The sequence below is a fragment of the Coturnix japonica genome, chromosome 15 (genome assembly GCF_001577835.2).
Source record: "Coturnix japonica isolate 7356 chromosome 15, Coturnix japonica 2.1, whole genome shotgun sequence".
NCBI lineage: Eukaryota > Metazoa > Chordata > Aves > Galliformes > Phasianidae > Coturnix > Coturnix japonica.
The window spans coordinates 244,417-315,336 of record NC_029530.1 but is presented as its reverse complement, the minus strand read 5'-3'; the positions used below and the strand labels follow the sequence as shown (position 1 = coordinate 315,336).

At 45.9% G+C, this 70,920-nt stretch overlaps 3 protein-coding genes across 9 annotated transcripts; 1 reads left to right on the top strand and 2 right to left on the bottom strand.

The window, feature by feature from the left end:
• Positions 1-22,911: 22,911 nt before the first annotated feature.
• Positions 22,912-27,674, bottom strand: SDF2L1 (stromal cell derived factor 2 like 1). Its single transcript, XM_015877552.2, has 3 exons — positions 27,461-27,674; positions 26,758-26,954; positions 22,912-25,745 (listed from the first exon to the last, which is right to left on the bottom strand). The coding sequence occupies exons 1-3, from the start codon at positions 27,621-27,623 to the stop codon at positions 25,467-25,469; spliced, it is 639 nt and encodes a 212-aa protein (XP_015733038.1). The 5' UTR covers positions 27,624-27,674; the 3' UTR covers positions 22,912-25,466.
• A 173-nt stretch (positions 27,675-27,847) lies between these two features.
• Positions 27,848-48,611, top strand: YDJC (YdjC chitooligosaccharide deacetylase homolog). 7 transcript variants are annotated; one of them, XM_015877551.2, is made up of 6 exons: positions 27,848-28,046; positions 29,970-30,142; positions 34,014-34,173; positions 34,593-34,692; positions 35,330-35,507; positions 35,626-35,961. In XM_015877551.2, the coding sequence occupies exons 2-6, from the start codon at positions 29,985-29,987 to the stop codon at positions 35,768-35,770; spliced, it is 741 nt and encodes a 246-aa protein (XP_015733037.1). In that variant the 5' UTR covers positions 27,848-28,046; positions 29,970-29,984; the 3' UTR covers positions 35,771-35,961. The 7 variants fall into 7 exon arrangements, with proteins under 7 accessions (XP_015733037.1, XP_032303861.1, XP_032303862.1 ...); XM_032447970.1 differs by having other exon boundaries at positions 27,849-28,046; positions 35,582-35,961; XM_032447971.1 differs by lacking the exon at positions 35,626-35,961 and adding an exon at positions 44,795-48,611 and having other exon boundaries at positions 27,851-28,046.
• Positions 38,027-50,258, bottom strand: UBE2L3 (ubiquitin conjugating enzyme E2 L3). The gene is made up of 4 exons (XM_015877554.1): positions 50,133-50,258; positions 43,370-43,465; positions 42,244-42,430; positions 38,027-40,790 (listed from the first exon to the last, which is right to left on the bottom strand). Exons 1-4 carry the CDS (start codon positions 50,157-50,159, stop codon positions 40,636-40,638), a joined length of 465 nt encoding a protein of 154 aa, XP_015733040.1. The 5' UTR covers positions 50,160-50,258; the 3' UTR covers positions 38,027-40,635.
• Positions 50,259-70,920: the final 20,662 nt, after the last annotated feature.

The following is a 70,920-nucleotide window of genomic DNA, read 5'->3' as shown; positions in this document are numbered from 1 at the left end:
CCTCATTCATAACTCGCATTTACCGACCAGTTTTCTCATTCATGTTCCCCTCCGCCCCGCAATGTCAGCAAGCACAGAGCGCGCTTTGTGGGCTCTGACCGGCGGGGACGGGCGATCTCTGGGCTGCGTGTTGGTTACGTTCAGCCACTTTTGAAGCAATCGATGGGACATGTTTATGGAAACACAGAAGGTGTTTCTGGCCATCTGCTAGGAACCATGCGGATCGTTCCTTTCTGTCGAAAGGAATGTGGGGATTCTCTGGCTTTCTTATTTAAAATCCTGCAGATAGGAAAATGCTGTTAAGAAAATACGGAGTTTTTATCTCACTAGAACGATTGCTCAGCCTAAATAAAGGCGCTCTGGGGGAGGGGGAGTGTGGGTGGATTTGAAACTTCTAAAAATCGTTTGTGATAACTTCGATATCCCCACGTGTCCGAGGTCGGCTTTGGTCCTGAATCGCTTTTTTGTTTATATTGTTCATTTAAAAATCCTTTTAGCGACCACATTCATTGAGAGAGAATGGGGGGAAAAAAAAGAAAAAGAAAAAAAAAAAGGCTTTGAATTGCAGTGATCCACAGATCCATGTGTGGACAGGGGTGCACATACAGACTAATTTTAAACAGTCCGATTCTCCTGTAGTGGAACCAAAACCCATTCAAACAAAACTCTGCTGTAAACTACGTGGGCCAAAGTGGGAATGGTGAACTGTCACCCGTTCAGTGGCAGCCTGTAGGAGCAGTCAGGGCTGTGTTTGAAGGAATGGTGCGTTTCGTATTCCACGTCTGTGTGTTTCAAAGGAAGAAAAGGTGGCGGTCATGCAACGATGGGAGAAAGCTGGGATCTTAGAGAACCCAGCACACGTTGGGGGGTGCAGGGATTTTTTTTTGACGCTGAGGCAAACCAAAAGCCCAACTGTTCAGGTTAAACATTACCAGGCAGCGCTGCCCTGAGAGTGTTTTGTGAATCCATTTCTTCCTGTCTCCCATAGAGTTTTCCCAATTCATTTTAAATTCAGCTGTACAGTTTTGTCCACAGGAGCACATGTTTGCAGCCTGGGCACTGGAAATTAAAACGAGAACACAAAAATCAAATGCATTCATCCTAAATGTAGCAGCCTTCCCCAAGGATGGATTTTAAAGTTAATTTATAACAGCCTCTGTAAATATCTTTGGAAACTTATGTGAAATTTCCCCTGCCCCACTCTTTCCTCTTTGTTTCTGCCTGTCACCCACATTCACAAAGCATATGTATGTTGGAGCCCTAATTAGGAAGGTTTTATATGAGTTTATACGTGTGTTTTCACACAGATGGTACCGGCAGAGCACGTTACTGCGGTGCTCATGTGAGACTGCGCTAACCTTGCAGATGGGAAGGACGTTATTAAAGAAATCGTAATTAATAGCATTAAGAAGCTGATTAAAATAAAAAACGCATTATTGCAGCAGGGGTCTCATTAAGAAATAGTCATGCCTGTCTGCCACAGATTTAAGAACTTTCAGCCACGAGGCCTTGAACTGAAGCAACTCCGCTTTGAGCAAACGCAGAGCAGACTCCACCCCCAGTGACATCAGACTGAGTTACACCGCAGAATACTCCAAGACATGGGGGAAAAAATCAGCTTCCCTCCCTCCTTGATGCTTAAAAACGATAAAAAGCCTTTCTTCTCCAGCATCGGTCGTTTAGAGAGGAGCACTTCTTTATAGCAACACACATCAGAACCGGTGCTTTATGTCAGCCCTCCTTTCCAAAGAGAGGAAGGAGCAGAACCGGGCACTTGCTGCAAAACAACAGCAAAGAATTCCAAAGAATTCCCCGATGTCCCCCAGCCCTGGAACACACAGCGCGCACCGCTGCGGGGCCGGGGGGAGCTGGGCACAGCCACGGGGCTGGGAATGTTCCTTCATTTCATTTATGTTGTGGCCAAAGTGAACCTGAGAAACCTGCTCGGAGCGTGCTGCACAGTCCCACGGCTTTCACGTGAACATCCGAGGCAGCTGCCTTTCTCTGGGATGTGTCATTTCCTGTGTAGCTGGAATAATACGTGAAGTAAAAGGATCTCAATGAATTTACATATTTGTGTAAATGTAGATGCTGTGAGTTGGGAAGAGAGAAAATCAGAAACCAGCACGAAGCATTTTGTTAAGAGCTTTGGGAAACAACAGCACCGAAATGAGAAACGTGTTTGAAATATTCTTAGCATTTGGGAAGAGGCTGCAGTGAGTGGGACAGGAAAGCTCCGTCCTTACAGCCCCAGGGAGCTGGACGTCATTCCCAGGGCACAGGTCACCACCAGGAGCTACTAAACCAACTTGGTTCTTACCTGATCCCCAAAGCCTTTATTTTAGTGAATTGTTCAGTGCTGAGCACTAAGCAGGGCTGCGTGAGGAGGCACTCTGGAGAGCGATTGCAAGCTGAAGGAATTAACTGTGGGGATGTAGGGGCTCACCTTTGCTCCAGGAAAGACACCTTTCTGTTTTGCTGTAAGATATCTATTTTTCTTTCTTTCTGTCTTTTTTTTTTTTTTTTTCTTTTTTCTGTTTCCCCGGCAGTAAAGTGTCAAACCCACAAAGAAAGCGATATAATTAGTGCTGGTACTCACTACAAACCCGGATCTCTGAAGAGAGACCAGCGCAGCTTTTCAAACGCCTCCCATTTTGAAATCAGGAAAAAAAAAAATCTAACAGACACAAGAATCCCTCTTGAATCCCCCCTGGCCCTTTTGAATTCACGCCCTGCCTTACATCAAACGCTTTTTTGCTGATTAACTGCACAATCAGGTCCCTGCAGATCAGGGGAAGAATGGAGAAGAGAAAAGCAACCTCTTTTCCAGAGAACAATACCATTATTTCAGCTCCATTGGACAGGAATGTGTGATTTCACAGCCCACTGCCCTTCTCTCCCATCTCCAAAAACACTGCCAGAGATCCACTGCTGCAATCCCCACCCATTAGTACCCAGACCCGGCGCTCACAGCTCGGGTTCAATATCTGCGTGGGGGCCACGCATCCATGTACATACGGATATGGAGAAAGCATCCAAATCAGAACCACCTCCCAAGCCCAAGAAGAGGCTCAAAGGAAGTTTCGTTTATTAAACAAAATAACAACAAACTAATATCCTTTTTCTTGCGTATTGTAAAATTCTACCTCCCGTGCCCATGGATTGTGTATCAGTGGGGTTGAGTATAGAGGTAGTTAACAAACGAAAGGAAAATAGATTTTTTTAACTAAAATCGTTCGGTGCTTTAGAGAGTAACACCTTTTTAGCCGCTGACTACTTAACAAAATGTTTGCAAAGTGGAGAAAAGAAACACAACTACTTTTTATCTACAAAAGGGTATCACATTCTTGAAGCTTGTACAGTTCATTTGCTGCGAAGTTGGCCTCACTTGAGCTTTGAAACCATTTTATTGAACGACATCTGTTGAAACCAGCGGTTGAATAGCTGATTCCACGGGAGGAGCTATTTATTTCAGAGGTGAAAACAACTGCACAAACCGAGTTTTTTGCTTAACAATGCAGCAGGAATCTTTTCAAAACCAGGAACTCCCCAAGACACGTCTCTGATAGAGAGACTGAGAGATGAGAGACTGAGAGATGAGAGACTGAGAGATGTCAGAGAGACTGAGAGGCTGCTCCCCAACTGCTCTTCCGGCCCCTCCACACTTTTTTTTTTTCTCCAGGAAATCCTCGTCTCACAGTTCTCAGGGCAGATCCCGCCGGGCAGTGCCTCCCCCCCCCCCTATCCCCACTCCCCGCTTTGCCGCAGTCTCTCTCCCATCCCTGTGGGGCTGCGGGCGCTCACAGCGCGCACCTCCCTCGGCCGCGGCTCCCCGCGCTCGCAGCCCCGCTCTGCTCAGCGAGAAGCGGCCCCGGGTGAGGCTGTGAGAGGGCGCCACGGCACGGCACGGCACGGCACGGCACGGCACGGCACAGCACGGCACGGCACGGCACGGCACCCCCGGCCAAGGCAACGACCGCTCGTGTAACGCCACCGACTCAGGATTAGTTTGGACGAGGCGGGACCGGCTTTTCTATTAGCGGGAAGGAGCTCGAGCTTCGCAACGTGTCCCGGGCTGAGCGGGGTGACACCGGCCGCTCCGCTGAGCCCAGGGGCCGCTGGAGACGAGTCGTGTGTCCCGACCCCGCCGCTACCGAGCACAAGAGTCCACGCGATGCGCCGGGCGCGCCTCGTGCCGGCCCCTCATCCGGCCGGGGCGGGTCCGCGGGAACAAACAATCAATGAAAATGTGCCCGGAGAAAAGGCGGCAAAGGAGCGAGAAATTTGTGAATGGAAGAATGTGTGTGTGCGTTCATTGTTAAAATAAAGAGCGTGCCGTGACGTCGGCGGCCGCCCGCCAATGGGAGCGAGGATAATATTTTTAAATATCCTCCCCGCGAGCCAATGGGAGAGGCGGTGGCAAAAACTAGCGCGGGGCCGGGCCAATGGTGGGGCGGTATGCTAATGAGGAGTTGGTCAGGCAGGAGCTGAATGTCAACCAGTCAAAGATGGAGGCTGGAGCGGGGCGCCATGAGGTCGGTGTGCGGCGCTTGGCCCGCGCTGTGTCCGGGAGCGGGCGGACCCTGCGCGCTGCGAGCGGGGCGGGCGGGGAGCGGGGAGCAGCGCATCGTGTGTGTGTGTGTGTGTGTGTGTGTGTGTGTGTGTGTGAGCCCCGTGTGTGTGTGTGTGTGTGGGCGCCTCTTTGGGCGCCTCCTGGGGCAACTTCCCGCCGTGCGGGGCTCGGGCTGAGCGGCACCAGCCGGATCCGCCGCCGCTCGGTCGGTGCCGCGGGGAGCGCCGCCCCGCTGAGCCAATGGCCGCGGGCAGCGGGGCGGGACGGGCGGACACGGAGCGCGGAGCGGATCCGGCTGTTCCCGCCCACGGGAGCGTTGAGAGGGAAGAACGGAACCGGAGCGTGGAGACGGGCGGAGGGAAACGGAGCGGGGCCGGGAGCTGAGCGCGGAGCCGGTACGGGCAGGAACGGCCGGGAGGAGCGGGGATGCGGCGGGGAGCGTCCGTCAGTCAGCGCCGCGCGGGCTGCGACCGAGCTGGTGCGGGGCGTTTGTTTGTGTGTTTGTTTGTTTGTTTGTTTGTTCGCTTTTCCATCTCGCCATATTCCGCCCGTGCCGACACTGCTGAGACACCGAGCACGAGCCACAAGCTGCTCCTTTGTGCTCCGCGGGCGGGGAGCGCAGCGGCCCCGAGCCGTGCCGAGCCCGGCAGCGCAGCGCGTCCATTCGTAGCGCTCACACAGCTCCGGATCCTTCGCTTTCCTCTTCTTTTCTTTTTTTTTCCTTTTCTTTTAGTTTGTTTTTTGCTCGAAGCCCCCTAAGAGCGAAGCAATACGTCACCCGCTATCTGCAGCCAGTATTTATATTGGCTTAATATTTAAATCTCGTAAAACTAATGCTTTGCTTAAATAGTTTTTGCAATAAACCGGGGTGCGCAGCCCGAAGTGTTTCTTTGCCGTCCTTGCACTTTGCCCCAGTTCCGCAGTTCGGTGCGCTGCGCTCTGCGGGCCGGGGACGGAGCTTCGCAGCCTCGGACACGAACCTGGGGCCGCAGTGACCAAACCCGGCTCCGCAGAGCTCCGGGCACATTGTTCCGTCCGATTCCCTCTTCTTTTTTTATCTCCTTGTCTTTTTTCCTCCCCTCTCTCCTCCCTTCTCTCCTTCTTTCCTTCTCGTTTCTCCATCTCCAAACAGCCTCGGCTTCTGGGCTAGGGAGAAATCACTGTACGAAGAAAAAAAGGGGAGGACAAAACTAAAATGAACCCGGAGAGTGATACAGTTTAAGACTGTAATTGGGTTGGGACGTTTCCAAACCAATTGGCTTTCTGTGAATGCTGCTCAATACAGTTGACAATTAGAATTCATTTAGTGGATTTTCTCACTCAGCCCAGGCTCAGTTCAGTTTAATTCCTGTCAGCACTTGGGACGATTCTGGCTGGTCTGTACGGTTTATGGAAAATTGCTTTCAGGTTTGGATTTCCTGGCATTTAATTTCTTTGCGTTTTTTGAAGTCAAAAGTTAGGTTATAATTCCTCCAGTGGTCTCATTTAATGGGTGGTTCCATTGTCCAGCTTTTAAGTTTGAAGTTGTTTAAAGAAACAAATGGTAACAGTTTGAAACCTGACGGCTCTCACGTTGACTTTTAAATGTTATTTTTTGCAAGAAAGATTTGGGATATATCTAATTTGCAATTATTAACTGCTGTTTTCTCCTTCGTGCCCACATTTTCTTTTCAAAAAAGGAAAGAAAGATTCAATAGCACCGTTCAGTCAGTGCGAGGAGAGGCTCTGAGAGCTCTGCCCCTCTGGCTGGCAGCTGCTTTGGAAGCTTGTTTGGATGCTTGTGTAAAACAGCAAAACTTCCTCAGTGCTTCAAAAATAAATAGAAGCGAGTTGAGCTGCTAGCGGGGACATCCATAATAAATAGCAATTATTTCAGCAGATGATTCTGATACAAGTGATAGAAGGGATGAGAACTTCTCCCACACTGTGTCTTTAAGACAGCATTTAATCTAATTCATTGCACCTCCTTCTGAAACGTGCTGAGGTCCAGAAATGTGAGCAGCACGGTGCAGCTCTGCCCTTTGGTCCACATGTTGTGGTGCAGTACATTTGTCACTGAAAGAAGCCCCTAAAACAGGCTTATCTAAAAACTTGCTGAACTTCATTCAGGATGCATCATGAGATATGAAAATGGAGTTCTAAAGAATGGTACCGGATCAGTGTGATTCTTGCAAACTTTTTTTTCTTTTTCTTTCTCTCTCTCTCTCTTTTCTTTCTCTTTCTCTTTTTCTTTTTTTCTTTTTCTTTCTATTTTTTTTAATGTCATAGGATCTGTTTTAGAGTAAACCTTGCACAGAAGGCCATCACTTGGAGAAGTTTCTAACTGATTTATCATTTCTATTGGGAAGTCTCTGCAGTATGCTGTTGTCCAGAGCCCTTTTTCTGTTGTACTACTGGCAATTATGATGAGCAGTGCAATATTAAAAGGGCATTGGCTGGCAGAAACATGACCCCCTTTAGCAGCCCACCCTGTTCAGACTGGGCAAACAACCCTAAAATAGATGCCTCCTTCAGTGTATTTATGCACGTGTGTGAAATAAGGTTTTATACATGTGGGAGTGGTTTTGAATAAGGAGAGATTCTGGGTTATACATTTTATATGTACTTATGTATTAAAGGGATAGAATAATTCAAACACATTCTATTTAAAATGAGCTCTAGGCATTTCTGGGGGTTTCCAGGGCATCACGTTACCTGATTTGTTTACTAATATCTTGTGAGTAATTCATTCTTGAATTTTTGCATGCTTCCACATAATATCTACATAGAAATTTTACAGTGATTTCTTTATAGTCTTTTTCCCTTACAGAAACATTTCCATCTGTATTTAAGGTGGTGTCTACCAGTAGCTGTGGGGATTTCATGCTATTGATTTGTTTCTACATATCTGCAGCATTTAGACTGTGATGATTATTTTTGAGTGGTGTCACTCAGGTACCTGTGAGATGGAAGCACAGACACTATTTTCGTACACAAAAGTCTAATAATCTCTGTAACGTTTTTCCTTCATAGCAAATCCATCCAGTGTGTATTTACACCATCCTGGGCTTTTTGGTCTGTGCTGGTCAACCACTGCAAAATACACGGCACAATTAAGAAAACTTGTGAAGGAACAGGAAGGGGCTGGCGTTGTGATTTATTTCAATTGCATAGGCCAGATTCATTGAGCAGCCAGTCTGGGTTTTATGGAAACGTGTGCATCTGGGGATGCTGAGTTAAGCCTCTTCTATTCTCCATTACTGTAGTGAAGTATTTTATTGTATAAAACCTTCATAACATACCATGCCTAGATACACTGGGCGTGTAGGAAAAGCCCTGAATGCCTTGGTTAACAAGGCAGGCTAACAGTGCTAACAGTGCTAACAGTGCTAACAGTGCTCTCTCTCTCTCTCTCTCTCTCTTCCTCTTTCTCCCTCCCTTTCTATTTTTTTTTTACTAACTTTTTGTTGTTGTTTTTTTTTTTACCTTGTCTAATTACGATCGCAAATAAACTTTGTCATGCAGAGTTTTACTGGGGGCTAAACATAAAAACGTTATTGTGGGTAACACTGTAATGTAGCAGTCCCTTACAAAAGGATGCAGGGCAGCTGTGCAGAAGTGACAGTGGCTGCTGGTATCGCTGGCTCTGACAATGTTGCACTACTGTCTGCACAAATAAAGCAGTGCAATAATATTGTCAAAGCATTTGGTTCCAGTCCTAATACATCCTCATGATCAGTTACTGTTGCACACCCGGCCCCTGACATGATGGGATTCTGTAGACATTTAATACATTCTGGCAGGGAACCATCCCCCTGCTCTGATTTCTTACACACACACACACACACACACACACACACACACACACACACACTGCCACGAATGCTCAGATGTGCGCAAAAAAAAATTGAGATCATGTAGAAATTGACCAAAAAATCCCTACCCTCGTGTTTGTTTGTTGGCTTTGTGTGTAAGCTGAGTACTTGTATTGAAATTCCTTGGGTTTTGTTTCCCATTTTGTCTGTTTCAGTGTACAAAATGGATTGCCCTTTCTGCCACTAGCGTGGGTTTGTGTTTCCAAGTTGTAAAATAAAAAGCTGGCCTATTCACATCCTACAGCCCTCTTGTCCTCCTTTAGAGCATTCACCACCTTTAAAAATACCCCGACCAAGTTGGAGCATTACCTTGTGTCTGGTTTCAAAATTAGTTTTATGAACCTAAGCATGTTATTGTGTAGAGAATTCAGTGACTTTAATACATATGTGTGTGTGTTCATGGGTAATTTCATTTTTGCTTCCTATCAATGGATTTTTCAAATTCCATCATATTTCACTTTTAGAGGAATTATTGCCACGATTAAAGCAATATTGATACCTTCTTTTACATAAAAAAGGAGGCACATAATAATCAATGCATTTTAAAAGACAATCTTTCTCTGCACATCTGAATAACAAACATGAAGTGGGTCTGAGAGACACAGGGATGGTGCAGGCCTAGGAACGGCAACATTGCTTTCAGAATTGATCTTTAAATAACAGTATGTTGGTGACTGTCACTCGTGGTGTAGTTGGAGGCAGATATAGTATTTTCACTTGCAGCTGCTAAGAAAGGGGGTTGGAGGCTGGGGGATGGGACCTTTCTCTCTTTTTTCCTGAAGCCTTGAGCTGTTACCTTGGGAGCAAAGGGTGGGGGTGGGGAGAGCTATCATATGGGAAATTAAATCTAGGTAAAGGCGCATTTTCAGATTGGATTGCACACCCCGAGCCAGGCCAGGGTCTGCAGGCTGTGAGCCACAGAGAGTCAGAAAATGGTGGAGCACATCCTAAAGGGAGGGGGGTGGGTATCCCAGTTCAGAAGGACGAGGGGAAGCTGTGTTCCCTCGTATTACTTTCCTATTCCTCCATGAGCAGGGAGCAAACAAAAGACACCTTCTCTGTCCCCGTATTTCTGCTGGGTGTCTGTGTCTGCCGGCCTCCCTTCTCCCTCAGCGAAGAAGGCTGAGCCCTCCCAAGTGGAGGCTGGGGGACTGGCAGTGGCTGCAGAATGCTTCCCGTGCCTCAGTGGAGGTAACACGGCCCTGCATGGCTCCTTCCCTCTGGAGCTCTTCTTTCCCTTTATCCCTGCATTGTATGTAGCACGGCTGCCATTTCTGTGCTCGCTAAGGAATGAGGGGACCTGTTTAGCACAGGCGCTTTCCTCTTCTCCTAATTTTTGCTTAATTAAGAAGTAGGAGAAAGTGAAATCTGTAAAGTCTCTGTGGGTGGGGGCTCTTTGCCTCCACCATCCATTAAAACAGAACACAGACCAGAGTGGAGGCGCAAGGGCCCGGCACTGCCTCTGGCCAAGGAGGACAGAGGGTACGAGGAGGCCCAGTGAGGCGCCGGGAGCCACATTGGTGCAGGCAGTGCTGGGCCATGTGCATGTGGAGTATGTTTTGCGTGGAGCTGTTTGGGGAGCAGGAGCAAGTGGCAGCAAAAGCCGTGGTGGTGCTGATACCAGGCTGTAAGATGGCCTCCCAGCCATGTGAGCCTTGCTTGGTGGTGGAGAAGTCCTGAAGGGAATCTGCGTGTGGTTGTGTTTCTGTATAAAGTTGGGTCTTTACAAAGAAGATGGTAGCTGCATTTGGAAACCTCCCTTGGGCAAGGGGACTTGAGGCGTGTGATGTAGAGGAGGGCATGGGTGATGACAAGGACCATGTCCTGCTCACAGAGAGGATAGGGAACACCTTCCCAGGGCTGCCTGCTTGGGAACCGAGCCACAGCCCTGCAAGGCCCTGGAGTGTGGGGGTAAAGGACGGGGATCCCTGCAGATTGGGGCCTGGGATGGAGGCTGCACATTCCAAACTCTCCGTTCCCCACTTGCTCTCTCTCTCTCCTTTTTCATTTTTCTTTTTCTTTTTTTCTTTTTCTTCTTCTTCTTCTTTTTTTTTTTTAACCCTGCCTGGTTGAGGAATGTAAAGCGAAGGAAAAAAAAAAAGCGGGGGGGTTTCGGAAGCAAAGGCCCCCTTCAGGAGTCTGTATTTGTGCAAGGGAAACCATTTGCATGTGTGTGGAGATGCCAGAGTTTGTCTCCAGTTGGGTCGGAGGGGGAGGGCGAGGGAGGAATGCGGGGAATCAGGTCGGGCTGCGGGGGGAAGGGCTCCGGCAGAGCCTCCATCCTGTTGTTGCATAAACTTGTTAAAAGAACCCCTCCTCTGTGGAGGCAGCACACATAGAGTATTAGTGTGGTGGAGGAGGCCAGACCTGCGCCCTGACTACACAACCAATTGGAGCGGAAAGTGAAATCAGATGGTTTAAGTTTTCAGAGGCGATTTTTTTTTTCTTTTTTCAGGGGGACTTTTGGAGTCATTGCATTTAGTGCTCGATCTGTGTTAAGGTCGCTCTTGCAGCTCTCGGGTGCTGTGGGGACAAGAGGTGGCTGGGGAGGGCAGGGGTTGATGGTTCCCCTCTCGTGCCCTTCCCCTCGGCCCCAGATGCAGGGATGGGATGTGGGGAAGACGCACAGCCCCGACCCTACTCAGGGCCTTTGGGATTTTAATGGGGGGAGCCCATGTCCTGCTGCAGGGAACAGCCACTGGGGGCTCACAGTGTGGCTGGGGAGCCCCAAGGTTAGCCCCATGCTGTGCCTTCACCAGTGGAGGCAAGTGCCGAGAGTGCTGCTGTCGTGCACACACAGGGCCAGGAGTGGGATTGTCATTTCCAGAGATAGGATTTAGCCCTCAATTTGCTCCTGTGTTTCGTACCATGAGCATTTTGTGTTGCTGTTGTATTTTTTGTTGTTGTTTTTTCCCATCAGACAGCAGAGCACTGGTAAACACCATGCAGAAAAGCCGTATTGTGGGGTTACAAAGTCTAGGCTGTTTAAGGAGCCCTGTCGTTCCTTTTAATGGAGCTCACTGACGCAGATCTGGCTTCTGCCAGCTGAGGAAATGTTGCCTCTGAGAAAAGGGTTATTGAAACCCACAAACTAAATATTATAAGCAAGAATCAAATGGCGGGACGTTTTGGAGTGTAATCCTTCCTGATTTTAGGGGACGACATGTCAGCCTATATCGGAGCAATGCACTGATAAGTGGTAGTGGGTGACAGTCCCCAGGCCAGCGGGTGAGGCACACACAGCTGTGTGCTCAGGGAGGACTTCCAGCCCTTCCTCTCCGGAGTCTCACACCTGGACAGGTTGGCTCTTGCGTGGAAGCAAGAATCCCCTTTTTCTATGGATGGATATGTAGTAACTTGCTAGATAGACTTAAGGAGTCAGGATTGGAATGCTAAGAATTCTCTTTCAGAAAATAAAAAAAAAAAAGGGGGGGGGGGGAAGGGGGAGAATTAGAAAGGCAACACTTCTCAGTTTTAAAACAATGGAAAAGTCTAAAATCAACTCTCAGCTGCTTTCAAAATGTTGGCTCTGACCATTGGTAACAGCATCAATTCCATTGCAGAAAATGTATTGAGGACTATGTAATGTATTTAATTGCAAGATGGCTTTTAAATGGCCTCATTTCCCCAGGCTAGTGAAATGGCTGTGAGCAGGGAAACAAGGCTGGACTGAGGCTTTGTTGTCCTGCCACATTATGTGAAGTTGCAACTGAGATGAATATTTAAAAAACACATTTGCCCGAAGTAGCACCTTTAACCACAAGAAAAAAACAAACAGCGAGGAATGGAAGGGGAAATGGCTTCCAAACTAAGCCAGGGAAGATGAGGTCTGCTCTCACAAGGAGCATGAGGCCTCCAAGCTTCTGAGAGTCAGTTCACTGCTTTATATTTATCCCAAAGCTTCATCACAGGGACACTTCAGTCTGCTTCTCTGCCTACATCAGAAAAGAGGGCTTAAACAGAAAGCAAGAACTCCACTACAGTTAAAGATTCCCCCCCCAGCACTGCCAAAATAAAAATGTCTTCAATTATTGAGCAACATAGAGTGTTATTTCCATACTAGTATGGGTGACATTTCCATTCAGTTTCTATAACTGTGATTAAAGGCAAGAGGGGTTTCTAAACATATCTAGAGATGTTGAGCCTCCTGGAGTATAAATAGCGTGCATTTCATAATCTCGTGTTTAAACATTTATTTTAAAATAACCCCCATATACATTCCAGAGATGCCTCCCTGCTATAGAACATGGATTGACCCAGGCTTTGCATATTGTTTGCAAACTGGGGAAATATTATTGCTGATGGAAGCAGCCTTTATTTTTCCTGTCTTGTAAAATAAATAAATAAGGAAGGTGGGCTGTCCTGTGCCAGTGCACCACGTGGAGATAAAGAAATTCCTGAGGCCCATCAAGGCTCTCAGTGCAGATCCAGAAACACACTGTGACTTAATTGCCTTTCTTTGGACCTTAACTTCTGACTGATGTTTCTAATTACATCCCTTACTCTTTCCTACTACAACTGTAGCTTCTGCAGCTACTAAAATTCTGAGGTTGTGTAGAAATTGTCAAGTTGTGCTTTTCCCCAACATTAGTGATGCATTAGCAACATGACTTGGTGTGTGAATTGCACGTTTCAACTGTGAACTCACCAGTGGGCTTGTCTTTGAGCTACTGGAGAAGCTAAACGGGGTGTGTTAAGCATAAGTCTTGTTTGAAACAACGTCGAGGTTGAAGAGTGAAAAACACGTGGTAAACATAAGCAAAGTAGAGGCTGGACGGGAATAGATGGAAAGGTAAGGCCCAGCCCAGTTGCATCATTTTTTGTTCTCAGCCCAACTGGATGTCTAGGTTGCAGGGATTGCTGAGCAGCAGAGCGGCAGGATTAAAACCTGAGGTTTTGCCAAGGTAACAGAAATACTAAAGTTTGATAAAACTTCTTCTGAGCTGCTTACAGCAATCTCTGTGAACATGGCCTTTTAATTAGTGTGAGCAAAGGTTAATACAAATAAATAATGTGCAAGAAAGATCCACGTTTGCTTCCAACAGGCATCATCACAAAGGACGGTGATAGGGAGGGACTGGTGGAAACTGGAGATTTTGTGTATCAGGCATTAGAAAAACAAACAATTAATGGAGCTTCTCCTGCTCTCTTTTCTCTGTCAGTACTTGGTTTTCTGCTGCTTTGGGCAAGTGAGGCAACATCAAAGGGGGTGCAGGGCTGCCTCACACCAGCACGCCAAATGCCAGGGATCTCTAATGGTAAAGACCAGATCAATGTGGTATGCATAAATTAGCCAGGAAACCATGAATTAGGGGATTGTCTCTTCACTACTGCTCTTATTTAATCCACTGCAAAGTAAGCTGAGGAAAGAGAATCTGACAGCATCGGAATAATGAGCTGGTTTGGGATGGCATGGAAATAAAGTTTCCCTCATCTTCCTCTGTGCTCTCAAGTAGTCCTACATGATGGAAACACTAGGCAGGTTTACTGGGAGCAAGGATGCAGAGGAAGAGCCTAGATGACAAAGCAGCCCTGAAGCTGGAGGTGTGCTGGTCTCTCCCTGGGACTTTTTTCTGTGGCTGTTGGTGCACTGAGCACAAAGCCAGCCTGAGCTGAAGGCTGTGCCATCCAGCCTAGGACAGAAAGGTGCTGGGGGAGGAGAGGAAACAGGCAAAAAACAAAAGCAAAAAGCAGCCCTAGGGATCCTGTTTTGCTTTCTAATTTTTGGTGTGTACTTAATCCTGATTTCCAATGAAAGGTGGGATTTTTAAAAACACTGGGCTCTCTAAGTTGGACAGCCTTGGAAAGGAAGTTCTCTGTGTGCTTGATGCCTGTTACTTAGAGGTTCAAAATACAACTGTCGGTTAATCAAATAAATAGCTCTTCCCAGCGTCTAACAGCTCAGGCAGCTAATTGACTGAGTTTGTTAACGAAGGAGAGAAAATCATGCAGAAGAAATGTGAGAACTGAAGACAGAGGTATAGATTCCTTGGAAAAAAAGTCCACACTGATGTTAAGTACATCCTGGGAGAGAGTGGGGGGGCAGAGGGTTGATCCATTCCTGCATCACAGACTCCAGGGAGCACATGGTGCTGCAAACCACAGGGCACTGCGCTGCTTTCTAACTTTTTACCCCTTCCCCATTTACAGGCATGGAATGAAGCTCCCTCCAATCACCTGTCGCAAGAAACATTATCCAGCTTCCTAACCTTAAGGATGAGACCCTATCAATATTGCCTCTGCTTTTGTGCTCAGGGTAGTAGTGCAATATTGCTTATAGGGTCTTTTCTTTTGAGGGCATTCTTCATGGAGAGAAGACAACCACAGCAGAAAAAATTAATCCTATGTGCCCGTCGAGTTAAGGGGAAAGTTGTGAAATACCGAGCATTGTTAGATAGGCAAGTAATTGTGCAGAGATGTTATGTGTGACAAATAATCATGCTATTGTGGTGACTCAAGTTGTGAGTAATGGGCATATTTTTGATGTTATCACACAGGATTCAAAATGGCCTTGTATTTAAGAGGCACAAGCAGTGATCGAAACTGCAGAAACCCATCACGTCTCCATTTTAAACAGTACAAGTCTCGAGATGTTTGAAGGGTGCCTATTTTACATAACGATGTAAACACCCACCAAGGGATGGGAGGAGATATATAGCCACACTCGGCTGTTCCTGTACCCGAAAACCAGTGCTGAGCAAAGCAGAGCATTGCACGAAGAGCCCGAGGCTCTAATCCCGATAACCTCTAAACAAAGCTCGGGCCTCTGCCTGGCGAATGCGTCCGGGCCTGACAGCCCGGGCTCGGTGCAGGCACGGCAGAGCTGGGCACTGCCCCCAGGCCTTTCCAAGAGCTGCTTATGGAGGTACGTGGGAAAGGAGCAGGGCCGGGGGTGTTCAATCTCAATCTCCTCTCCGCTTTGTGAGAAATCAGCTGGGGGCTGACAGCAGCCGGGCTGGCCGGGTGGGTGGCCTTGCCTTCCATTTCAGGTGGTCGCCGCGGTCTCTTTCGGGACCTCTGGGGCCCAGGCAGAGGGGTGGTGGGAGGGGATTGGGGCCTGCTCAGGGTGCGGCGGAGCGGCCGCAGCCGCAGGGCTTTCATAGCTTCTCCCCGGGCTGCACGGGGCCGCGTTTCTCGGCGGCGATGGGCGCGGGAGGGAAAGAAGCCCGACAGCACGGCTGCTGCTCGGCCGACCCCGGCCCTGCCCATTGCTCAGCCCCACGGGCATCACTCCGAGGGGAGGCGACCAGCTTAGGCACAAAGCCAAGAAATTCCCCCTCCACCTCAAAGCCCGGGCTCTCCCTCCGTGCCCCAGTCCGGCTGCCGGGGCCACCGGGCGGGCTGCCCCTCTTTCCCTGTTGCACTACTGTCACGGTCGCAGCGAGCAGTGCAATAATGAAAGGGCGTCAGTGCGCCGGGGAGCGGCGAGAGCCGGGCTCAGCCGGTGTAACAGCGGGCGGGGAAGAGCCGGGCCGTCCCGCCGGGAGCCGCAAGAGCGGGGCGGGGGTCGCCGCGCTGCTCGCTGTGTCGGAAAGCGCAGGGCGCGGAGTGCGGGTCGGCCTCGGCCATCCACGTCAATAAAGTGTCTTCCCACATTCCCGACGCTGCCTTTTCTTCCGGGCGAGTTTTCTTGCAGGTCTCCAGCCCCTACTGCCTCCCCAGCCGCGGCCCCTCGACGGGTTTTTGTCGGGCCGTCCAGCGCGCTAATAGCCTGCTTGTTCTTTGTGGGAGGAGGGTGAAAATGGAAATGAGTGTCTTCCTTAGCCGCACAGCCTGAAAAATAGGCTCGAGGCTTGTCCCGGTGCTGGGTTCAGCAGCGGGGCCGGGGGGAGAACGGGGTGAGAGAGGAACGGTTTACAATAATGGACTTCAGATCAGTGGTGTGGATGGAAGCTGTGCTGGGAAGGCCAGGAAATAGTCCTCTGATTATTAGTGGCCACGGTGAAATGGATACTTCTATAAAAGAAGGCTGGGGAAGGGTATTTCCTTTAGCAAAGGACCTTTCCACTCTGGCCTTTTGAACCTGCACTTCTCGACCCCGTTTCTGCTTCATCATGAGTTTTTGCAGAGGAAGGTGAGTGCTGAAAGCAAACCAGCTGGAGGAGGGGGATGCAATCTAATCCTGATGAAAAGGCTTTTCCAGTCTATGCTTAATTTCCTATTTCTGCTGGTTTCTCTCTTTCTTCCATCTCTCACATGCACCAGCAGATATCAAAGCTGAATCTTTCCCCGCAGTCTCTCTCCCAAGGTAAAGTCAGCCCCTTCCCCAGCTTCACCTCCAGGCTTTGCACACACAAAATGGCTGCAGCAGCCTGTGGGTGGGCATGGAGAGCTCAGGAAGCTGCTTTTCTTTTTCCCCTCTCTGCCTGCCCAGGAAGCCCTTCTGCTTTTCTTTTCTGTGGCATTTTGCTCTTGCATAGCTCTGTGCAAATCCGAGGGGGTCTCCAATGTGTGAGCTATGCATGGAATGGGAGCTGGGGAGGGAAATGGACAGTTTGCATGAGAAGGGGATCATTTGGGCCCCAGTGTTTATTTTTTTGCTGACCTTCTGGGGATATGGTCAGTGAGAGCTGTGACAGCTGCTGGAAGCGGCAGGGGCTTTGAAGATTGTGAAGGTTGTGACCTCGAGGCCCCTTTCCTCTCTCTGTCCCAGGAGCTGCTGAGTCAATCACGGAAAAGGGGAGGTGAAATGGGGGCTGCTCTTTAGCCATTTTTCAATTGGTGAATGAAACAGGAAAGGACAAATGCAAGAAGAAAAAAAGGGCGATTACTTCCACTTTGGTGCATTACTGAAAAGGAGGGACATCTCTTTGGCTAAAGATTTTAACAATAATGGGAAACCACTGTGTTCCTGAGATCCAGCACCTTGAATAAAGGATTTGACTGGGCAAGGAGCTGATGGCAGATCTATAACAATGAGTCAGGGAGGAAAGCCTACAAACGCCATTTGGCTAAAAGCAAGAGGAAATCCACCTCTTAATTTTCACCTGATTCCACCTTTAGACATGTATCACCATCTTCCACCACCTCCACGATCTCATACTAACACACCTTCACCTTTGCTGAGCTCAGCTGAACCCCATGGCTGAGGCTGTTGTGAAGTCACTGAGAAGGACTGCCCTGAACATGCCAAAATAAAAGGACAAAGTACATTGTGTGTGCATGCTTTCAAACAGCACAGGCTTGCTTGGCAGTTCACACTCTGGGCAGCCCCTGAGAGGGCTCTCACTCAGCCCCAGAGCCCTCTACACCCAGAAAATGGTGTTTAAGTCTTTTTCACTTTCTAGATAACATGATGCTACGGATCTGGCCTTTTAAAATAGTAATCAGAACAACAAACAGACTGCCTGGCTTTGGTTGACCAATACACAACAGAGGCAAAGAAGGCAAACAGTAGGCTTTTTGGTTAGTTTACACAGGGGGCACTTAAATACTGTATTGGTTACATAATACTGTTTGGGGGTTGGGGTTTTACACATACTTCTATTAAATATACCTGTGACATTTGTTTTAAAGTGATCAACATAAATCCAGCCACAGCTTTAAGAGGAAAACTCTTGTGATTAGACCTAATAATACCAGGTAGCTTATAATATATTTACTGGAAACCAATACACAATAGATTTCCGCACCCCACCCAACCCCCCAACTGTTAGAAAGCCTTATGCTCACTCTCCTGCAGTGGAGGATGTCACTCTGCCTATAGAAGGGCTGCCACAAACCGCCACTTCCCTGCAGGAAGCAAAGGCTGCTGGGTTTTAGGGCTATATCCTGCTACTGGTTCCACATCCACCCTCAAGATTTATCCAACACGGACCAAAGTCACGATATGTTCTGGCAATTATGACAAACAAAGTGCTAAGCAAGAAGGCCAGGCATACTTCAATAATAATAATTTAAAAATCCTAGAGTCTTCTTGGCTGAAATTGATTTGGAAAAACAAACAAACAAAAAGCCCACCAACCACAATTCACTGTTATCTTCTGAGAATCCCACTCACATGGGATACCTGAAAGCATATTCTCTTCCCAATAAGCCTTCTACTAAGCATCCTATTGCCACCTAAAGGGAGTAGCAGGTGGTGAAACTGGAGGCTTGACAGTGGCATTAGCCACCCAGCTTTTCAGCTGAAACCTCACTCTATCAGCACACAACTCTTCAGAATTTATCTAAACCCTTCCTCAGAACAGTGAGTTTCCCTAGCAAGGCCTGGATCTAGTAGCTCCACATCCTTACAAAGTACTCACTGCTCAGAAGTCAACAGATGGGAAGTACCTCAAACTTTCACAGCTTTAGAACTGTGCTCTTCTCTTTAATGTACTGTCACCAGAAACTCCACACACAGAGATCTCTGCCATAAGGAGCTAGCAGAACAGCAGGTAGGTGGCTGATTGAGAAGTTATTAGCAAACCAAAATCATCCACATGGCACTGCACTGAGCTGGGTACACTGCACTGAGCTGGGTACACTGCACTGAGCTGGGTACACTGCCAGCACTCAGTGTCTAACACCAATTTGGTAGAAATCCTTCTTACTCACCTTGGAGGTGGGTGATGCCTTGTATTGTAAACCTCAGATCTTACAAACCTCATGAGGTCTAGTAAACATCCTTAGACATACAGAATGATCAAATGACAATGATAATAATATACCAGTAATAAAGCAACTATTTTAAGGAATCGCCCTGATACAACAACAAAAATGTCAGACCTCTTCTTTGCCTTCTTCAAACACTTCTCTGCTGAGAAGCAACATGTTTGCCAGGAGCTGCTACATCCTTACCAGCAGTTCACCCCATTAAAATCAGTAGGGAATTACACTTTGTACAAAAGCCTCCATTGCACTATGCAAGAAGATAAACTTTGTTTTGTTCTTCCACCGTGAATTTCCATCATTTTCCAGGATAAGTTTTGGGTTATAGCAGAAAAGTCTGTTGCTTTTCGTTTTTTACAATTAGAACTCAAGCATATCTCCAAATTATTAACAACAAAAATCAACAAAACAAACCCACCACCACCAGCACCCATCTCTGCTCTGAGAAAGGAAAAAATAAGACTTCCAGACCTGAAGAAAACAGATCTATCAACCGCTCTGGAGAGGCAGAGGAGGCCACTTCCATGAGCAAGCTGTTACAGATGCTGAGCACCAGCAAAATGAAAGATTCCTCTAGAACAGCCCCATAGCTCCCAGTACTAAGTGACTCATTTTGGAGCATTTATAGCGGCGTTTGGATCAAGCTGAGGAGCAGTTTTGCCATTTCCCTGTTCAGTCTTTGGCCACATTCTCTATCAAAATCGATTCCATCTTCTCCTTTCCCTCTTCCCACACAAACATCATCCCTCTGCCCCCCGCACTATTCCTCCTGCGAGGCAAACACAAAAGAATAATGAATCAAACCAACACAACCAAGAAAATCCACCAAGCCAATACACAGACACTGAAAAAGCAAAAGAGCCTTTAAATCGGGACGGGGTGGGGGTAATAATACTTCAATTGGGAAAAGCGAAGCTATGCTGTTTTGCATTTGCATCCTGAATAAGGGAGCAGAGAACGTGGTGACGCTTTAAAGCCTCGACCAGCAGAATGGCAGCGGAACAAGAGCACACTTCACAAGCAGGTTACAGCCAGCGGCTCCCACCGGCACGAGAAGCTGCCTGTGCCCGACTGGGTCAGCGTGTTCCACGGGGAGAGGACACCTCTGCTCGGGTTCCGCCGCCACGGGAAGCTCGGGAAGGCTGAACCGGGCAGAGCCGAGCCGCGTTGCCGCCGCCACCACCGGTAAGAACGGGGCTCGGTGCAGAACAGCACATCGCAAGCTGCCACCGAGGGAAACCGGGCCCCGCAAATCGGCTGCACTGCGTTGGGATTTCAGAGGGACCTCGTGCGCCTAGCTCTTAAAAGGACAACCGCTGACGGCCGGCTCCGCCGTTTTATCGGCGTGGCTCCGTGCCGGGGGGAGGCGACCGAGCTTTACTCGCCGAACCGGAGAGCGGCGGGCAGCTTCCCCCGCCGCAGGAAGGTGAGCTCCGGTCAGCACTGCCAGCATCCCCGGGAGGGTGCCGAAAATACCACGTCCGCCCTCTCAGCACAACCACGCCGCATCCCTCCCGCGGCAACCCAGCGCCGTGGCACGAAGCCGTCGGAAGCTCCGCTCCAGCGCTTTGCCGCTGGGCTCAGCAGCGCCACGGGGGGCAGAGGGGGCTGCTGCGGTTATAGGACGGGCTGGCACTGCCGAGCCCCCTCCTGAGCCCAGCTCGCACGGCGCGTCTCCTCCACGCGCGTTCCGGCAGCCGCTCGGTCCCGTTCAGCCTCAGCCCGCCCGGCCCCGGCCCACCGGGCAGAAATCCCAAATCCTCCTCGCTCATTCCCCGTCCCCGCAGGACAACAGCCACTGCCCTGCTGAGCTGCGGGGACAGCACGCAGCCGGCGCTCGCTTTCGGGCGGCACGGTAAGGAAGCGTTAAAACCCAGGGGGAGTAGAGGGTCCGGAAACTGAAAGTCTCTGAGAAACTCAGGCTTTTCTTCCCCCCGCAGCTCTCCTGGGGGAGGGTCTCTCTTTTAGCAGTCAAAGTCACAATCACCTGTTCCTTTCTGGATAGGAAAGAAGGTGCTTATCTCCCAGCTAAAAATTAGCACCCTAAGGAGAAAACGCCTCTGTCCCGGGAGATGAGCGGCACACGTCCCTTGCGCCTGTACAGTCATCACATCGCACCCCACGTGCCTTCTGCATCTAAACCAGCCGCCGCGCTACACCACTATGGAACTCCTGGGAGGGCACTGTGATAATGCGCTTCTGCCACAATGCCAGGAGACGGAGAAGGCTGGAAACCCTCTCTCCAGCCCTAGTAGAACAGGGCAGGGTATGAGGAAGGAGCCCTCCGGACGCCTTTAGCTCCGAATCAAGCTCTCAGGGTGCCCGGGGGTTCCTGCGTGCCCCCACTCAGGGAGGTCGCTGCCAGGACTTTGTCGCGGACAGAGGCACCGTGCCGGCAGCGCACGTGGCTGCGTGCGGGAGGCAGAAGTGGCACCTCCCCGCTCGTCTCCACGCCCCGCTGCGGAGGGTGAGACCGCATAAAGAGACGGCATCAGTGCCCGGTGCAGCACGGTGTAAGGACGGCTTCGGGTACGGGCGAGCGGGGCTGGGAGGAAGCCTCCAGCCATCACCCGAAGAGCGCTGCCAACAGGAGCAGGCTGCAAACGCCGCTACTCGGGATCGCGGAAAGCCCCTCACCAAGAGCATCTTTTCGCTGCACATCAAAGAACAGTAACGGGCAATTGACGCTGAGGAACCACCGCCAGGTGGGCTCACAGAAGAACTGCACCCTCTTGGCAAACACCCCGTTTGTCAAGCAAAGCCCCTCGACAACAGCCGCGCCGGCAGGGAAGGACGTGGGACCTGCAGCCCCACAGCACGGCAGGGAGATCGTGCCCCAGCAGCTCTCAGACCGGTACCAGCTCGATAGGAGAGGAGCTCGGCTGTCACCCGGACTGCACAGGACCCTCCAAGGGAAGCGGTCTAGGCAGCAGCCGAGGGAAGCCAGGCAGTCAGTTATGCCAGGGACAAGATGCATTAATGTAGCGTTACCGCTAATATGAAATGCATCTTGCACCAGCTGGAAACAGGTCGTTTTATTGTTAGCTTTTGCTTTCAGGATCTCTGAAAATGTGATGGGTCTGTCACATACAGGCACGGAACTGTTTTCTCCTCCCATTAATAATCCCTTTGTGTCCTTCATCCCCCCCCTACTGAAACGGAAATCCGTACCTAGTTTCAATATACAGCTAATTGCCTTAAACGTCTACCTTAAACAAACACACTTCAGCCTTGGCAGAGCTTTATGGATCCCATAGAAAGATAGCGAACAGAAACGCCCAAAGCATCACCCTACAACCTACGCTAATGTTATTTCCCTTTGAAATAACAGCAGCTGAGCTGAGCGCAGGGCCGACGGCTGGGACTTGATCCCCCGAGGAGCGCGAACCCCCCGGGGAGCCCAGGCACGAAGCGCCGCAGCCGGCGGGACAGCAGCGCTCACTGGCGGCCGGTTCCAGCAGGGCTTTAGGATGGAGCGCTGCGCTCATGGGAGGATCCTTCCCGACTTGTCCCCTTGTTTTCCTCACAACCGCCCTGCTCGCATCCACGCCCCCCAATTTTTGTTGTTGTTTTTAATTCAGGTAATCAAAAGCACTGTTTCCTAAGCAGGACGGAGTAATCAGCTTCACGCATTATTCTCACTGAGAACAACTATGAAGATCCCACCAATGCTTTTCCCAAAAACCTCTCTAGTCTATTAGGGCCAGGTTGGACGGGGCCCTGGGCAACCTGATCTAGTAAATGTGTATGTTTGGTGCCCTGCGGGGCAGGGGGCTGGAACTACATGATCCTTGAGGTCCCTTCCAACCCGGGTCATTCTGTGCGGGCAATGCTGGCACACCTCACACAGTGCTTGTATTGAACAATTAGCAAGAAGCCAGAATGCATCTGTCAATTACTGGACAGAACTCTATTTTGCCATCAACAGAAGCAAAACAAACAAACAAAAAGTTTTTAGTTGACATTTAAGTGCACAGAGAACTTCGGAAGGAAATACAATAACATTGAGATCACCACCTTAAAAAGAAAAAAGAGCAGCAAAACATTTGAGACTTTCATATCCACGTGTTGGAGAGTTTCATCTCTTACTTTCATTCTCAACAGCTTTCGTCAGATTATTAAAGTCATATGGAAAAAAAGCAACTAAAAAACCCAATACATGAATGGAGATTAAGTCTCCAGTCCTCAGCTGTGGAGAGTGCAGTGGAAAGCTGCACTGTAGGCAGTCAGAGATAATGAAGGCACTTGAATGAGATTTTGAAATTGTAGTAATTCAGTTTAAAATCATACAATATGGCATTAAACAATAATTAAGATCTTATAAATCTAAAAGTTATATAAAAAGAAAAGCACGTTTGCAATTGCACAAGATATTTTTCACAGCTCCAAGCCCCTGCATTTCTTACATCAGCTCATAACTTTTGTATTGTGCATTTCACATGCTTTATGTGACAACAGTAACAGACTTTTCCTCAGACATTCCTCAACTAGGCTTATCCCAGAGTCTGTCAGCACAACTTCTGCAGCAGGAACCGAAACAAATAAAACTGGCACACAGACCAAGATGAGCCACACAGATCTACCCTTCCCTCAGCCAAACCAGTATTCCACAAGGATGCTGGCAAACACCAAACTAAGGCCATATGGTTTAGGCATAAAGATTTTAGCCCTCTGTTAAAGAGGACTCGAGAACTCATTGCCAAATTCATTTCTTCACTTTGTTAGTGCTACTGCTTTTTTTGCAGTTTCTCATAAAGGAACTTCAGAGGAAAAGCCCTTCTTTTTATTAAAGGAAAGGGCAGCTTGTTTAAACAATTTTTACTTTTTATTTATTAATATTATTTTTTTAGTAATTATCCTTTATTACTTCAATAACAATTAGTCGGGAATACCAGTGAACCTTACAGAAAGGTTTGCTTGTAACACAAAGCAATACCAGCTCGTTTCATCTCCAAAATGCCTCTTATCCTTCAATACCGTAAGATTAACAGAAAAACACTCTTACCTTCTTCGAAGAATATCACAGAACAACAGAGGCTGCTTCTTCTGCAGAATACGAAGGATCTTCACTAGAATCAAACCCTGAATTAAAACTGAAGCTATTCTGTGCAGCACAAGTGTGTGAGGGATCAGCATATGAAGCATGTGTATAGGTACATGTATAAAATGTAAATGAAACTACCTATTACACTGCATCAACACTCTCCACAGCATGTAACTGGAGACGTAAAAGCAGCAAATAACGTTCCTCCTTCATTAACTGACTAATTGGGACCATAGTCAGTAAACTAGTTATACATGGAAAAAACCAACACCTGAATTTGCTGACTTTTCACACTCACTTACTGAGCTTTTCTCTTTAAAGCAATTAGAAAATGTCTGGTAATTTGTGCTTCAGTCAGTATTTCTTGTAATACACTGGAATAAAAGTGTTCAAGAGTTAGATTTTTTTTCCATTCTTTCCACAGAACACAGAAATTAATGCCTCATGCAATGAAGATTCCTTGCTCTACAGATTACCCCTCTGTTCAAAGTCCAGGACCAAACCATTTTCTAAGATTTACTCTCTCCTGGATTCGCACAGCAGAGCCCCACACGGCTGTAAGTCCCACTGCTTATACACCTGGATTCTCATACTGAGCTTGCAATGACATGCAAGAACAACATAAAGCAAATTTATTCACATCACATGGAATTTTATAAAATTCTAACATTAATTAAACAAGTAGGAGCCTTCTGCACCAGTTCCTAGAGCACAAGTCTTACCGTCTGAGAATTAGCAGTATCACAATCAATCAGCAGAAAAAAACCCACAAATTTCTTCAGAGAAAGGTAAGAAATAAAAACTTGTCCTCTTCAACATACACAGCATTTTCAACTTTTCCATAAATACACAACAAAACTCATGAAACACATTGGAAGCAATTTTCAGATGGACTGAAATATTTTTCTGGAAGTAGCAGAATTTGACTCACTTAAGAGACAGCAAGAACTATTTTCCCTTTCTAGACTTACTCCAGCTCTTCATTAATAGCATTCTCTCACTAGCTAGAAATAAGTTTCCAAATATTTAATTATAACTGAAAAAAAATTACAAAATACAAAGTTTTGCGGTACCTGGGACTACAGAGATGTACTACTTTGTTTTTTCAATTTCTTTTGAATTGGAGAAGTAACGACAAAACAAATGACAGAGAGAACTAACACGTATGATCTAGTTTCACCAAATAAGATTGAAGATTTAGATAGGATGTTTTAAATAAACGTAAAATGTCTTAGCCTGGCAGATGTCATTCCCACAGAAGTGCAGCATTCCTAGAATGAACTAATGCCCTTCAGTAACACAGAAAGTCTATCACTTAGGCAAGGTGGGACTTTTTAAGAGACCGAGTATTAGCATCTCTGACCATGGGAGTAGGATGAACCTTATTGGATCCTCTGGCAATTCAGAGCTCATCATGTTTTGCAAGGTCCATACTGGGTTTGATGAAGACTCCTTCCATTGCTTTCCAATAGTTGTGGTGATTAGCGGTGGGCATGCCATGAACTTCCCGTTGGCCTCTAATGGGATGGCCATATTGCTCCCCAGTGATTGAAAGGAACACCTCAGTTCCTACGTGCTTGAAGCGCACTGCATCCTCCCGCTCCCAGTGTGTCCCACTGCATTGCACAATCCATATATCGAGGTCATCTCCTTCACCATCATCACCAAAGGCACTTACTTCCTGTTAGAAACACAAATCTCCTGAAGTGAAAATATAAGCAAACACAACCAATGCACACACAAAAACAACAGCCACAAAGCCAGCAGAATTTAAAGGCAAGGATGCAGAGGAAAGAAACACGGCCCTGCTGTCAGCAGCAATTCAATCCAGAAGCAGTAACTCTGCGACTACAAACTCCACCACATAACCTGAGCACAGTGCCAACAAACCACAACAGACATTAGGAATTAAAGACAACTTGAGCACAGAGATCAGAGCAATCCTTCTGTAAAACAATTTCACTAATGGTGACATCAATTTGTAACTAAGTATCTAATTTTGTAGCACAATGCTTCACAGTTATCACTGCAGCTTTTAATCACAAGGTCCCAACATTTTAACTCATTAATTGTATTCCTTTTATTTTATTATATTAAGATTACAAGTTAACAACTATTTCGGTTTGCACTGCTGAACAGATGACTGAATGGCCCTTTAAAAAATAAAGACGGCCAACCACAAAGGCAAATAAATTCCTGCTAAAACAAAAGTTAGAGATCAGATTTTATTATGTGCCCCCACATAACTCCAAGTATTTTCATAAACCCGGTAGGCTCAGCTCCAACTGTTTAAGACTCAGCACAGACTTAAAAATCAGATGGCTAGAAGTGATTAACCACTTGAAAACAGAACTGCAATAGTTTGTACCTATCAAGCTAATAATATAGGGTCATGTTAATTCAAGCTTGTGCAGTCCGTGCAGTGTCAGTGACAACACACCGATTGAAAATCAAACTTGTTTGTTAGGAATATGAAATAAAAGTTTATACTCAGAACCACGCCTCATTTCAACAAGATAATAAGTCACAGACCAATCAGTCTCTAGGAAACCACTCTGCATATCCAGAGATGCCTTATTTCTGGCATCTGGTATCTAAGACTGATTCTTCAAAACCAAGAAATCTGGAAAGAGGTATTGTCAATTTCAATCACGCACTATTTGTACAAAAACTTATGATTTAGAGCCACTTACCTGGTTATTGGAGAGCGGTGATGGGAAGTGATGAGTGTGTAAGTTTTTTCCTGTGTTTACATGAGTAAGCCGTATTGCCTGCCCGCATCTCACTGGGGTTCCACGCTGGCAGCTGCCATCCGTCTTCCCACGAATCCGCCAGTAACTGTTGGCATCATCTGAAGCTTCAACTCCTGTCACTGACTGCTGCCCACTTCCTGTTGGAACAGAATTAAATGGCAGGAGACCTAACCCGCTTCTGGAGCTCAGAAAGTCCTGGAAGAACGGAAGGAAGCTGCTTTAAACTCGAAGGCGTGACAACACTACGAACACACTTCATTCTCAGTCCTTTTATTGACTCCAATGGGAATGCAGGTACCGTACCCTCCACACTGAAGAACGTAACCGAGGCCGCTGTCTCAGCACAGGGCTCACCTCAGGGAGCGCAAAGCACCACAGAGGCAGGAGATGCGGATCCAGCCGTACGGCCCTGCCGCCCCCCCGCCATGTCTCCCATCCCATCTCACCCCACCCCATCCCACCCCTCAGCCCCATCGCTGTCCCGGTAACAGCCCGGAGCAACGTGCGGCTCATTCCCCGACCCCCCGCAGCCTCCATTTCCCGCCCATTTCCCGCCCGTTTCCCGCTGCCCCTCTCCCGCCATTTCCTCTCCTCCTCAGGGCTCCTCCCGCCCCTTGGCAGCTCCCGGCCCGCTCGTGCTCACCGGAGCCGTACTTGACCTCGTGGGAATGCAGCCGAACGCTGTGCCGGGTGTTGAGCAGCTTCAGCACCGACCCGCAGGTCACAGCGCCCGGCTCCGTGCCGGCACACAGCGCACACAGCGCACACACAGTGAGCAGCGGCAGCAGGCGGCGGCCGCCCCACATCGCGCCGCCACGGCCGGCACCGCCGCCACACAGCGCAGCGCAGCGCGCTTCCGCAGCCCCTCAGCGAGCTCAGCCAATCGCGCCCCGCCAGCACCGCAGTCAACCAATTGCAGCCCTCCCTCCTCACGGTCTCCTTCTCGCATTGGACCACGGCCGACGGAATTCGCTGCTTGGCAGGAGGAGCTCATTGGGCCCGAGGAAAGGAGCGACCAATCAGAGCGAGCGGCGTGGCGCCTCTCAGGGCGGGACGCGATGGCGCGCAGTTACCTCACGGCGCCGTGCCGTACCGTGCCGTGCTGCGGGGCGGCCTTTGCGGGCCGTGTGTGTCCCCCCAGCTCCCAGCCCTCAGTGCGGCTGTGGGCAGCGCGGAGCGTTGCGATCCATCGAGCTGCCCCTTCCTGACAGCGGGGTGTCACAGCACAGGTTGGTTACAGCAGCGTTCTCATCTAGCGCGTAGTCGGGACTGTAAGGGAAATATTACCGGGTTACAGGCCTTGCAAGGAAACACAGACAACTTGTGTGGTAGCACAGCTGTATGTGAGAGCTGCTGGTGCTGGGGCAGCAGTACGGCACAGGCCGCTAACGCTGAGTGCTGTTCGTCTGGCTGTGGTGGTTGTGGCTGTGCTTTTGCACCTGAAAGTTCATCTGCTGCCATTCAGTCCCTTTTGTAAACTTACTACGAGGTAAAGAGATTATTATAACCTGTTATGTACAAAAGGAAACTGGATTAAAGCATTGTACTTCATTGCATTGTACTGCAGAGTGAAGGATTTCCTCCCCTGCAAATAATAACAGTACAGCCGCCTTTTTCAATAGGGAACAGCTATGGACAACGGACACAGGAACTCCTACAAAGTCCATTGGCTTTTGCCTCTGAAACTCATCACTGAATTGACCCGTATCTCAGAACAGTCTGGTGTAACGCTCCCCAGATCAGTGTCATTTAACAGGGGAAAAGCTTCCCTTAGCAGTGCCATAGCATGTAGGAGAGACCTGCCTTGGGATAAGGCATTGTATTCTGCATTGGCAACAGCACAGAACTTCAATATCACAATTATATCATCACGGGATGATTTAGAAAACACATTAGTGCTGCTGGCTGGTGGAAACATCATTTGATGCTCAGATGAGCAGCAATCTTTATCTCTTCCACCAGTCCTGAGGTGACCCCACTCACTGAATGGTCGGGTTTTTTTCATGCTGGCCTGTTTCATGTATCTTAATGTCCGGCCTTAGAAGAAGCCTGTGTCCCAAACACAGTCACACATTCACGTTTGTGTGCACACACACAAGCCCGCTGTGTTTATCTGAGGATTAAAGCTTCCTAGTTGCAGCAGTGTGTTTCTTCACACACACTAAATAAAACATCTTACCTTGATTGCCAAATGCTACATCTCTGTCATTCTAAGAAACCTTGCTAAGACAGGAGCTCACATTTGCAGTCGTTGTTACACACACGGCACAGACAGATGTCCAAGTTGCCATTTTAGCCGTGGAAAATCAATGGTATGCGGCTTTAGCTGGCACCTGTCTGTCCTCCTGGGAGGTCGCTCAGCCTCAGTGCAGTTAGTGCCACGTACACGGTGCTCCCTGCAATGCTTTCGGTTGTACTTTAGAAACGTCATTGGGTTAGAAGTGTCCAGCAGAGAACCCCATCAGTGCCAAATAGCAATGGCAATTAACAGCCACCTCATGGCTACAGGGCCACCATTGTTTCCAGTGGAATACTGTAAGCTGCAGGTAAACCTGCCACTGAGATAATCTAATGGTGCGTGTTGGGAATGGAAATATCAGCATATTTGATTGGAATCTCATCGTGCTGCTGCTTTACACACACACAATAATTCAGCAGCGCTGCAGAAGCGAAGCATCCAGCCTGTAACAGCAGCGCCTTCTGTTTGCAGACACTTAGCCCTGCAATCATTTCACATACTTGATTTTCAAGGACTGAAAGTGCCTCCAGTTTCCACTCAGGTGCAGCTCTAAATATAACCTGGCCCTCCCTGAAGGGCAGTTTTTAATGTAATTGAAACCCGGCTGAGAGCGGGTTGCCCGGTACCTCCTGCCCGCGGGGCCGTTGCTGCGGGCGGCGACCGCCAGGGGCCGCCGGTGGGAGGCTGCGGTGCCCGAGGTGCCGCGGGATGGTGGAGCGGTGGGACTGAGGGTGAGCGGAGCCACCGGTCCCGGTGCTGTGCAAACTCGGACAGCAGGCTGAAGTGAAGCAGGAGCTCGTGAAGAGCTGGGTCACCATTGGGCTTGACCTCGGTGAGCTTTGTTCTCCTTGCTTTCAATTTGCAAATTGCTGATTTTTTTTTTTTTATTTATTTATTTTTTTTTTTAAACTAGCTATGACCTTTAAGGATGTTTCAGACAAAGCTAATAGTAACTGGAGATGACTTTGGCTACTGCCCTCGGAGAAACCAAGGCATCGTGGAGTGTTTCCTGGCTGGAGCTGTATCTAACGTGTCCCTTCTGGTCAACGGAAGCGCAGCAGCAGATGCAGCCAAGCTGGCAAGGAGGTAAACGACTTTCTTTAGCTCCTTTGTGGACAGCCTACTGAGGCTATTGCAAAGAAAGACAGTCTTGTAAAGCTGCTTGTTTTGTAGCCCCAGTATGAAGACTGTATCAGAACCCAGGCTGTCATAAGAAAGTTGGATTCTGGGCATCTTTACTAATGTTCTTCATCTTTAAGCCACTGAGCTGTAATTCATAACCCAAATGTGGCTCTTCCTCTAGAATTATCCACTGCATTGCCTGTTCTGTTAAGGTAACAGAAAACCACTTACAGTTTTACTTGTATAGTATGAATTTTTTTGGATTTTTTTTCTCCAAAACTTCTGAAATGTACCACTGGAATGAAAGCCCACGCTATCCTTTCAGACCAAACTGCTACCCCTAAAACTACTGGGACACAAATGTTTACAGACGTTTACATCTAATTTAATTTGATGCATCTGAACAGGTTGAACATAAGGACAGCCAGGCTCTCTTCAGAATTTGGAAAAGGTATAATTCTGCAAAGGCTCAGCAGAAAACTTGGCTTTTTCAGTCAAAAAATCTTAAAAAAAAACAAAACACCAGTAAAATCAATCTTTCTATTCATTTTTTAAATTGATCCATTTGTGAAACAAACAAGAAATAAACCCCCTGTAAGGGAAACTGTCGATCACACCCCCCCCACACTCCACAACATCAACAAAAAATCCACAACTGAAGAAATCAAAACCAAACGCCACCATCGCCCCATAATACCTCATATCTGTGTTGTACCTTTGCTCCTTTGTAAAATTTTCAGAGGTTTGTGCTGCAAATCAAATAGTATGTGTTGTTCTCCTGGGCTAGCCAAGCAAATCTTTTAATAGGAGGTTTAGAAGGTAAAACCCAGCTAATGCTTTCAGCTTCTGGGTGGGCAGGCACTTTGAAGTAGGAGCATGTCCCAGAGCAGAAGGGCTGAGAAAAGAAATTAGGAAACCAGAAAAAGGAAGGGAGCTGTACTGGGACTGGAAACACCACACGCTTCAGGTACATCTTCTGCAAAGGACAGTGTGATGAGAGCCCTGGTGCCTTTCTTCTCCTTGAGCATCTCTTCTGTCTTGTTACTGCGCCTTTCAAGGTATTTGAAAATTGCCTGCAGCTTCTCTGGTGAAAATGAATGCTGGGTGGTGCAGGAAAGTCAGGGTGTGGCGCTAGCAGCAAATTGGTCTTTTGTTAACAAGGTTGGAGATGGCACACAAACACTGGGAGGGGAACCATCCCTAGGCTGATGAGGGGAAAGGCAACAGAGCTAGGCACAATGCTGTTGAGATACCTAAAATCCTGTTAGTAAGTAACACAAATGAAATGTAAAACAAGGAGATAAGGACAGCGCTTCTCTGAGACATACAGGCACCACGAAGCCCTTTAAGCCTCAAAGCTCTGGTAATAGCTCTACTGTTTTAGCTGTAGTCTTTGGCAGGCTTTTAAATATAGAATCCACCTGGCCTCATTTCCATAGCTAGAACGCAGGCTGTATAATCGGAGGTTTAAAAAACATCTTTGAATCCAGGTCGTGACACTCCTGCTGACAGCTGATATGGCTGTTTAAAAAAAAAAAAGCCAAGTTGAATGGTGAGTGACAGCAGAAGCTGCAACTTGCTGCTGCAGTTTTGCTCTTCTGGAGGGTAATTTTGAATTGTACATGTGAATTACATATATTTAAATCTATTTTTGAGAATATAAGCTGGGTGACCTTGAAAACATCTGTTAGCACTGAAGATTAATGAGCCAGGTTCTACAATTCCTCACTTGTCTGTAATTTCCTGCAGCTGTGTTCAATCCTGCCCATGCATGGGGGAAGTGTTTGCAGGTGTGTGGCAAGGGATTTGTCTAATGCAAGCCTCAAATCAGCTGGTGCTGTATTAAATATTAAACTGGCATTTGAACATGTAAATAAAATCCCATCACCCCTAAGACATACAGGCCAGACTTATTAAAAATAACATTTAATCTTATGGTGCCATCATGCAAGAAAATCAGGAGGGGTTCTGTACCCTGTTTATTTTTCCCCCCACATTTGTGTTATCCCATAGCTACCTATCTAAGCGAGTACCACACCCACATATATATCCACATACATGTATGTTTAACTCCATAGCAGAGCTTTCAGCCTGTGATTAGACAGCATTGTAAGCTGGGAGGCTGTATCCATCACCAATGGAAAAGAAGCTTGAAGTAAGCAGGTTGTGCTTTCCTGTGGTGTATTCCAGCATTGTGATCTTTTGCACACGTGGTGCCAGGAGTGCTGGTGACTTGTGGAGATCATGTGTAATTCTTGATAAACTGTGGTGTGGCTGCTTGTCATTGCAGGTTTTGAGCTCTCCACCCCCATCTTCAATTAATTGCATGCAGGGAAAGCTAATCAGCAACAAGGCAGCTTTTCTTGCAGGATGGTCTTTCTTACACACTTTGTGACTCCTTGCATCTTTCAAGAAGAAATACTGTTCCTCTGTAATTCTCCTATTTGCTGCATTTTCACAGTAATTCTGATAGGCTTCTGGATATACCATCTGTTGCCCTGTGTTTCAATTAGAAGATCTGGCAGAAATTTGACAGTAGTCAGCAGGTCCAGAGATCTGGACAACTGTGAAGTATGTTTATGTAGGGAAAGTTCTTTTGACTTTTTTTCCCTGTTTTTTTGTCCCCCTTCTCCTGCAATGCAACATGCCTTGCTATTCTTCTTTGGTTGCAGAAGCTCCATGTCTCTGGTGAGAGACGATCCAGAGAACCCTGAAGAGCTAGTCCAGTGTGTTTAATAGCAGAAGAAAGCCTGCAGGTTCAATCTTAAAGGCCAAGCCTCAGGGCTCTGGACAGAGTGTTACTGGATCCCAGTCCCCTGAGGGGCAGCCCAGGTGTTACCACAGTCTTGAAGTTTTACTCTCATTTTGATCTTGTTGCTCAAAGGGCTTCAGAGACTCACTGATTTTTTGGATGAACACTGAATAATTGGGCATGTGGTGCTGAAAGGAGCATCACAGGCTCATCACATCCAGAGAAAATGCACATATTTGTGTACAGGAAAATGCAGTCTAGAAGCAGAACCCTGCAGCACCCACTGAGTTGTCCACCTTCTCACGTCCTTAAAGCTCTCCTGGCATGTTCACTTCTGTGTATCTCCCATAGATGAATACTTCTTCAGAAGTTTCTCACATGCTGCGTTTTAAGTTTTGGTTTCAGTGCCTGTATCCCAGAGCTATTAAACACTAACAGTTCCTCTTTAGATTCCTCAACACTAACAGTCTCTCAAACCAGCCAGAACTAATTCCAGGAGAAAACTATAAAGATACTCAGCTGGTGTTCACTGAAGCTCCAAAACATGCTCTAATGTTACAGCCAGAGTCTCCCCTTACAGTGAGAACAGAGCCAGCTCTCTGCACTTCCACATTCTGCACATTCCCCAGCTCCAGGGCTGGTTTCAGGTCAGGCAGAGGAGCAGCTCTAATGCAGTGCAGCACATTGCCTGGCTCCTTGGTGTCCCACACCTGTCAGAAGAGTTTGCATTTTCCTGAAAATAGCATTGCTCACAGCATTGCACAATTGGAGGTAGTTCATTTGATGCTCCTGGGAGACAGCACTGAGGGGCCCAGCTGTTCATGTCTCGCCCTGTGACATCACAAGAAGACAAGTGCTCAACAGAAAGTCTTTTATCTGCTGATTCATGGTAACATGTGCATCCTTTTCTTCCAGACAGCAGTGGCTGTGGCGCAAGTAGTGCTTATCAGCTGATGTATACAGAGCTTCCCGGAAACAGGATAAAGAACCTGGAATTTCTGAAAGAATGTGTTCCTCATGCTTTTGATGCAGTAAGGGAGGTAGAGGTGCAAAGTTTTAAGAAGTATTTTATTCCTATTACAGATACAACATCCCCATAGGACTGCACGCCAACGTCTCTGAGGGTTCCCCTGTATGTGAGGTGCTCAAGACAAACTCTTCTCTGCTCAACGAAGCTGGATTTTTCCATGGGAAAATGGGATTCAGAGCAGCTCTATCAAAAGGCCTCCTAAATATGTCAGAGGTAGGACAAAGCCACATAGGTAGCAGAAACGCTGAGTTATGGCCTGAAGCAATGATTGAGCACCTGGTGGGAACGCAGGGCTAACCCAGGGGAACTCAGGTGCATGCAGTACACTGCAGCATGGGAGTTTGCCACCCTGCAATTATTGCTGTGTTTTCCATCATGTTATAGTGTTACATACATGCAACTTGCTTTTCTGATCTAACTCAGCCTACACCTATTTCAGCATGTAATTGTTGAAGATATTTTTGTAGGTCACATCTGTGAGCATGCTTACAGCCAAATCTAGGCTGTGTTGCATTGGCATCTGAAGTTGGCTTTCTGTGTCCTACACTTTATACTGCTAAATTCTTTGCAGTCTTTGAGAACTTACACCCTCCTGCTCTCAGCTTTTTCTTTAACCCTTTTCTGCTGTGCAGGTGAAGCAGGAGCTAAAGGCCCAGGTAGATCTGTTCCATGAGCTAACAGGCCACCTACCTCCTCACATGGATGGACACCAGCACATTCACGTTCTCCCAGGTAAGCAAACACTCCTTTTCTTTCTAGCAGTAAGCAGATGAGAAGCCCCACCTTTGCCATGGCTCCCTGGGCAATAAACCTTATAGGATTTATGTAAGGCTCTACTATTGCAGTTGTGTTCCCACCTTGGACAAGTTAGTCTCTGAGATTGAAGCCAATAGCTCTTTCAGGTGCTACAGAAGCTGTCTTTTTGGTTGTATTTCTATTCCAATCTTCATCTGTGGGTTTCAGCATGTGTTTCATATGTATGTCATAGGCAAGTACCAGTGTCTAAGTTTTCCAACTAAGATCATTGTTATACAAAAATGGAAAACTTGGCAAAAAAAATCAGTATTTTCCTGTGTTAGCACTCAGTTCTTGGTAATTATCTCTCAACAAATATGGCAGGGACTTGGTGAAGAATGTTCCCAACAGTACAGCCACCTCAGGTGCTCTGTAGGACAAGGCTCCCAACCTCAGAAGAGGTAACTGGACTAAGCAGTCAGTACTGAGGGGGAGGCAAGCACACACAGCAGATGTTGAATGAATATATATATATTTAAAACACAGGAGGGAAAAAGGTGTCTCTGTGCTAACAGCTTTCAGGGGTTATGAGTTGGTTGCCTAATTCCTGACTAAAGTTTCTTCTTATTTACAGAGGTCAGGCATGTATTTGCAGAGGTGTTAGAGGAATATGGGATTGAATACACTCGTGTCCCAATTGAGCCAGGCCTTCATAACTGTGACTGGATTGAGCCATCCCTGATGGACTTCTATGTGGGAGTAGAAGAAGATTCTCTGAATACAGTGGATGTGTTCACAAAGCATGGAATAAGGTAAGACAGGCATTACTCATTCTTTTTGTAGTAAAATTTTAAGGTGTTATCAGTTCCTGATAAGATATTTTCAGAATGGAACAAGACCTTTTCCTCTTTCCAATTTGGGGCTTACAAGGGAATTCTGCAAGAGTGCAGAAGCTCTGGAGATGCTATGGGTTACTGCGCAGATTTGTTTGAAAAGTGATGACTCATCTGAGATGCCACACAATTGCAGTGCTGTGACAGCATACATTACCAGAGTAATGACATCAGTGTTGTAATTGAGGCTCTGCTTGGACTTTCTGCCAGACTGAAGAGTTGATGTTCTAAATAGTGTCTTGATTTTGACAAGGAATGAAAAAGCATTATTAGTTTGTAGTTATGGTTTTACTTTTGACTCGTCATCCACTGGACATAGTACACTCTTGTCTGACTACCCCGTTAACATTAATGTCTGTGTTCCCACCTCTGGCTACAGGTGGCCAGACATTTACATAGGTTTGAGTACCATGGGCAAGAACATGTCTGTGAGTGCCATTCGGAATGCCATTGATACGGCCATCGTGGAGTTCACGTCCAAGGGGCCTGCACAGCCAGAGCCACAGCACAGGACAGTAACAATTGAACTGATGGTGCACCCGGGGTACCCGAGTGTTCCTCCCATTGGTGGCTGTGGGGAGGGACCAGATGATTTCTCACAGTCCTGGGAACGCCTGCATGAACTCCAGACGTTAATCAAGCCAGAGCTGCAGAGCTATTACAAAACAAGGAACATTCAGCTTTGTTCATTCAAAGATCTTTAAACATACATACATACATACCTATGTTTGTACTTCAAGGATACACAGTTGCTAATGTCCCCAGAAGTCAGACCTCCTTCCTAATACCTCCCAGCACAGCTGACAGGAGCTGTCATGGCCTGGAAGTTGTATGAAGCCTTTTGTGAAAGGTGAAGCAGTTCAAGAGCAGTGACAGGCAAGTACCTGGGGGTGCGTGTCCTGCTACTACAGAGCATTGCCCTGTGAGCGCAGTCATATTCCATATGAGCCCTCAGCCAGCACTGCTTAAGGCTCTTCCTAGTTTTGTTGTCTCAGCATTGTGCCATCACAGGGAAAGGAACATCAGTGATAGCTCTTCCATCCGTGCGGTTTGGCTTTGTTGTTCTTTCTTCCGGGATGACTTCGCAAGAGCAGCAGTTGTTGCATAGAGGAGCTCTCCAGCAGTTGCCCACCGCCTTCCATGAGAAGCACGTGGTAGGTGGTACCAACTATCAGCAAGTTCTCAAGGGGAGAAAGTCCACGTTGTGTTTATTTTAATTCCAATCAGGAGAGCATCTGAACTTCAGCAATTCCTGTAAGTATTGGTGCGTTCAGCTGCGTGTTGAGATGTGGAGCTCTCACTGACGTGTGGCTTTTGCGTGGGATTGTTTTTTCTTCAGATTGTTGAAGCTCGCTTTCTGCACAAGAGCAACCTGCCTAACATCCTTTTAAAGCTTCTTTTTAAATAAAAAGAAAAAAGGAAAGAATTGCCATCTTTTCTAAGCAAAAAAAATAGTTCTTCTACTTTAATGCTCCAAGAGCTGTGTCGCTGTGAGCAGAAAGCACTCAGGTTATCTGCTATGAGCACGAGACCATGCAGTGCTGGAAGGGCATCACTGTGTCGGTCACACGGTTTGACCCACCATTCCTGTGTGCCTGCGGCCACGTTTGTTCTGTACAAACACAAAATCATCGAGGGCACTCGGTAAAATATTTTCTCGGGTTCTTTCCGCGTTATTGTAACGGAGCTGGTTTGACACGGGACGTTTTTCTTTATCTCGTCCCGCTGTGCCCGCGCTGCTCCAACAGCGGAGTGCTCAGGGAGGAGCAGCGCCCTCAGTGCTGCAGTTCGCACCGCTATTGAGGGCGGAGTTTACGCGGTGCGGAAACAATGAAACGCGGAAGAGGCCGCAGACCTCAGAGCTGCGGGACGGGACTGAAGTGCCAGAGCGCGGATAGACACACGAGTGCCATCTAGTGCCCTCACACGTGCAGCAGCTGATGCGCCAATCCCACAGCTCAGCTTATTCTGCAGCGTGACCGTGACACGGTGGATATTTATAAACCTTAATTTAAACTTTTGAACTGCAGTAATTGGTGGCTTTGCTCGGTTCACAACCGTTAGGACGTGACACAGCTCAGCTTGCGTGATTTCCTTCCAGCTGAACATGGAAATGAACACAACAGTCTCACCTGAGTAGATGTTGTTAAAGATATTTGATCAATACATTTTCACATGAACAGAACGGAAACCCCATTTTTAAATTGAGTTGTAAATGTGGAAATGAATACAGAGCTGCTGAAAGACTGCGAAATAAGGAACCTTTCCCTTGCATTGCACACGCAGAGGAGGAAGTTTCTCAGGGGCTCTATGAAAGCTTCACATTCACCACGGAGTTGAAATTGAAAGCACACGCAGAGTGCTGTGATAAACGACGCTGTACAGAGATACCTGAGGCACGAAAATGAAATGTCTGTGAAAATAAAACCATGCCACAATACCTTTGAGAGCAATTTTTATTAGGGTAGCAGAATGGAATTGCAGAAAGCCTATACCAGTGTTTGTGGGTGTAGTTGCACCAGTAAGTTTTTATTTTGGATTTTCAACTGCATGTTTAGAATTCAGCATGGCTTAGGGAACCAGAGAGCATAAGAGCTTGATTTCCTGAGTTAACAAAGGATTTGATTTTTTTTCACCTCAGACTTCAACCACACAGTACAGTATTTGATCTTTATCTTCCTTTTAGAGGGCCACCTGCAAACAAAAGCCATCACTTATGTTACACACTTCTTGATTAGAAATTGAGCTATGAAGAACACACAAAGAAAACTGATGGTAACGCTCATCTTCTATGTGATCTTTACAGATGAAATGAGAACAGCTAGCATACAGCACTGCCATAAACCTCTACAAATCAGCTGAAGCTCCTTCAGTTACACAGCTCATCCAGTTTCCTTTCAATGGCATCCAAGCCACACTGAAATAAACGCAGTCTTTAACCTGAGAGGCTTACAACCAGAAAGTATATCAATTGAGTAGTAATGACGGCAGCAAACTAGTGCTACAGTTGTTTTAAATAATAAAAAATAATGCAAATTTAAAGAAAGTTTCAATTGTGAACAGACATGATCAAAAAGTACAGTGACTTGGCTGATGCAGAACTTACACACTTCAGTTAGACAGATAATTTGGCATTATTTTATTATGAATCTGAGTGAGCGTGAAGGAAACAAAGTCAGTACCAACTTTCTGCAACCAAAGACACAAAGATGTGAAAAATTTGGTAACGGTGCTCTCACAAGCCAGGAAACACTTAGGAAAGGTAAGTTTCCGTCAATAAGGTGAACGTGGTTTAACTTCATTTACCTGCCAAAGAATCCGTCTAAGAACACTTAACATGAAATTTCTTAGCTCCCTAACTAATTAAAAAAAATTACTTTCAACAGAGGTGAGGTACCGGGCTGTCATTGTTCACACTAAATCCAAAATAAAAGCAAGATGAGAAGGGCAAATGAAGGAATAGCAAATATATATTAAAAACCAAGAGACCTACAGCTTGATGCACTACTTCTGCAAGGTCGCAAGGGTAGAGGCTGTATCAAAACTGATTCTAGGAGTAGGGACAACCATCCAGGAGTGAGGGACTTTCTAATTCAAGTCCTTGCAAATCAAAGTGATATGTACTCCCAGCTACCTATGGATTTCTGGAAATCTGTTTACTCAGTAACATACTCAGGTTCTACAGGTGGGGAAGGCAGTTTGATTGTATGGCAGTTTGGAGCTACAGTCACACTTCAGACTTAGGACACGCAGGCAGAAGAAAAGCAATAGAGACACAGTAAAGGGTGCTCAGTTCTGAATAGAAAGGGCATCCTTCAGCATGCGTGGGGGTGTGCCTGGAGCAAAGGGAAGATAGCTCTGCCCAAGTCAGAATGATACTTAAAGTAGTCATTAAATAATCTAACGTGTATTTTTAAAACATAGGAACAGTAGCAGTGAAGTGTATTCAGCTTATTGCTTAATCCTAATCTCATACTATTTTCAGTAATAACTGTACAGCAGCTGGGAAGGAAGGGGCCTGAGTGCCATTCCCTAGCACGTATGTTGTATGCACTTGGATGAAAAAAAATCTCACTAGCAGTGCTAACATTTAGTATTTGAAATTAACTCACTTCTAAAATACCGATTTTCTCACTCAAGACCAGTTCATTATTTCAGCATATCTCTTGGTCCTCAATTCCTGAAACTTCTAAACTGGTCACACTGGTTGTCTGTGTACGGTATCCAAGCTAACTTACACTAACTTCTATTAAGAATAAAAGTGAAAGGAGTTTGGAATCACATTTTACTACTTGTTTGCTGCATATACATTTTTTTTTTTTTCCCCAGCATTTTCCAAAAGCAGGACATAAGCCACATTCTAGTTCAATAACACACACAAGAAATTGGATTTCCCCATTTAATAAACATTCTGTGGTAACATCAGCCAGATTTACATAAGACCTGGACATTGTTTCTGATTGTAGTTGGGTTTGTTTTTTATTATGTTACAAACTGAAGTTAAGGGGAACTTGCAGCAAGTCCCACAGAGCACAGTGCAATGTTTAAGGAGAAGAGTAAACAAAACTGCCAAACACTCAATCATTTTCTGCCAGAAGTGGGAGATTTCTTCTAAGACATCAGCTTGAGGAGGGGCAAAAACTCAATGCTGAATTAAAGGAACTCAGGATAGTGGGAACTGCAAGGAAAAGTAAGAAATGACAGCCACAACCTTTTCAATTTAAGGGCAGAATATAAGTCTAAGATATTTTTGATAAATTCTGACAAAAAAAAAAAAAAAAAGAAAACAGCATACTTTAAAGTATATTGAAGCAGTGATTTTTAAACAAAGAAAGCAGAACTAGAACATCTTAAATTTTTAATTCTTCCTTTACAGGTTACCTAGCCCACTTTTGATTAAGAAAACTGTAGAAAGTTAGTAACAGCCACAAGTTAACACCAAAAGGTGGCACTTGTCATTTTTCCATAGAGTCCTGCTTTACGGGATGTCTCAAATGCACTGCTCCGATCTTCTATCACACGTTGCTGACATCAGCTGTGTCAGATTTTAGTCCACTGGTCGCTTCTCACCATATTTCTTTGTAAATTCTTCAGCGTTCTTACAGAATTTTTTACGGTCCTTAGAGTATTCTTCAGCTAGGTCAGCCCGCAGGGGATGCTCAGGCTGTGGATCATTCACCAGTGCTATGAGGGACTGGATTACTGTCAAAACAAGTAAGAACACTGTCAGAGACTAAGATTGTTCGTTTAAAGGGAGGAAACAAATCAAAATGTAAGCAAAATTTCCCAATGAGAAAAATAAGTTAAACTTCACTTAAATATATCCCAATAAATCTCATGTCTTTTCAAGAGCAGAGTAAGACAGCACATCAGTAAGCCACAGAAATATGCCAGTGTGTAGTTCAGTGACAGCAAGTACATCAGGAAATCACACATGTAAACAGAACCAGCTACCTCTGAGTAAAGACCAAAATGCACGACATGGTATTTTCCTCAGCGCTGAGCAAGGAGTTCCACAGCCAGCTACACCTACAGTGCATTAAGCAAAGGGGGCCCCAGAATTTCTATCACCAAACATCTTTCCCTAATACCTCTCACAATAAATTAAGCAGTTCAGTTGTAATTGAGCCTACTTTTGGAAACCATTTTTTTTCAGCTTCATTTTTCTGCTTCTCTTCCTCCCCCTATAAATAGGGAACAACTCTTGACATTATTCTGAACTACCAAATACATTTTCTAGTATAGATATACTAGGCAGACAAGTGGGTAAGAACTGAAAGGTACTTTTCACTCCACTGTTCACAGCTGTATGGGAACTGTTGAGTCACGGCCTGAAGCACTGACTGAGCACCTGGGGAAGGACTCAGTCAGCCCTGTGAGCACAGGTGAAGGCAATTCACTTGGCAGGAGGGGATGCAGCCTCTCCTAGAGCTCATTTAAGGGCTGACTGCCACTGGGGAAGGGCCTCTGGTTGGAGATCCCTCTTTTGTGGAGTCTTTCCTGTGAGCCTAGATCTTCAGAGACAGGTGAACACCTTTAATATCAAGTTTATCATTACCTGCCAGAAAACATGAAAATTTCACCCTAACTAACAGAAGCCACAAGAGACAAGACTTACTCTTATAATGCACTCAGTCTGGCAGAGAACCTGATGAAATATCTTAAAATACATAAATTCTTATCCCAGGACACTCCACACAGTAAGCCTCACAGCAGTGATCTTTTAATAGCTGAGTTAATTTATGTTATGATTTTTTCTTACGCAAACAAGCAGAACTACCTCTGGATTATATAGTTACTGTTTAAAAAAACCCATGAAGTAACACCAACATAAATGTTCTTTCCCTCCCCCCCCCCTCACTTTGGAGTTAAATATACCAAGGACACAACCTCGATGAACTCTGCAGTCATTAAGAATTTTGTGGTTTCCTGGAGGTGGAAATGCCACATGTCAGTGTCGTTACCTTTGTGCTAATAACAACATTTCAGAAGCGATGCGTGCTTTACTCACGACATATACTCATGAGGCAAAACTTAGGAATACGGATAAACCAGAAAAAGCAGTGACCAGTTGACAAGCTAAAATACTATTTGCTTCAAACACACAATACAATGACTCTTAACACCCTCTTTCTCCCTCCACAGGGAGTCCTACCTTGGTCAGTTTTGGTTGCTGGCTTCCAGTTTTCAGCACTAATTACTGGCAGACAAACCTGCCCCTTTTCATCGATGTTAGGGTGATAGATCTTTGTTTTAAATGTAATCTTAGGAGGTTTGAATGGATATTCTGCTGGAAAGTTGATTTCGATTCTGAAGGCTCCTTTGTCATACGGAGGATTGTCCTGCAACAAGAGGACATAACATAAAGAATGTAGCATTCTATAACACATGAACTTTAAGTAAGAGCACATTTCAGACTTCAGTCTATTAAATGACCTCTTTTAAAGGCACTTTTTCCAAACACATTCCTACCTTGATGAACACCAAAACTAACACAGTAGCAAAGGCAATACAACCTCCATTGCATTTGTATCTCACCACAGAAGAGGCAGACTACTGCTGTTCTGAAGCTGGCTGACATTTCTGCTAGTAGGGAAGCAGCCAATCCCATTTACTCCATGCTTAGAAATCTAACAAGTATTTTTATTCCCACATTTATGAGTATTTTTAAATACACTGTAAACCCTTTCTGATAGGCAAACAGGAAACCTCATGAGGATATTGGTTTGTCTAGACCTCTCACAACATGGTGGTTTGAACAGCAAAGCTGTTTGATTTGTCAGATTCCCATAAACATTCTGAGAACCTTTTTGTGCTGACTACATAAAAATCTGCTGAGCATTAATCTGTACTAAAGATAGATATCCACTGCATCTGCTGATGAGAACATTCTGAATTCGTATGCAGTTTTAGCACCCACTGCTATCAGATCATTTCTGATGGAGTACAATGAGAGAACTGTGAAGTAGGCAAAGGCCTTTCGACCACTGCTACTATTTCAAATGCTAACAGCAGAAAGGCAGGAAAAAGAGACAGAAAGATTATAAGATTTGCCTATGACCACATGAGAAGTCTGAAGAGGGCCAAGAACTAAATCCATAACCACCCTTCACTTCCCAGAAAACAACTCTGAAAGCCAGCTTCCCTAAGTGAAGAAATCTTGACAATGTACAAAAACTACCTAATGGTCACTAACAGAAACTCTAAACTGTGGATTTATGGTACAAACGATCACCAGATTGGTTTAAAGCTCGTTAAAATAAGGAGTATTCCATACTCACAGGAACAATAAGCCCTTGCCAGGTCAATAAATTAGCTTCATCAACCTGGATATTACGGAAGTTTTTCATTCCACATTTGCGGATTTCTTCAAGCTCCTGGAAAACAAGCAGAGGAAGCCAACAGTTAATGCTGACACGAGGCACAATGCTCAGCTCTGTTTCTGCAGAACGCTCGGTGGTCAGTGTGAGTTCCTCCAACACTCAAGAAGCCTGAGGCCTCAATGGCAGCAACCCACAGAAAACAAAACATTTTCCCTGTGAGAAGTAAAATTCTGAGACAAGTTGTTTGAAAAGGGTTATTTTTTGACGTCACACATACACAATAATACTCTGCTAATATTACAGCTCTACCTTTCAATACATCAGAGCTTACAGCATTGATTAAGATGCCCCTCTCTAAAGCTGTAACCAGAACGAATACAAATAAGGTATCTTCCTGTACCTGTCAGCCACCAGTAAAATCATCTCCTGTTGGTTAGTGATGCAGGTACCACCAAAGCACGAATTTATGCTACTTTTATATTTAAACTGACTATAAGCTGCACCAGCTGTTTCCCTGAGCATTTATTTCATTAGGAAGCCGTACGACTGAAAAAAATCAAAACCTCAGGGCTTGACCTTTTCCCACAACAACTACAACAGTCCTTCAGGAGTTTTATCTGCACAGACAATGTAACTGAACTCCAACTGAAGGCTCCTGACACAACACGTAAAACTTCCCCTGTGGTCTCAAGTCTGGAGCACGACTGTATGCCCCACTGGGAAGAAGCACTGCTGAGGTGCATGCTGCCAGCACACAGATCTTCTCCAGAGACAACCACATTTACAAACCTGGGTGAGATATTCTGATTAAACACCAGCTATCAGCACAGGAACCACAATGCACACAGAGCATCAGAGGGTGCTGAGCGCTGAAGGCACAGAGCACCTGCTTGGAAAGCACCGGAGCAGCTCAGGCCCCTCCTGCATCTGTTTTAGGGATGGAGCTCTCTGCACACAGAACTGCCTCCTAAAAAACCAACTGTCCACATGGCATAAAGCCCATTCCACACCAGATGTAACGTGCCAGTCACCAGGAACAAATCAGGCTAAATTTACCACTACATATTTAAGCATGAATAAACACGCAACACAAATACCTTGCCTCTAAAACAGAGACAGAAAAAACAAACAAGTTCAATGTTTTAAGTATATTGACTTGAAAACTATAATTATCAAGCTAATAAAAAGACAGAATGGCTTTGCCTTAATGGAAAATGAAATATCTGTATTTCATAAGTCGATTCAGGTTAAAAAATTAATGATTACATAAGAAATGCAATCAACCAGGGCACAGATCATTATAAAACTGTAAAAAGAATTGCACAAAAGGAGAAAATCCAAGCAAATACACAAATTGCTCCCCCCTTTTTTCTTTTTGTCAAGCCCATCACATGAAAGAGGGAATTAAACAGCCTGGAAGATGCTACAGAGAAGAGCCATCAGAAACCATGTTCATTTTCTCTTTTAAAACGACACGTGGTGTGACCCTGGAATTGACTCTCACTCAGAGAAGCAGTAAAGCAGTACATAACCGCAGTGTGTCGGGCCCAGACTCTGCCTCCTTCCCTGCTGCCTTGAGTCCTGCAGGAGTAACTAGTAACCAGAAAGGAAACAGGAAGATAAAGCAGGCAAGTCCTTTTCCTCACATTGAGATACGACTCACCTGAATAACTTGCTTAAGACAGGTGCCAATTTACCCTAGCAGCAACTTCTCTTATCCTAGAAGCATGTTTAAAATGTAATACTCTTATTTCTAATTCATATTTTTTGTGGTTTTATGTCTAATTCATCAGGAGTGATAGGAGATCAAGCACTCAGGATTAAAAAGGGGTGAGAGCCGTTTCTTCTTTCCTGGCAACAAACAAAACTCACAATTAAGACCTAGGTTGCCTCAGAACAACCATACAGATACAGACAACTCGAGGACACAGGCACAGTCAGAAGAAGTGAATGAACTACTGAATGTCACCAAGCAGCACAAATTAGAAGTCAGTGCTTCACTGACCTGAGCTAAGCTTAAAGGGTCAAAAATTATTTTATGGAGTATAAGAATATAGTCTGGATATTTATTTTAAAATAAATCCTAATAGTCTGGGTAGGCAGTGAATAGAATAATTCCTCTCCTGTCCTTCACCCCTTTGTCAAGCAACATGATGAAAAGCACACAGAAGCAGCATAACTAAAGTTTAGAATGCTGCAGTAAGAGTTTAAGTCATCAGCTTCTCACTGTTATCAGTGCTGCACACGACCTGGCTGCTCTGCTCCCCCACTCATTACAGAGCTGCTGCTCGCTGTTTCTAGGTGCTCCCTCAGGACCCAGCGCCGCAGGTTGGTTGGTACATTCAGAGGAAGTGTCCTGCCCAGCACATGGGAAGGAGAAAACGTTGCTCCAGGGGTAACATCCAACCTGTGGGTAGAACGCTGGCACACTGACTTTCTCATATATAATCAGTACATAAAGTTCCAGTTTCAAACATCACAGATGATCTTATGCTGTTGAAAAATCAAATGACTGAAATAGAAAACGAAGCAACATCACCGTAAAAATGATGGAGTGCCTTGGGTTGGGAGAGACCCTAAAGATCTTTGAGTAAAATGCACCTGTCTTCAAAAGAAAGCTGAAATACCAGATCCACGCCTAGATCCATAGATTATGATAATGTTTAGAACTCCTAGCTCCTCAAAATTCATTGAAGGCTAAAAAGCCCCACCAAACCACCGGTGCTCAGCGCAATCCTGGAACTGCTTTTGCTTTCTTATCTTGGAAGTTTGGGGACTTGTTGAAAAAGGAACAAACTAGATAGGAAAATACAGTGAAAACTGAAACAGTTAAGTTCACTGGCTTCAGTAAGTTCTGCATTAAGCTGCAGATGCTATTAAATTCATAAAGGAAAACAAAGGTCTACTGAAATGACTGCACGCTTTGCTTACGTAGCGTTTACAATTTGTTTATCTACTCATACATTACCTAAAAGATGTGTGGCAAAGTTAAACAGGCTCCAAGACACTGATAAGGAGCTCCAACTTGACTTTGTGAATCTGGTGTACTGCTGGGAAGGGCCAAAGGCAAAGAAACAAAACAAACAAAACCAAAAGAAAAAACAAACTGGAGCCCAGCTTGTTTAGGAGCTATTATAGTTTCTGAAACCAAGATGCTGTGACACTGCAGCTCCATACGCTCACATACTTTTTTATTTATCAAGTAATTCTACTTTTTGGCAAAATGTTTACATCTGGTTTTTATTCAGAAACGTCCTGTTAAACTTGTGATTATGAATCTTTTTTCCAATGTTCATTTTCGAAGAAGGAATCAGCACTCACTCCTGTGCAGACAATCACGTATTGCTCCAGGCCTTCCTTCCACCACTCCTTACTGAGAACCAGTGCTTGGACACACCTAGCCTTGTTTTCAACACCTACCTTGGGGACAGCTTTGCTGTTCTGCAGGCCACCAGCAGCAGAGCAGCCCTGGGTTTTATCATCAAGTTCAATGGTGGCATAAATGTCTGACTGTGTGATCTTGGAGGCAGAGGAAAAACAGGGAGAATTAAAGAATCATTACCTACTCTTTGAATCTATTTAAAATTCTTCATGCTATAAATACTTGTAGCACCTAAACGCCAGGAAGCAAAAGCACAGGCCTCAGCTAGATCATACTGCACATGAGCACAGGAGGAAGTAGCTGCAGAGCCAGGACAGCTCAGCACCACCTGAGAGCAAGTGCTGTCAAGTGCCTGAGCACCACACACTGCTCTGACACCGAGTACCGTGACCATTCAGCACCAGGTCAGCCTCCCCCTTTGCAGCTACTCACTGCCTCCCCAAAGAGCGTTTAAGTCCAGAAACAGCTTGTTTCACAACAGTGAGTGGAAACTGCAAGAAGCCCTTCAGTGAAATCCCTCCTGTCTCCTGCAGATGTACTCCCTGTCACGTGTGTGTGGGGAAAGCTGCTTTTCACAAGAAAGGGTCATGAAGCAAAGCAGCTCCCCAAAAGGAAAGAATGAACTGCTTTCTTCAATTGAATTATTCCGCATTTGCCCAGTTCTCAGTCCCATCCTGCAAGGGATAACCCATAATAACACACGTTATGTGCAGGCTGCCTTATTCCCACCTCTCATATTCCACAAGCAATGGAGACCTGACAGCTGTGGCTCTCTGAAGAGGTGTAATGATGGCTCAGAGACCAAATTTCCACCTCAGATGCTGCTGGAGCATGATTCATTAGCTAAGAATGTTTCACACTTTTACTATCCTGGGCTCCCACAAAGACTTGAACAAACAGATGAGAAAACAGACCAGACCATCGCATCAAGCTCTGCTAAGAGAGGCCATAAACTAGGGCCTTGGCCTAAGATAGGTCATTTGCACATAAAGCATGCAATAACAAGACAATATTATGCATATTATAACCGACTTAATGTTTAAATTGAACTGTATTGATAGCAAAATTTTAGTTCTTTCACGAGGAGTCCACAGTCTGAAAAGGAAACCCACTTCCACCTGCAAGGTGGCAACTACATCAACATCCCCATTGTCTATGGGCAGGTGGCATGTTGTTATGAATCAGCTGCACCCAGACTCTGTGACTCACGAGTGACTACGATGCGTGACACATATTCAGGAAAAATTACAGCACTTCAAAATGTTGGCAAGACCTCACGGAAATGGAAATGCCTTTATTTTATGTGACCTATGAAAGATTCAGTCTCAGCTACCAAAGTTGATGTTTAGCCCAAAGAAAAGAACTGTTGATGCTTATCCTGCCTTATTATTTATTGTTAGTTTGGTTGGGTTTTTGTTTGTTTGTTTTTTGGATATGGAGTGACACAGGGAATGGCCCATCATCCCATGGCCCTACAACAGCAATAGCACAGGCTCTTCTATAGTGCGACATGTTGACAGTGAAAGACTTGAGGCCATGTGCTGATCAGCAAATTTCCACTTTGTAACTTCAATAACAGCGTCAGGTTGATGTATGTGAGCTATATGAGCACCAGTCCGTTCCCACCCAGATGAATGGCCAACTTAGAGCACGATGGGCTGATCTGATGCCACAAAAGGAACAAAGGAAGCTGCTCACTGAACAGCCTGTACAAGTTATGTGATAAAGCATCTCACAGCTGTTGGAGTTGCATAAAAAAAGCACATGACATGCACAGTCCATAAACAGAAGGCAATAAAAATGAAAGTAAAAACGTAAGAGGAAAGTTATCGATGTCTCCTTCCTTCCTGCACCGCTCCCTCTGAGAAGAACTGCCACTGCTTTTCTAGAAGCAGTCATGCCATCAAGAGCACGTCCATGGTATTCCAGTGGAAGAACAAGGCACTACCTGATGCTTTAGGAGCAGAGGGGAACCATGTGAGGGGCTGAGAAGAACAAGGGCCCTGTAAATTTAAGGACAGACTCCCTTGTCTCTCACATTTTTCTGTTCTGTACTAAATATCTGACCCTAAGTACCTTGCCATTGGATTAGCTAACAAACCAGGCGCTGAAGCTGCCTTGCAAAAAGCTACATATTTCCTACCCCAAACAAACCTAATTTGAACCCAGAGCAGCAGATGTACTGATGGCCCTCAAACTAGGACCAAAAAACCCACAGCAAAACAGCTATCAGAAACGAAATGAAACCAAATGCCATCTCCTCAGGAGCCTTAAGGCCTTACCCCTGCTGATCTAATACATCTGAATGACTCTGCACATAACATATTTACCACTTAATTTTTGATGCCTACACAGCACAACTGAAACGAGATGAGTCTTGTGAAAGCAATGCTGAGCTATGGGGTTCCTCAGAAGCGACTGTTCAAATTCACAGGTTGGTGACCAGCCCCAGCCCTACTGGGGGCTCACATCCTTAAGGGCACCTCTAAATCTGCTACCAAGTGAGAAGATCGGCAGCATTGCTATGTACCGATTTTAACTCCAAAACGGAATTCTGAAGTAAATGCATCCTCTTCGTGGAAGCCCACACTCGAGGCTGCCTGCACGTAACAATCTCCCCCACATCTCCGTGAAGACAAAACCATCACCGCGCCCGGACCGAGAGGTAACTTATGAACCTGGGTCCATGCTTCATCCCGATAAGCCTCTGACTCATACGGGCGCGACGGCCCCCACCAAACGACGGCGCCGGAGCCCCCCCCCCCCCACGGCGGGGGCAGCGGATCCCCCGGCTGCGGGATGCACAGGATGCCCCGGCTGCGGGATGCACAGGATGCCCCGGCTGTGGGATGCCGAGGGCCCGGGGCGCTCCGTGCCCCCCCCCACCGGGCCGAGCGCAGCCCGCGGGTCCGGCCCGGCCGTCACACCGTCACACCGCCCCGGGGATGGGCCGGGCGCGGGGCGTCCCGGCCGCGCCGTTTCCTTCCCCGTCGGCCCTTCCTCTTTGCTTAGTCACCGCGGGAGCCCCCCGACGTTGGGGGCCGTCCCGCCCCGCGCGGCCTCGCGCCGCTCCCCGAACCCTCCCGGGCCGCGAACGGCGGCCGCGGGGCGATGCGCGAGCGCGGCGCGGGGCCGGGGAGGCGGCGCGGCCCATCACGGCCAAGGCCTAAGCGCCGACCGCTCCCGCCCGGCCGCACCGGGCCCGTGACGGGAAGGGGCCGCTCGAGCGGCCCGCGGCGGGGGAGGGCGAACGGCCCCGGCCCCGAACGAGCGCCGAGGCCGAGGGGAAGGATCGGGCCGCCCGCCCCGCGGCCCCTCCCGGCGCGGCGCCGCTGTTACCTTCATCAGCCTCCTGCTGGCCGCCATCTTGGCTCTGCTGCTGCCGCCCCACAATGCATGGCGGCGGCGGGCAGGGCGCCCGGCCCCAGCTTCCTGCGGGAGGAGGGAGGGGCCGCGCCGCGCACGGACGGACGGACACCGGGCGGGGGGTGTGCGGGGATGTGAGGGCGGATGGAGCGTTACACCGTGCGGGGATGTGAGGGCGGATGGAGCCGGCCCTGCCGACAGCCCCAGCTGGGTTCCCGCACATCAATCCGGCGCACAGAGCAGGAGCGCCGTGTGCTCGTGATGTGCTGGTGCTGAAGCGCTGACAGGAGCCAGGCGGTGCTCGGCGTTACGTGCTGCAGCTCGGACACAGCCGCGCACGTTACCGCAGTGATCGGGAGAACGGTCCTGGAAGATCGTTGTGCGGACACACGCAGCTGTGAAGAACAAGCAGCTCCAGCTATTGGCTGCGTTCACGTGTTGCTCAGAGCTCTGCCCGTGTTTGCATCCCACCTTCATTCAGCTGTGCAGTTTTCCAGCCGCACATCCCACAGAACTTACTCAGGCTCTCACCCGTTCCTGCACTCAGATACGAACAAAAGGCAACGCGAAAAGCACGGCAGGGAAATCGGAATTACTATCTGTGATTTTAATCCGTGGTTTTTATAGCATGTACGAGAATGTCAGAAGTATCTGGGATAATTACTAAGATAATCCGCACTTCCTTTGACAAGAAAAAACACCGCCCACACAACTCACTAACAATAGCCCAGCCAGCTCTTAAGAAATCACTGCTGGGTGCAGCTGTCCTCACGAGTTACCGCCTGATGCTGACGTCCTTTCCTACTGCAGAGTGGTGAAGTTAACGCCATTGCACACAGCTCACACACCTGCTGCCAGCACTGAGTGGTGCCTTGTTTATTAATAAGGGCTGTGCAGCCACCGTCACACCGCTGCATTCCTCCTGGATGTAATTCTCCAGTATTCATGAAATGCTGTCTGATGTTAAAGCAAAAATAATTTACAGACAGAATTTCAGTAACTCTTACTTTCCTGTTAATGACAGGACACAGGCCGCTAGTACCACCGAGTTCTGCAGATCTTTCTGCATTTTTGAACTTGGTTGTTGTTGTTTCCAGGTTGCATCTCTTATTTTACTTGACAGCGGAGAGCATCCAAAACACGTTATGGTGTTTATCTTGTGATGACTTCATGGGACTAGCAAACCGTACATCTGTGCCTGCCTGCTCCCAAAAATCATTTTCTAACACCACTTTAGGACTAAAACTGCTAAAAACAAACAAACAAACATAAAGAATCTTCCCAAACAAGTGAATAACAAAACAGCCCAGCCCTTGAAAACTGAAAATAAATAAATCTCTGTGCTTAACTCCTAACATGAAATGGACTTGTAACAATCAGAAAGACCAACACAGTGGAATGGCAATAGAGCAGGTGACGTGACAAAGGGAGCAGCACGATGTGAAGGTGTTACAAAGGAAAAGGAAAGTGCTCACCTGTCTCTGAAGATCTAGGCTCACAGGGAAAGCTCCACAAGGGAGAGATCTAGTGATTCTGAGTCACTCAGAACACACTTCAGGGAGCTACATAGGACCAACAGGGGTTAAGTTCATCTTCAAGAGCAACCAAGCAGTTAATTTTATAGCTGATTTAAAAAGAGAACACAGAAAACCTTAAGCTTACTATCGATATAAAGTTGCTTTTCTCAATTAGATGCCTCAGAAATAGTTCACAACCCCTTCACTCGAACATGATCAACTTATTCCATGATTGGAGGAGAAAAAGGAAAAAATAGACATAAGAGTACTTCAGTAATGTCCTACATTTCTGTAATGAATAAAACCAACCCAGGATGAAAATCAAACAAGAAAACCTATCCAACCAAAGAACATGTGCTACTAAAGTAGCGTTACCCCCACAGAAAGCAAGCCACTTCAAATGACTGAGTTCAGAACCTGGTGATGAAGCCATGAGATGGCAGCAGAGCCCATGGAACAAGCACTCTGTGTGGGAAGGATGTCTGTATTAGAATTGCAGAATCACCAAGGTTGGAAAAACCCACAGGATCACCCAGTCCAACCATCCCCCATCACCAACAGTTCTCACCAAACCACAGCCCTCAAAACAACATCCAATGTTCCTTGAACACCTCCAGGGTCGATGACTGCACCACCTCCCTGGGCAGCCCATTCCACTGCCTGAACACTCTCTCAGAGAAGCAGTATTTCCTAACGTCCAGCCTGAACCTCCCCTGGTGCAGCTTGAAGCCATTCCCTCTGGTCCTATCACCAATTACATGAGAGAAGAGGCCGACCCCCAGTTCACTACAACCTCCCTTCAGGAAGTTATAGAGAGCAATGAGGTCTCCCCTGAGCCTCCTCCAGGCTGAACAATCCCAGCTCCCTCATCCGCTCCTCATAAGGCCTGTGCTCCAGACTCCTCATCAGTTTTGTTGTCTTTCTCTGGCTTATGTTCAGCTGAGCATCAATCAATATCCCCAGATCCATTTCCTCTACACAGTCTTCCAGCCACTCCACCCAAAGCCTGTAGTGCTGCCTGGGCTGCTGTGGCCAAAGTGCAGGACCCGGCATTTGGTCTTGTTGAACCTCATCCCATTGACGCTATCCAGATCCCTCTGTAGGGTCTCACTACCCCCAGGCAGATCAATACTTCCAACTAACTCACTTCTGTCCTAAGTGGGTCTCAGTGCTAGTAGTGCTCAGGAGAAGCCTTGTTCTTCATTCCTGTTTTACATCACTTCTTATATTTCGCACAGCTGCAGAAATTTGAACAATAATTGGATCTCTATTTTAAAGATAAAGCATAGAGAATCTTTTTACCACAGTAAACTTTTAGTAAAGATGATGTGAGCTCAAACAGTGTAGAAAGGGCTGAGGAGGCTATTAAAATCTGTTTCTCCAGATGTGTACCTACAAGTTTGTGTGTTCTGAAGTTTGGGTCAGGTGGAGAAAGGTGGGAGACAGCTTTGGGGGAAGCTGTGTGGGAGCTCTCTGGCTGCTGAAAGCCTGGATCAGCCCTATCCATATTGATCTCCAGGCCAGATACCAGCCTGCAGCAAACAGAAGGAAAGTGAGCCGGGCACCACAGTGCTGAGCTGGGCTGCCTGCCACCAGGAGGGCAAACCTGGGTCATGGGATGGATCTCACAGCAAGTGGTGCTGAGCCAGAGAGCAATGGAATAACAGGTGTAATGCTGCCTTTACTGTGACATGAATGCAACTCCATACAGTTGTCCTGAGTCTCACCAACTACAAGGGACCTGCAAACTCACCGAAACGCTGGGCAGCTGAAGGACAAAGATGGCACTGTTTGGTAGTGGATGTTGAGAGTACTGAAAGGGAGCTCCTACACGTGGGCACAGGTAAGTTCAGCCCCACAGGCATGCAGCACTACAGGTGACAGACAGAGCAGTGCACATGGTAACTGCAGAATTCAGCCAAAACCACAATGTGTCACTCCAGAAGCATTTCCTCCAAGAAATGCTCTCTTAGACACAGTCAGGGCACCAGGAGTTGCACTTCACAAGCAGTGCTTACAGCATTCCTGTGCTCTGAGCTCAGTTATCTCCATACACCTTCAATGGAGTAGACCCTGTGTAATGATGTCACAGGAGGCCAGCTTAGTTTTGATAGATTTCAGGATTTCAAAAACCCCAGTATTATTCAAAGCAACGAGAAGCAAGAGTGCCATCCACTTCAAGGAGATATATTTTGCTATGACTTTTACCCCTGACCTTTTCCTGAGCAGCACATTTCACTCCCATGACCCGGGCGCACGTGGCCCTTCCTACTCAAGCTGTCACATCCACAGTGGTTGAGGAAGCAGAGCTGGCATTATACAGCTCGCTGCTTATTCATAAAGTGAGTGTGACTAAAGACAAACCCCCAAAGGAAGATCCAGCCTGATGCTGGCACATTCAGGACATGCCAGCTGATTCAGGACATGCAGCTGACTGGTTTCCCACTGTGTGACCAAAACCAGGTCCTTAGCAACTTAGTTCAGAAAGCTTCAGCACTAGGTGGGTTATATCAACCAGTCTGTGAAACACAAGCACCGAAAGTTTGTCTTGTTATTTGCACTATTATTATTCATCCCAAGATAAGAGCATGAGTAGAAACCAACAAAAAGTCAAATGACACAGATGGGAAGGTATGAGTATTAAATTCAACTCAGCACACTTTACACAGCATTGCTGAAAGGGCAGGTGACAAGAAGAACAGCAAAGACAAAAAACCTATGTTTTCAGTAGCACTTCAATACATGTTACATTGCAAAACAGCTCTGCAAATTCAAACATAAATCATCACAACTCACCTTTCTATAGGAGGATGAAGAGAGAACAGGGATTCCACAGCTGACGGCTTTTAGAAATTACCTGCCAAGTGTGTAATTTTAAAGTGACTGTGTTCCATTAGAGCTACAATAAACAACATGGTGGAAAATTCAATCTGATTAGCTTATCTAATGAGCTGCAGGAGGTTGTGGAGGCCAGAGCAGAAGAATCTTAAACATTTCATCACCGATTACAAACCTGCCTCTGAATTAATCAGATAATGAAGCACATGGATCTAATGAACCTAATGCTGATCAACAAATTATCAGTGATCCTTACAGCTTTTTGGCAGGGAAACTCCTTTATTTTTTTCCCCCTGAAGTTTCCCCAGAGCACAAAGGTTACAAAAGACATGTGCTCTGGGTGCCGTTTTTCCTGCAGTGGCCGGAAGAGGTAAATAATTTCCACAACTCTTTAATTTGCTCACAACCTGCTCGAGTTCCTTTTGGGTCTCCAGGTGGGCTGTTATGATGAAATTTAATTGAAACAGCAGCTATTAAAAAGATGAGATAAATCCTGAGCACTTTTAAGTACAATCTCAGTGGAAAAACACTGAACTGCTGCAAGTAACAGAAATGTTTCAGTTACTGACGGTGCATGTTGTGCAAATCCAAATTTCTAAGCGCTCAGTACATGTTCAAACTGCACCGACATTGACTTGCTCATCTTCTCCTCATCCTTCTCCAGCAAGTTCTTTTCACATCGCTAGAGTTCAATTATACACTTCCATTCTGCAACACAGAATCTGAAGGCAGTCCTCCAGGGTAGCTGTATGTGGTGGGGCCTCAGAACAAAATACATTACTGCCACCAATATGCAGCGTTTGCTTAAGTTTCATTACCTTGGTGCCCCCTATGAGGGAAAGCAAGTTTGTGATGTGTGCTGGGGGGACAGAGACCTCGAGTTACGCCTGAGGCATGGGGAGAAATCCTTGCTTTTTCTTCTAGTTTTCTGCTCTTGGAATTCCTTTTCATTTTCTGCTTAGTTACCCCCTTAGCACACACTGGAAGATCAAATCCGTGACCATTAAAACCTAACGTACTAGTCTGGGCTACTGCCAGAATCAGCGTACAGACTGGATAGACCTTTGCTCTGATCCAGTATGGCAGGTCTTATATTCTTATTACGACTTAATATTTACTTCCCCCAAAGGGATGTGCTTATAGAAGACCATCTGTCAAGTGATTCACGAGAAGTGGACATAAAAGAGAACTGAATATGACTAACTGAATACATTAAAAAAATTAAACAAGTGCCTGGCAAATGAAAACTTGAAAGATCTTACATAAAAATGCTGAGCAGCAACTCAAATTTGTCACCTCTCTGGTATCTGCTTTGCATTTTAAATGGTTGCACCTTTGATTAAACATTTTTTTAACATTCTGTATTGCCCTTTTCTTATAAAAACGTGACTTTTCCTTTTTGTCTCAGCTGTTTTGGACTAAAAAAGAGGAGGCAATCACAGCAATATCAAAGAACAAGACAGAAGCAATCACATGGGTTAAATTATTATCTCATTGAAATCCAGGGGCCTGGAAATCCAGGGTACTTGCAACTTCAGACCAGAAATCACCCTAATTGCTTGCAATGATGGCAAATTTGTTTGAATTGTGCATCTGCACCTGATATGATTTGTCCTGCATTGTTAGATTTTTGGTACTTGTTGTGTACAGACAGCTCTGGAAAACAAGGATACTCTGGATAAAAATGTCAAAACTCTTTTGTAAAGTAGATTGTTTATGCATGACATTATTGGAAAGTTCTTCAATAACAAAATTTCTGCTGCTCTTCTGATCCCTGAAGAACTAAAGACAGAAAATCTATGCTGTGTACTTCCATTTACAGATGCTTGAAAAGTCTCACATTTGATACTGAATCTTACTACTGATAATTCCAATCCATTTAACAAATCTAATATTTCCACATGGCTCCCAAATTCTTGCACCTCAAGGTCCTTAAGGGTGTACACTGAAAATTGGATAGGAAGGCTCTATATTATGGGCAGATACTGCATATCTATGTGTACTGGGCAATGACTTCAGGACGTGTCCACAGGTGGGGCCTCATTTGGAGGCTGCAAACAGACTCACTTGTGACTATCACAGAACATTTCTTACTGTATGAATTTCCTTCTTTAAGAGTCCAAGAGTGTTCCTAATAAAATTGGTAGAGATTTTCCTCCTGTCTTCAGAGAAATAATTTTGGGGCACTCAGTAGAAATCCACAAGGAAAAGCTACTGCTGTAAGAGTAGGTTAGAACTTGAGTGAGGCTTAAAATGCAGCAAGGAGAAACTGGGATGATCTTTGAAGAGTGCAAGAGTGGTCTGTCACAACCATAAATCCACACAGAGGGCCAAATCCGCTGCCGTCACCAGCTGCTTGGACTCTTTCTGTTCAAATGAAATTCTGTCCTTTCCTCCAGACTCCCTGGATCTCCTGGTCAAGCACTTTTCAGTGCTTCCAGACTCTGCAGTCACACAGCTGAGGAGCTGCTAGATTAAGGGTTGGTACAGGTCTGAGTGACCCAACTCCCACGCATCATCACCAGGGCCAGCTGGCAACCCAGACCTGTGGCTACTTCTTCAGTCCTGTGGAGCTGCAAAGGCTGCATTCAAACCCACGTTAGCTGAGCAAAGTGAGTTGTGTGCCATTTTTTGAATATGTAGCTCTATAAATCTCAGCATGGCCTTTTGAACTGTACATCACTATAGAACTGTGGGAAACCCCTTTTGGGAGAGCAGTGGCACAGATGATATTTATCACTACAAAGTCTATTGCAACACACTCTTTCCTTTGAAATCAAAGCTTTTGAATTACAGATGATCAAACATATTCACACCCAAAGCGAAACCAGACTATTTCTGGCTCTTTGCCAGTATCGGCTTGGGTGTGAAATATTTGACATTTTGCATTAATTTTTTACAGTAATAAAAGCACTTTCTCAGTTGAAATCCCCCTCACCATCCAGCAAAGTGCCACTGGGTCTGCAGCTGGTTTAGGCACATGCAAGCGAATCTACAGGCCCCAGGGCTGCAGAGAAGAACCCCAGACACTGTGCTCCATGGCTCATCTCCAAGCAGGGATCTGTTTCCTGGGACTTCATGTGACACCTGTGAGGCTTCATTTCCAATTGGGAATGCTGCTGGCTATGAGGCTGAGACTCCCACTTCTGAATGCTGCTGCTTTGGGCTTGATTTACTAAGCTATCAAGGCCCTCACGATGCAGAGAGGAATCCGAGACCCTGAAGTCATTTTTAAGACTCTAAAGCCATGATACGAAGTGTTTTGCTTAAACTGATTAGGAGTTTATTAATCCCTTCTGGACATATATCCTCTTTCATGGGCAATTACACACAATTGTGAATGAGGAATGGTTTCATTCTTCAAATTCTCTCTTTCTTGAAAGGAGAAAATAACTTCTTCTTTGCCTTTTTACTCAGACTGAAATATTGCACCGCAAGACCCAGCCCTATGAGGTCTCCATATTATGGGTGTGGTCAGTGGATGCTGTGATGTCCCTCTTTTTGCCCCATTAGAGAAATGGAATAAAGAAAACCCAGGGAAAACTAAGGGCACAATGGCGAGTGAGGGGCAGAGCACTGCAGGCCCAGCTCCCATCCCACTGTTCTACCAGCTGCCACCTACAGCCATCACATTTTGCACAGGTAGAGGATGCTGTGGGAGATGTCCAGCACATCCCAGCGTATGAGTGGGAACTAAAGGCATGGGGAAGCCTGTGTACTCCACACTGCCTGAAATGCTGAAAGCTACTTTTAGGAGACAATTTACAGAGAAATAATAATTCTTGAAAACCATTTTATGAGAGAGTTAAATGGTTCTTGAGGGGCGAGGTGTCTTTATAATTGAATTATAAGAACAAAAGGAAGCTGAAAAGCAGGCAGAGGCCTTAAGGCCCAACATGCTTGACCTCACTTGGCTTAGTTGCACTCCTGACTCTCTCACTATAACCTTCACTTGGAGAACAGTCTGTGGAAATCATTTAAACTGTTTGCTTTGGTTCCTTTTGTTAGCAATCAAGTCAATAATTTTATTACCTCTCTGGTACGACAGCTCTGAGTGTCCCAGTCTTTAATTAAAAGCCTCTTTCGTTTGAATCTTTTAGCAAAATGACCATGTCTATCCAAGATCTTTATCATAACCTTGTATGCATTTCACAGCTTCCTCCAGGACATCTTGGAGATGCTGTTTTGCATTCTGCTGCCCACGTGTTGCTCAAGCAGTGGGAGCAGGGCTGCCTGTGTCAGGGAGAAGGAAGACATGGCCAGATGGGGCCAGCAAAGGCTCTGCAGTGCTGTTGGTCTGGTCCTTTCCACTCCACCACTGCCCATGGAAGGCCAATGTCATGCTCTGAATCCTTGTGCAAAGTGGGCACTATGCTCCTTGAGCAGATCTGTGCAGCCCTGGCTATAAGGATGGAAAAAGGCAGCGATACCTGCGATGGGCCCATCTTGGCAGTCTCAAGTAAGGCTGACAGTGAAGCTGAAGGTCACACACAGGGAGGTGGCACTTCACCAATCCAGCTGTGGAACCTTCCAGCCTCCTCCTGGTACTCACAGTGTGCTCAGCAGTTCTGCAGTTTCAGGGCTTTCTGCACCTCCAGCCCCAAGGAGGATTTGAGAATTATCTGCTTCCTGACACCACAAATTCAGCCAGTTCTATCAGTAGCAGCTGTAACACTGTCCTCTAGCCCCAGGTTAAGTCAAAACCTTTCTGCCTCAGTTTCCCCTTTTGCAGAACTACAGTAATTATGCTGAACACCTCGACTGGGAGAGGGCTTGGAGAGATTAATGTGCTCTTTGTAAAGTGCTTTGAATATGAATACTGCTATGGACAGTAAGTGCTAACTATCAATTATTAAGCAGGAGTCAGGTTTCAGGAGCTTTATAACAGGGAAAGGTTAAGCAAGTATAATAGCAGAATACATGTAATGAAGCTCACTGCTGTCCTGTAGCACTGGCTATGAAAAACTGATATTCACAGTAAAAATTCCATCTCAGTGGCCTATGTAGAGTATTTTGTTCTGCTGCTATAATGATGACACTTAGAATTAGGCCGACATAACCTAGAGAGCTCTGGGGACTCATCATCTCTGAGATTTCACTTAATTATTGGCAAACTCTGTCATTTAGTATCCCGAGCAGGCTGCACTATGTATAACCAACACATCTAATTTGATTTCATCTTGAATTGCTCCTATGAGTGGTCTTGAATAGAACCGCATCTGGTATCTTGGCAACATCTCTTCTCCTCTTGGAGAGAGCTGTCCTTGAATCTATAAAGTGCAACTCTCACAGTGGGGGTTGTGCGTGTGGTGGGGGTACACCCTCCGGGAGCACACAAAGGGAGGCTGTGCTTACGTGTGCATGTGATGCACTGCACGTTTATTGGTTTGTCCGGATAAATTATATCTGTGAATCTTGGTGTAAATCTTTTTCCAACTAGGGTGGTGGATTTAGGAAGCATTCAGAGTACTTCATCCTTAATGGAGGGTTTCAAGAAGGAACTGGCTGCTAGTCACGTGCACAGAATGTTATTGCTTTTCCTCCTTTGCAACAATACAATTAGAGGGGAAAGTGAGGGGTATCAAGGGAACATTTAAATGAAAAAAACACAGCCATAATGAAAGTACAGTCAGGAATGGATTTGGATTTTTCTTCCTAACCAGACCAGGGTCAGGATTTTGCCACATGGGACACTTCCCATCCGAATTTCTCAGTTCAGCTCTGCCTCACAGTGAGGAAAACTCAGCCTAACTTCCATGTACAGCCAGTTGGTGACAATTCACAGCTCACCGCCTTCTTCATTGTTTTGGATCTTGTACTGGAGAGAAAGCGGAGATAAATTAACAAGTGAAGATGTGCCTTCCACCGCTCTCATTCTACACTGCAGAAATGTGCAGCTGGGCACACACACTGACGTGACATTTCAGTAACTTCTCTCAGTTTTACTCCCAGGTAAAAGGCCATTTTCTGAATTAGCAGAACTTCACTCACCTCTTAACACTTGTTCTCCTCTATTGCTCTACTAGACTTAAACCACTGGAGTCATTTCAGACACAAGTTATTCTGGACTCTGCAGTGTGCTACTCATAAGGAAGAATAAGTCCTCCAAAGCTGAAATCACAAGATAATTCTCCATTTGTTTCCCGAGATAAAGGATCTTATCACATTTGTAATGTAAACAGCCAAGGAGAATTTTCCCCTTTTGTATCACATATTAAACATATCTAGGATCATATTTTGGAAGAAGTATGGCAATTTCGGCTCTGAAAAACAGAGAGGTACGGAAGGAAAGCTCAGGTTCTTATTTCAGGTATGAAATAACACAGGTTTATTTTTATGCTCCATGACTCAGAAGATATCTGGCACTTTTTCAGACTTCTCTTGGTTATTCCTATCGAATTAAAGTTTTATTGAGACTAAAATATGGTTTGGAATAATGAACATTATCAACTACTTGGCAAGTTGATTAAGTCTGTCTATTTGCCCTTTTGCCCTTATTTCTCCATTGTCTGAAGCAGAGCAAAACCACATTAACGCATGTCTTTGTGAATATAATGTGTTTGAGTGGTCAGTGTACATTCATCAGCTCTAATAAAATGCTCAGTGCTTCCTGGATGTGCAGGACATGAATCAGTTAATGTGAAGAAGATGACCACATTGCAGCATCATTACAAAACCAAATTGGAGTTCTGCTGCCTGTGGAGCAGCTGTGGCAGTGCATTGCTTTGCACATTTCAGCAGCAACAGCCAAGGAGAGGTAGATGAATGCAATCCTCTGCTCAGGCACACAGAAATTAATCATGGAAAAGTGTGATTTTTGATTGGCACTTTCTTCTGTAATTACGTCCCTCAGAGGTCTTCTTTCTGACTGTTCTTTCCAATAACTATGCTTTTAAGTACAGAGCAATAGTTACTGTTGTTATTTGCACTGTAGATTTGTTTGGATAGAGGAACATTCTATGACTTTCCACATGAATTGAGAAAATAAAACTATGGCTGACATCACAGTACTTTGGGTGATTAATACAAGAAGCAATGATTGGGATCAGGATGGAGCTGGCTGTTTTTCTGGGAGATCTCCAGCCCCACAGCCCGTGAGATGTGTGAGCAACCTTCATGTTTTGATTCCATTACATTTGAACAGCACTGGACTAACAAGGAAACATCCATAAGCATCTATAGAGAAAAAGGGTGTCAGGATGAAACTGATCGCGACAAAGGAACTCATGCCTGTCTTAACGAACAAGGAGATGTGGCTTTAATTTTGTGTTATAACATCTGCTCAACATTGGTCTTTCTCCAGCGTAAAAAGTAAAATACAATTGTTGGTTGCTTTTACGTTCAAACCATTGTGATGGCACCCTGCAGTGGAACAGGAATCATTGACAAACCGGGGCAGTCTTGTAAACAAATTGATGATGCCAGATTAGATAACTTCTCAAGGACTCTGCCAGCCCTATGGCTCTCATTTGTCATCATCTGGAGAAGTCTCTGCTCTCAGTACACACACAGCTACAACGCTTTTCTTTTAGACCAAGCAGTGGTGGTGCAGAAGTAGCTTGTAAGAGACACAGACATAGCAGGCTAAGGGATGCTCCCTCCTCATGGGCCACCATTCACTCCTGGCTGCTGCAGGGGAAAGCAAGGCAGAAACCAGTGCTAAGGCCAAAGCAAGCACTGACTTGCTATCAGCTCCTCGCGATTACCTCAGAGGGGGGCTGGTAAAACATTTAGAAGTGGGTAAGTGCACCTTCTCCTTCATGAAAAAGAACAAATTCCAGAGCATTTCTTCCTGCTCTGCGATTCGCTTCAGCTTCATTTCACATGCTGTCTCACACAACAGCCTCTGGGGATTCTCAGGAAAAAAAAACTATTTAGCAGCCTCGTGTTCTCTGCCCAACTCCTGCTGTCCTGTGAGAAAATTATTTGCTGTTTTCCTAACAATCCAGCTTCAGTTGTCACTGTAGCTGAGGTTATGTCAACACATCTATTATAAACTCCTCTTGTCAGGAATTTACAAGTCGGCTGTAAAAATTCCCCTTGCACTTAATTCTGGCAAAGATGAAAAAGCCCCAGGAGCACACTAAGAAAAAAACACCCAACGTTTATGGATTAATTTTAACACTTTCCAAGAAATGCAAATTTCAGTGTTAATGCAGACACTATATCACCAGACAAAGGCTTCCATCAATATCTCCAGTCACCTTTGAACACACTGCACACCAAAATGGACTCTACAAATCCTTTGCCTATTGGAGGCTTTGCTGTTTGGAGGTCGGAGGGCAGACAGGTCAGGATTTGCAGTGTTTGCAGCGTTATGTACTGTATGGCACTGGGATAAACTCTGAGTGTCTTGGGAAAAGCCAGCTGGAGTAACGAGGTATCTGCACTGCCAAGGGAGCCCTTACTTAATTTTAAAGTATTCGAGGAAATCAACGACCAAAAGAAATTATAAGCAATGCAGTCCAAACTCATGCACCTTCATTAAGGTCTCAGTTTAAAAGTATGATCCCAGTCCTACAGACTCCTTTACATGTTTAATTTATGCAAATATTGGCACCCATGTATATGACTTATCTTTACAAAGTCATGCTTGTGTTTATAGCATGACAAGCCACATTTAAGCAAAGGTGCAGATCTCTATCTTGTACCTCTTTTAACAGCAGGGACACACGCACAAGGAGCACTCCTTGCTACAGTGACAATGAAGGAGGACAGGCATTAACCCTGTGACAGCCTAAGTCCAGTTTGGAGCTTGCAATGGTGCTCAGCCCGGAAGGAAAATCACTGAGCTTTATGTGACAGGATCAGGCCCAAGAAGCGCAAAAGGCATTTACACAGCAAGATTTTCTGTAACATGGTCCAGTGGCTTTTGATAATAAAAATCACATTGAAGATGGACAAGAAATTAATCTTTAAAAGGCAGCTGTAGCTCATGTGTATTAACTGTTTTTTCAAAGACATTTCCACTGGATTTTTGTTACCTTCTTTAATATATGTTTCCACCCAGCAGAGATGTTATGCTCTGTTGGCAAAATATAATATGCATTTTGAAAACGTTTATAAATATGTATACACCCTATGGACACACATGGCACTGCAGGAGCTGCGTTCTGGTCTGCCTTGAAATGAAGGCAGCCTTTAAAAAATAATTACAAACATACTAATGTGTATATTCAACACAGTGCGTGTGGACTTAGCCAAATAAATTTCATTAGCACTAATGAGAGGTATGGAGCTAAAGCCCTGAATATCGATATCATGCATAAAGAAAAGACTCCCTAATGATGTATTTACTTATTAAACCGGAACAGCTCTGAAGGGCACACACGTTTATCTGGTTTTTTTTTAATTCATTCTCAGATGAAATGAAAGGCACACACACACATACATGCACACATATACGAATGCATCAATATCCTACAGAACAGACTATTTCTAAATTTTGATATATTACTACATTGAAAAATGATTTAAATGATTCTTCAGGCATTAGTATTTCTGTGCATCATGCAGGATAAAAATGTCCCTTGGGGACACAAACCAGAAGCCTGCAGATAATTTCGCTTTGTGGCACAGCACTTCTGCGCCAGAATAAACAAAGGTCCTAATGACGGCGTTGGTGGCGTATTTTGGTTGAGTTGCGGTTCTGACACGCACTGCTCAAAGCTGGAACTCCTCAGTTCAGCTCACCTCGTTTTCCCAGCTCTCACTTCCACCTCTATAAACTCCCCTTTTCTCAGTAGCAGGGAGTGCACGGCTTGTGCTAAGTTTTATTCTTGGTTTTGGTGCATGTGTGCAGGTCAGTCATTTTTCACTCGAGTTTAGTTAATTTCTGGACACGAAAGATTGTGTTTTTGTTTTGGTTGTACTACCCTCAGCAATTATTTTCTTCTCTGGATTACAGGCGGGTTTCTTTGCTGACAAGATGCACCATGTGTTTGCTGCCAGGTTCAGGGTCTGAAGATGCTGCTCCAATGCATCATCTGAACACTTCGATGCCATCTACTACATCATTGTGTTATGGGAGCAAGTTAGGGCCAGCGGGGTAAAGGCAATTTATAACCCACATAGTGACATCAATCTAACCTAGCAACCTCCCTAGCAACACTGCCAAAGCATCACAATGTGGCCCCCATAGCTGTGATGATATGAAGATAGTGGCATTGTTAGGGTGGGAGGCTGCCACTTTGGCCTAGCAACAAATAACAGCCTGACCTTGGGATCTATTGAAAGCTGAGAAGCCAAGCAGAACAGAGGGAGAACCACCAAAGGAAAACCCGTGAGTTTCTGCCTATTCCTTTTGTGTAACCTAAACAGATTCTTTGGAGAAAGATATGGCTGTGCTTCCAGACACGCTGCATGTGTGTACTCCACACTGCCTTTCCACATGGCTGGTTAAGAGCCACACAGCTTCTACACTGTGGTTTGGAAATCATAAAGTCTGGGTGCAGGAAATGATGCAAACAGAAACCACCAGGGCCAGTTCAGAGCAGTGGCAGATAGGTCACACAGCGTGTGACTGCTGTTCCTGTGTGCTGCTATGAGAGGCTCAGCCCCCGCAGGTACCGTGCAGGGCAGTCCATGGGCTGCGCCACCCAGAAATCCAGCTGCAGCCCACTTTTTTGTCACTGAAAATAATGAAATAGATATAAATCACATTTCCCCTCCCCACCCCCCATCTCTTTCTTCTTGTTACTCATTCACATGAGCCCCCTACACATGCCATTGTGCCAGTTCCCTGCATGCAGCTGCTGAAGCAAGGTTAACGCTTCTCTCCCTTTTACACATCAAGAGCAGGAAATCCTCTAAATACACTCCGGAGCTATAAGGAGTTGTACCCAGCCTGCTTGGTGCTCCCAGTTCCTAACCCTGATCCTATACTCCTGGTCTGTGTAAATGAGTACCACTCACAGCATGTTGACAGTAATGATCATTCAAAGGCAACTGAGAGAAACAAATGGAAAGTACAGAAAGTGATGCATTTCTTCCTGTACAGGTATGGAACTGGAGCTGAGCTTCCAGCCACCGCTCAGTCTTAACAAAATCCGTAGTAATGATAATGTTAGCCCAGCAGTTTCTGTGAACCATAGCCCATGTGATTTCAAAGCTCCACTGACCACTCCTGAGACCAACCAGAGGGGTAACCCACCTCCTCCTCCTTTTTGCTGCATTAAGCAACCAGCTGGCCAGGCAGAGAAGCTCAGATTGCAGCTGCCTTCCTCAGTTAGCACTCAAGAGGAACAGATGACTTCGGTTTTCAGCAGCAAAATGTTGCATTGGATCTATTCTGTTTTCCAAAATTGATTCTCTTCTGCTGAAGGAAAAATGTTTGTGTATGTGTGTGCATCTGTGTGTATGCGTTACATGTGAACATATTAATTATAGAGATTTAAAAGGGGATTTTTTAGGTTTTGATACCTTCTATTTTGTGACTTGTTTCCCCATTGTGTAACACTTGGTATCACTTTCAGCTTATAACTTCTCTTCACAGAGCAGCCACAAGCCACAACCAGTCAATTGTGTACCAGCAGTAGACTTTAACAAAGGGGCTGAAAGAGCTGTACTGGAAATGGTGCATGTGTCCTGTAGTCACTGCTATGAGAACCTTAGCCATAATTTTGGTAACACATATCCAGGGAAAACTAACTTATCTTACAAGATGCAGTGCAAGTTTCATTAAAGAATAGAGCCCCTGCACATCAGAACCACTTCTATTTTCAGTTGAGACCACGACAAATTCAAAGTCGTGTGAAGAGCAAGGAAGTCTTTTGTTCTTTGTTTGGTATTTATCTTAAATTACAAGCCCTTCGTGCACTGAAAAAAATAATGAGGATTGGGGGAAATCTCTCATGTTTTAGTGCCACTTGATCCATTCCACACTTATTCAGAAGCTGAATTTTTTTAATACCTTGAATTTCCCAAGATGGGCTTTGTTGCAGATAGGTGTATCTGTACATCTGCAGATGTGTATATGGTAAAGCAGAAGGTTGCTGTGGTAAGCAAAGCAGGATGCCTGCTTCCCTGAGGTGCAGGTCTAATGGGACTCCACAGACACAAAGGAAAATGACCTTTCAGCTCCCTGAAGGGCTTCCCAGCCAGATGGCTCCATCTCCTTCCTCTGTCTTTCCGGCAGCAAAGTCTGCTCACTTCTTTCCACCAATCTCTGGTGGGTGGCACTTGAAAGCTCCAGCTCCATCCCTGGTGTCTTCTGCCCCGACACAGTGATTCCAGCCAGAGCAAGAGCCTGGTATGATGAGGAACTGGAGGAGATTTGACAGGGCCCAACGTCCAGAAAACAACTTGATTTCTGCTTATAAAATTCTCTGTGGTTCACCTTTTTCTGAAACTAATGAAGGTTAAGTCCAGAGTCAGCCACAGGTACTTAGAGGAGGAGACAAAAGACTCTTCATGAGTATTTCAAGAACAGACAATGCTTTTCAGATGGCAGAGGCTGGGCTGTGCTGCATGGATGTGTGTGTGCATGTGCACTTAATATTCCTAGCAGCCACATTTTTCAAAAAAGAAAATCTATGTGAAAAATAAATATATCTTATGGAATACACAAAATTCCCGTCCTTTCCCTGGAGATCATACACAGTGAGAGCTGCTGCTGAAAACAGTGATTCTCCAGCAAAGATTCAAAGACAGTCTCTGCACCAAAAGCAGGCATGGATCTGAGCACTGGTGAGCATGTGGGGCTGGGAGAGATGACAGCAAACCTGGGCTTGGATCTGGGTTTTGTTCCACCTGCTACAGGGAGGATAACCAATGCAGGATCAGGGATTTAGTTTATGTTTATCTGTGTGTAATGCTAATTCAGGTTCCTCTGCTGTAAATCACTGTGAGCCTCACACACAAGCACTTGTGAAAACACAGGCTCCCTCGCAATGCATTCATTCTTGCACAGGAGGTAAAAAGAAGTGGCCTTGCATTTGTGAGAGTAATGTGGCTATATATACGGATCTCCAGGGCTTGCGGTTAATGCCAAGGTCAGCTCCAGCTGACACCCCGCCTGAGGCTGCGGGGGGAAGGGGCTGCTGTACTCTGCAGCAGAGCCACAAGATGTCAGGAGATGGCTGTGCTGCTGTGCTGCCCCTTCTCTGTTCCGGCTCTGCCGCTGTGCCGCTGTGGTACTGACACGGGCATGGGAGCAGATTGCAAGCTCTGGATGTCATTTTGGGTCCAGCTCGCTTCTCCCCTGGGCTACTCAGACTCCTACTTGTGCCCCTTCATTTCTTGATGAAAATGTGTGAGAAAGAAAATGAGAAATCCTCTCCCTTTTCATAGCTATCCCAAGGTCTCTGTATTACAGTTTGCTAGCTCGCTCGTTGCATATCTACATGCGGCTTCCTCTGTTATATCTCACTGTATCTGGTTAGCTGTGCTTGTATTCTCCACGGGGCTCTTGGCAGTTGCCTCACAAGAGGTCACTGATTTGCTCCTTGTTTCCAGACATCCATCTTACCATGTAAACCTGAAACCTGCTCACATATGGGGATAGAGTGGTTTTCAAGAATGCTCTCATTTAAAGGGTAAACAAGACCTTGCATGGAACTGTGCCTGAAACTGCATCCACACACAGTGTGTTATGTCTTCAATGTAAAAGACTGTTTATAAAATGCATTTCACACTTGCTGCGTGCACTTCTTCAGCAAATGCCCGATTGCCAGGTGCCACCTGCATGCTGTGTACAGATCCTGCAGGGAAAGTCCTCTTCCTGCACTTAGAGCACAGCACTGTGCTCGTTCCTGCACATCAAACTGCCAGGTCACAGCTGTGCAAATGCAACGATGCCCATTCCACATGGTTCAGTTCCAGCACGTGGTGCACAGGGTGCACATGATTGCTGAGAAATGGCACCTCCATGCAGTTCCTTAAAACATCCCTTCACATCCAGTCTGGTGTGTAGCCAATATCTACCTGATGGATTGATGAGTCTAGGACTGATGATATGGCCAAGATCTGCACAGTGTGCCAAGAGAACTGGGAATTTCAGGGATCACTTTACCTGGTTGCTGCTCTCACATCCTTGCTTTGACTATAAGCTGTTCTTTGCCTGTAACTGGCTGCAATCCTCCATGAACACATGCAGCAGAAACAGTGCACTACTGCAGGTGGAGTCAGTCCTTTCTACCATGCTAGAAACTGCATGTCCCTGTATGGAAAGTGGTTAAAGCTCAATTGCTTTAGATTCCACTATTAAGTTACTTTCTACTTTATGCTACGTTAGATGTGATTACCCAAATGACCGTCCCACTTTACACCAGTTACACCTCCTGGGACTTTGAGGAGAGCCACTACTCTATGCCACATGAGCACAGATGCTCCTGATTCTGGGTACTGGACAGATGCAAAGAAACCTCTCTCTTGGCATGGATTGACATCTGCAGAGACCTAAGAAAATCAGGAGGTGCTGGAGAAAAATGAAGAATATTGACACTAACTCATTTGCCTGAGCAACATCAAGAAGCACAACATAAAGAACAGCTTGTTTTGCTCCAGATTCAGGAAGAGCCATTGCCATGGATGCTGAGGCTGCACAAAGAGGAGGATGTTGGGCAACACAGCTGCCAAGCACAGGTACTGGCTTGCAGGGTATCTTCATGCACTGAATGCTGTAACATTCAAGGAACTTACTATCAAGTCAATTATGAAAACGAGCTATTTTGGAAATAGAAAAGTCACAGGCTCCTTCTGTGTTTTCAAGCAGGTAAAAATGGCATTAATTTCAGTGGAATCTATTTCTATGCTCAGGATAAGGCAAGCTAAAAAAGAGGCAGCTGATTTGGGAAACTGGACAAAGCCCCCCTATAAATATTTGCAATTATTTGCAAGAAATATCTTGCTTCATGTGTGACACCGTGCATCTGAATCAATGAACTTCTGCACTGCTTGGAGTCATTTCGCATTTTCTTACTCCCCAGGCAAGATTTTTTTACAAAAATTGGCAGACTCGGGTATGCTGGAACTTCTGAGATCCGAGTGTGAAAAGAACCTGTGTTCCGTACGGCCGAGCCCTTCACAGGGAAACAAGGACAGCAATGTGTGAGGAGCGCTGCGTGGTGTGCTGTGGTTTTGTGCTTCGTGCTGGTGGAAAAAAACCCAGGTTGACGGCAGCACAATCTGCAAATCAATTAGTGCTTCTGGAGCTGATAGGCTCACACTGCGAACTGAGGGTGCCACAGACTCAGGTGTCCAACTACAGCAGGGACCAGACAGGGACAGGAGGCCAATTAACTGCTATTCCGGACAGCAAAGGAAATTCTATGTATGTTCCTTGCTCTAAATTAGCAACATTGAAGTTTTCCTTTAGGCTTCAAAGGTGCACACTGAGGCCAGAGCAGCATGTTGCTCTGAGTTGAGTTTACATCAAAGAGTAACAATGCTGGATTGAAAAGAAAACAAAAAAACACTGAATTTAGTCTTCCACAGAAAAGACCACAAACTCAGTGAGCATTTGGCACTGCACCTCACCACCTTCCTGCGCACACGGCCGAGTATTATGGTCCAATCCTGGGACACAGACACAGCTTCACAGAAACACACTTTTTTTCTCAAGCCAGAAAGAGAACAAAAGTTTTCATAAAAGAGACCTAAGCTTTGGTGCTGTGCTAGTGATTGGATTAGGTAATGACTAATTAGATGAGGTCATCACTTTCTATGCCACATATATGCAGTATTTATGGAGAATCCGCTTGTTCTAATTAACGAAGTAGAAATAGTTTCTTGACAAACTTCATTTTCCTGAAACTAAGTGCCCTGAATTTGCTCTACTTTTGATCTTTCCTCAGTGGCTGTGTTTGCTTTACATTAAAATAACTTCTAACATTCCCATTAAGGATAATCCCTCCAGCAGCCACATCATGACATTTCTATATTAATCTTTTAAGCATTTAGAAAAGCAAGGTTTCGTGTTTTAATAATCACGGTGTTTATCTCCAAGGAGTTGTAAAAATTTATGGGGCCCTTCTATCCTATTTGAGTTCTACATCTTTGGAGTTTGGTGCTAATGGCCCATTCAGCCTGCTTACTCTTTGACTCCTTTTTTATTTCTTTTTCATCTTCTTACAAAAGAAAAATTGCTTCTGTGACTTACGCTGTTGCAGATGCTATTCAAGTGGTGAGCAATTTCAACCCAACTGGATGAGAAAAACCCTACAGCTTACCCTCATCTTGGAATCACCCGGGGGTCTCTGCTGTAGACGTGTGCATATAAACCCTTTAATTCTTAATTAAGAACAAAATATGGCCATTCCTTTAAAGCGGCAACAGCAGTACAGACACACGTGTTTTTAACAGGTTATCAGCCCATTTAAAAAACATTAATTTTCTTGCTTTAATATTTTATCCCATTCTTGCTTTTTCATCAGAAAAACAAAAGTAACAGAATGAACATTACTACA

Bases quoted from the DNA above. Each gene is read 5' to 3' on its own strand.
- SDF2L1 (XM_015877552.2), bottom strand. From the start codon at position 27,623: ATGTGGGGCGGCCGCCGCCTGCTGCCGCTGCTCACTGTGTGTGCGCTG. The intron at 26,955-27,460 runs GTGAGCACGAGC...CTGTTCCAACAG, and splicing joins CGAGGTCAAGTACGGCTCCG to GAAGTGGGCAGCAGTCAGTG. The intron at 25,746-26,757 runs GTAAGTGGCTCT...TGTTTCTAACAG, and splicing joins CACCGCTCTCCAATAACCAG to GAAGTAAGTGCCTTTGGTGA.
- YDJC (XM_015877548.2), top strand. From the start codon at position 29,985: ATGTTTCAGACAAAGCTAATAGTAACTGGAGATGACTTTGGCTACTGC. The intron at 34,174-34,592 runs GTAGGACAAAGC...TCTGCTGTGCAG, and splicing joins GCCTCCTAAATATGTCAGAG to GTGAAGCAGGAGCTAAAGGC. The intron at 34,693-35,329 runs GTAAGCAAACAC...TCTTATTTACAG, and splicing joins GCACATTCACGTTCTCCCAG to AGGTCAGGCATGTATTTGCA.
- UBE2L3 (XM_015877554.1), bottom strand. From the start codon at position 50,159: ATGGCGGCCAGCAGGAGGCTGATGAAG. The intron at 43,466-50,132 runs GTAACAGCGGCG...CTTGTTTTCCAG, and splicing joins CCAGCAGGAGGCTGATGAAG to GAGCTTGAAGAAATCCGCAA. The intron at 40,791-42,243 runs GTAGGACTCCCT...TTGTTTTGACAG, and splicing joins AGCAACCAAAACTGACCAAG to TAATCCAGTCCCTCATAGCA.